The sequence below is a fragment of the Xiphophorus couchianus genome, chromosome 9 (assembly GCF_001444195.1).
Source record: "Xiphophorus couchianus chromosome 9, X_couchianus-1.0, whole genome shotgun sequence".
In the NCBI taxonomy this organism is placed as follows: Eukaryota; Metazoa; Chordata; class Actinopteri; order Cyprinodontiformes; family Poeciliidae; genus Xiphophorus; species Xiphophorus couchianus.
This window is the reverse complement of record NC_040236.1, coordinates 4,919,932-4,974,267: the sequence shown is the minus strand read 5'-3', so window position 1 is coordinate 4,974,267 and position 54,336 is coordinate 4,919,932. Positions and strand designations below refer to the sequence as shown.

The 54,336-nt window shown below is 34.9% G+C and overlaps 2 protein-coding genes and 3 long non-coding RNA genes across 8 annotated transcripts; 3 read left to right on the top strand and 2 right to left on the bottom strand.

The window, feature by feature from the left end:
• Positions 1-17,027: 17,027 nt before the first annotated feature.
• On the bottom strand, positions 17,028-18,067 carry LOC114151335 (uncharacterized). The gene is made up of 2 exons (XR_003596923.1): positions 17,734-18,067; positions 17,028-17,605 (listed from the first exon to the last, which is right to left on the bottom strand). It is a non-coding gene; the product is annotated as an uncharacterized LOC114151335 (long non-coding RNA).
• A 2,690-nt stretch (positions 18,068-20,757) lies between these two features.
• Positions 20,758-49,585, top strand: cfh (complement factor H). 3 transcript variants are annotated; one of them, XM_028027699.1, is made up of 18 exons: positions 20,758-20,917; positions 21,027-21,209; positions 21,312-21,417; positions 21,505-21,581; positions 22,692-22,874; positions 23,717-23,899; positions 24,028-24,222; positions 24,360-24,539; positions 25,248-25,412; positions 26,825-26,992; positions 27,292-27,468; positions 27,558-27,743; positions 28,894-29,064; positions 29,282-29,470; positions 29,883-30,068; positions 30,583-30,768; positions 31,439-31,522; positions 49,461-49,585. In XM_028027699.1, exons 1-18 carry the CDS (start codon positions 20,848-20,850, stop codon positions 49,568-49,570), a joined length of 2,799 nt encoding a protein of 932 aa, XP_027883500.1. In that variant the 5' UTR covers positions 20,758-20,847; the 3' UTR covers positions 49,571-49,585. The 3 variants fall into 3 exon arrangements, with proteins under 3 accessions (XP_027883500.1, XP_027883499.1, XP_027883501.1); XM_028027698.1 differs by lacking the exon at positions 49,461-49,585 and having other exon boundaries at positions 31,439-31,901; XM_028027700.1 differs by lacking the exons at positions 30,583-30,768; positions 49,461-49,585 and having other exon boundaries at positions 31,439-31,901.
• Positions 35,379-41,127, top strand: LOC114150909 (P-selectin-like). Of its 2 annotated transcripts, XM_028027702.1 has the most exons (6): positions 35,379-35,539; positions 38,107-38,295; positions 39,127-39,312; positions 39,639-39,730; positions 39,963-40,148; positions 40,662-40,831. In XM_028027702.1, exons 1-5 carry the CDS (start codon positions 35,467-35,469, stop codon positions 40,137-40,139), a joined length of 717 nt encoding a protein of 238 aa, XP_027883503.1. In that variant the 5' UTR covers positions 35,379-35,466; the 3' UTR covers positions 40,140-40,148; positions 40,662-40,831. The 2 variants fall into 2 exon arrangements, with proteins under 2 accessions (XP_027883503.1, XP_027883502.1); XM_028027701.1 differs by lacking the exon at positions 39,639-39,730 and having other exon boundaries at positions 35,380-35,539; positions 40,662-41,127.
• On the bottom strand, positions 36,649-37,539 carry LOC114150912 (uncharacterized). The gene is made up of 2 exons (XR_003596859.1): positions 37,404-37,539; positions 36,649-37,034 (listed from the first exon to the last, which is right to left on the bottom strand). It is a non-coding gene; the product is annotated as an uncharacterized LOC114150912 (long non-coding RNA).
• Positions 45,451-47,045, top strand: LOC114150910 (uncharacterized). The gene is made up of 4 exons (XR_003596857.1): positions 45,451-45,663; positions 46,076-46,261; positions 46,588-46,679; positions 46,916-47,045. It is a non-coding gene; the product is annotated as an uncharacterized LOC114150910 (long non-coding RNA).
• Positions 49,586-54,336: the final 4,751 nt, after the last annotated feature.

Here is a 54,336-nt window from a genome sequence, read left to right as displayed (position 1 = left end):
ATTGGAAAACCTTTTCACCATGATGAATAATATTATCCCATGAAAAATTGTAGTTTTTCCATCCATCCATCCATCCATTTTCTGTTCACCCTTTGTCCCTAATGGGGTCGGGAGGGTTGCCGGTGCCTATCTCCAGCTACGTTCCGGGCGAGAGGCGGGGTCACCCTGGACAGGTCACCAGTCTGTCGCAAGGCAAAATTGCAGTTTTTATTTAATCAAATTATCTTATCCGATATTAAAATTGGCTGTATGATCTGAAACATTTTAAAAGAGAAGAAATCTGCAAGCAGGCCGTTACTTTTTAATTCCACTGCTTCCCCCAGTCTGCCTCTTTCTAAATAGTTAGAGGCTGTTGTTTACAGACATAGTCACGTCCTGAAGTGGTTTCATTTCAAATCTGACCTTAATATAAATATAATCTTTTATTAAAAAAAAAAAAAAAAGAAGAAGCTAAAATGAGTACAGGAGACATAGAGAATCTATACAAAACCGGTTTGTAGTATAAATGAAAAATAAGAGACAGCCATAACAAAGCATGACTCTGGAGCTCTCTCAAAAACCCTCAAAGCACACGTCAGTGGCTACCACAGCGCTTCAGAGCCGTTTCAGCTCAAGCCTCAAGCTGCAGCCATGGCAAAGCCTGCAGCTGCTGCTGGAGGCAAAACAGAGGGAAAATCTGAGTGATAAAAAAATAATTGGAAGGAAATAATGCAGCATGGAAGATTTAAAAATTCACAACCCTCACCTCAATGAACTATCGTCCCTGAAAATATATATATATATATATATATATATATATATATATATATATATATATATATATATACATATATATATACATATATATATATATATATATATATATATATATATATATATATATATATGAGAAACAGTAACAGGTTTTACAGATATCCACTCAAAAGCAAGAGCAGAGAAATTGAAAATGTGTGTAAAGTGCAGAGAGGCTTAACACCTGACTCTTGTCTGTTTTCTTGAAGAGGATCAAGTTGATTTAAATATGTTATTGATTCTCTGGGCATATCAACACAGTCTAGATTTTTGGAGAAATATGTCAGTTGATTTGTCAGTTGTTATAAACGCTAATGCATAGAACAATCACACCATTAATATTATCTCCTTAGATAATATTTTATTTTAATATAATAATGAAATATATTATTTTAAGATATTTTAAGTATATTAAACTTAAATAGATTTTGAATAATGTCAACTTTGTATTAAAAGTGTCATGATTTACCGAATGACACTTTATGACAACAGTCATAAATATTTATGAAGACTTACTCATGCTCATGATAGGTGTTATGTCATGTTTATGACAGGTGTTATGTCATGTTTATGACAGTGTCATGACTGTCTTATTTACAAACCGCCAAATAAAATGTTGCCCAAATGTGTAAAATGAACCATTTTCAATTTATACGTAGAGTGCACCTATTAAGCCAAATTAAAAAGGTTTCATGCAGAAAAAATACTTCCAACCATTTAAAAAAATAATAATTTAACGGGTCAATTTGACTCGCAACATAACAGGAGGGTTAATGTGTATTTTGATGCATTTATTTACTTAACAAGATGCAAATTCAGTTACCTGATCTTTCATATTGCTAAATTAGGAGTTTGAATGTGGAGTCTCATTATTATGTTTTATTTGTTTCCAATCCACCTGTTGTCAAGCTTCATGTCCGCTCACCTTTCCTCACGTTTGACGATCTTTCACCGCCATTTTTTCCCCCTTGCTTACATTTTTTATTTATTTGCACCTCTTTTTCTTCTTCTGGGCTGATTTTTCCACTTTGCAGCAGCCATTAGTCTAAAGTACCGCCTCTCATGCATTAACCATTGGCCTATATTGGCTCCCATTAGCTTCTCCATCTCTTGTAGAGAGAGCTGAGGTGTTGGGAGACAGACAGAGCAGGGGTCTGATGCTTATTCAAATTCTCCCAAGCAGGCAAACCATCTTGCACTTATTAGCATCCTGCCAAGTTCTAACTTCAGCTAGGGTTAGCATTTTACAAAGGGGGGTTTAATATTCACAGTGACAGGAGAACAAGATGAAGCGCACACGTTTTCATAAGCCTAACGACTCATGCGCTAATTGTGATTGGCTGATTTGCTGCACGAATGCCAGATGGGCTGCTGATTGAGAGACTGGCACTTTTGAAGCTAGGAATATAAATGTTAAAACATAATCACATGAAATATGACCTTCAAAGCGCTTCTGAACATGTGGGCTCTCTCATTAGCAAAGTGTTTTGATGTTTCACTCTCGGTAAATAATTCAAGTCTTTGCTGCAGTGATATTCACTGCCAGCACAGTGTGTGTGGAAAGCGGCAGCTGATGCCTTTTTGCTATCTTATCTACAGTTTGGGTGATTTATCACATAGAGTTGCTCTCCCTCCAACCTCTAAAATATCTTTCAAAAAACTAATCTTTCACCAACTCTTCAAAGGTATAGCCTCACAACTGAACTTTTAACACTTAGATATAAACTTTCAGTTTGAACAGCAGTAAGTGACGGTTGTGAAAGCTTAAAGCTAAGGCAGAGGAAATTGTGAAACGAGTATTTTTGGCAATGCTCTGCTTATTTTGTTTTGGAATATGACATCTACCAGTTAGAGCTCCACTGTGTTCCTGCTGTTTGCATTTGCAGCAGGTATCAATTAGCTTTGTTAAGGGATACATTTAGCACAGTTATTTAATTAGGAGCACGAGAGTGTCTCTGTTTTACAACCACTGTGAAATGTAATTACTCATTTTATTAATTTGCCAAACATCTACTCTGTTAAACATTGTATCTGTGCAGTTCAGACACAACATCTGCTTGCTGCATTTAACAATACTGGCACACCAAAAGAAAAAATTTAATGGAGAAGAAACAAATGAAATAATAATTGTTTTTAACACATTATTTGATGGCAGTTATTATACCAGCAAAGATGGATTTACAGAATCTAGAGTTGTAAATATTTATCAACTCACCCCTTAACTTTTGTAAAGTATTCAGACTTGTAGATTTAAATAACCATACTATAGAAGAAGACTGATTTTGCGTCTATGTTGTTTTTGAATCATAATCCTGTGAAAAGGCCCAGTGATGATTCATAATCATTGGAGCAATAGGTGAAGCGTGGAGTCAACAGTCAGACCACAAAGGTGTTGTTTGTCAGCATAAAGTGCATCAGGTAAGAAAATACCTCCTTGAACTTTGGTTTTTATTTTTGTTCATCCATTTTTAATGTAAAACATCCCATGACATCCGTATGGAATTAATAACTGCTTTATAAATGTTCATATTTTCTCTCAATATTTGTTTTCAGTTATATAATATTTCATGAGTCAAAATAAAGGAAAATAAATCTTTGAATGGAGGAGAATTATGATTGTGAGTTGACTATTTCTGTTCCAGCTACTATATGTAGAGAGCAGAAGTGGCAACATCTGACTGAATGCTGCCAGAATTTACATATTCAAATTACAGTTTTTATCCAAATATTTCAGTCTTCAGTGTAACAAATTACAGAGAGAGTGGGATTGTCACGCCGCGCCTTGTAGACCCTGGGAGGGTGATGGTTTATTAAATCGCAGTTCAAAGACAGCATTTTCCCCAATTTACCGTCGTCATTGGATAGGTCAGCCTTTGAATCTCCACTTCAAGTTACATTCAAGCAGCAGACTTTGCAACCATTACTTTTGTCTTGGGTGGCAGTTGTGCTGCGTTTCAATGTTTGTCGTCGGTGTTGCAGATGTGTTACCATCACTTTTAGCTTTAGGTTCCTGTCGGCCTTTTCTTATTTGTTTTCTTTCATGCTTTTTTGAACGGTATCCAGAGTTGATGCATGGAAAACAATATAACTAGCAGCAGCAGCAAGCACAAACAGATGAAAAATAAGTTGCAAAAGTTGAATATGGTCAGGTCGTTTGCGGGTTTGTCCTGATCGCTTGACCACTAGTGATCGATGGAAAGAAACTGAAATTAAGCAGAATGAAAGACATGGGGATCTTATTCTACAATACCTCATGCTTAACTTGCTCCCTCTTATTTTTTTATATTTTTACTTTCATTACTTGATTAAAATAGACTTTCTTTTAATGTTGCACATTTGACAAAAAGAAAAAGTCCATTTTATTTTATTTTTATCTCAACTTTTATTGGTTATTTATATTCTGTGAGCTGAGCTGAGCAATTATGAGTTGTATTATATAAACGGAAGATATATTTAAGGAGATATATGCTGTAACGCACATAAAAGTGATTTATAAAATTGATTTACAGTAAGACGGTTGTTTTAATGGGATCAAAATGCAACATTTTATCATGAAAGATAATGTTTTGAGTAGAAGCTCTCAGACATTTTAAAGATCACAAAATGACTTTAAAATGTCTGAAACGGTATATAATATCTATAAAACCACAACCGGGAATGTGTGACCCTGGGGGAAAATGTATAAAATAGTTAAACAGAGGAGAAAACTGGAGCGGTGGAGAGATTTCGCAACTCGGCACCTATAGCTGTGAGAAGCTTCTGGTACATATCACAAGCAAGAAAGATTGCTTTGAATTTATGAATTTTTTTTTTTTAATTAACTGAAATATTATTGCAGAAAAACTTAAACCCTGACTGCATTTCTTTGAAGTTATCTTCGTGTGTGTTGAACAGAAGGAGGACGTCTGTTTTGACGCTTTTGGTGCGCGGGCTTTACTCGCATGGTGAATGTTTGTTTGCTCTTTACAACTAAAACAGTCTCTTTGAATCCCCGCAGGACTTGGAGGTCTGTACTCTCCCTTTCTTGATATTGATGCAATCTGATGTTCACATCTGTGTATCTGTAAGGCATGTTTTTCTCCACTGCTTGGTTCCTTTAAGCAGAGTATATGCTGCCGTTTTTCTGCTGAAATAACGGTGGAATTGGCTCAAATACCATTCAGGGTTGTTGTTTTTTTTCCCATTGCTGATTAGGCGTCATCAGAACAAACTCTACCTGCGCTGTGTGAAACAGCTTTACATCTTTTTATGAGGATTTAGCATGAAACATGTATCTGCTGTCTATATAACAGAAAACATATATAACTATATGTGACAGAAACTTTTTAACCTAGAGTACACTGATTAATTGAACATTTAGTACTGTTTGGTAACTAGGATAAACTGGACTCCATGTATTATGAATGAAAATGATTTTTTTGTAAAGTGACTTGAGATGACATTTGTTGTGAATTGGTGCGATATAGATAAACTGAATTGAATTGAACTGAATACAATGATTTTTAAAAACATTTGCATCTACAAGTGTGAATTTTCTTTATTTCACAAAGGGTCTTACAGTGCATATGCAGAAATATAACTCTGGAAAAAAAATTAAGAGACCACTTACAATGATCGGTTTCTCTGATTTTACTCTTTATAGGCATATATTTGAGTAAAATGAACATTGTTCTATGATCTAATGACAATATGTCTGAAATTTCAAGTTGTATTTATGTGCAGAAAATGAGAAATGGTCAAAATAATGAAAAAGACGCAGTGTTTTCAGACCTCAAATAATGCAAAGGAAACAAGTTTTCATATTCATTTAGAAACAACAATACTAATATTTTAACTCTGGAAGAGTTCAGATATCAATATTTGGTGGAATAACCAGGAGGTTTTCAATGGGGTTCAGTGCAGGGGACTCTTAGTTTAAACAGAGCTGTATATACATGCATTTCTACTTTTTGTGAAATATCTCGTGCCAATTTGCAGCCAAGCAGCATGTTTTTGTAGCCATCAGCAGGTTCATATGACGTATGCATCTGGTTTTGTAGAGGTTGGATATCTAACCAGTCTTCTTGGCAGAGCTAATTTAGACTAATTTTTATTTTACGGCACAGACTAGGTTTCTGAGCATGCTCCATCCATACAGTTGAGGTTGGAACATTAGCATATTATTACTCGTGTTATCCATTTGAAAAACATTTTTTAGGTGTGATTGAAATTATTTCCCTGTGAGAACATCCAACTGTGTCCAAGTTTCATCTGTTTAATTTGAGTGAAGTTTGGAGTACCAGAAAGGTGACACTATGAGCCAGTGAGTCCATTTGAATCTCCATAAACATATTGGATTTGATGTTGACCATCAGGGACATAATAAAATAATTTATTCTTACTCTGACAATTCGCTCGTGTTTCTTCTCTCTGTTTTAAAAAAAAAAAAAAACAAGGAGAAATCGAAAAGAAATTTCAGACTTAATGACAATATGGCTCATCTAATCTAAAACTAATCCCTAATTTTCTTCCTCTCAGGCTCAATCTTCCCTTGCTGACCTCACAAATCCTAACCTTCATGCTCTCCACCCGTTATTCCCTTTTTAAATATTCAGTTCTTAATACTAATTCCCCTGGTTGTTCCTGTAACTTTAAACAATTCATTGAGTCTCAAACAAGCAGCAACTTTTCTGTTTTAAAGGGTCTAACTATCTTCTTTTTTTCTGAAATGTCTTTGTGGTCCAGGTTTGTTCCCGGGGGGAGAGAACTCATCCAGAACCTATGAGACTTGTCTGAGAGATGCTCATAGATGACCGGATCAAGAGCTGATGGATTGAGCTCAGTGACCAGAAAGGTTTGTTTTTGGTGAGACTAGAAAGTAAGGAAGGAAACTTTGCCAACCTTTTATGTGTATTTTCTATTTTTCTCTTTCTTTCACACTCTTACCAGGTGTTATATAAATAGCCATAAGAGAAGATGCAGCATTCAAAGATATTCCAGATGTCTGCGGCTGTTTCTCCTGTTGATTTCTGCTTTTGGAGGTGTGATAGAATGACAAGATGTTATTAAAATGAAGCCAGTGAAGCAGATGGAAGACAGATCACTGGACGTGTTTTCCCACAAAACAACACAAAGATTCACATGCACAACTTTGTTAAGATCCCAACATTTTCAGCGAGAGGAATCGCCCCAGTTCGAGAAAAACACTGGAAATCTATTTGTAAGTAACTGCTTTTCTAAGCAGTTAATTGCAATTAATAAGCTAAGCAGTCAGCTTATTAAATATAAAAATTAAGAGCCCACTGCACTGAACCCCATTGAAAACCTCCTGGTTATTTCACCAAATATTGATTTCTGAACTCTTCCTGAGTAAAACATTAGTATTGCTGTTTTTAAATGAATATAAACTTGTTTTCTTTGCATTATTTGAGGTCTGAAAGCACGGCATCTTTTCCGTTATTTTGACCATTTCTCATTTTTTGCAAATAAATACAACATTTTTTCTTGTAATTTCAAAGACATGTTATCAGTAGTTCGCAGAATAAAAAAATAATGTTCATTTTACTCAAACACATACCTATAAAAAAGTACATTCAGAGAAACTGATCATTTTGGTCTATTAAGTTTTTCCAGAACTGTATAATGGTTATAACTTATTTTCGTTGACCTGATTTTACTGCAAAGTTTACCAAGTATTTTTATCTAGTTTCTGGTGCAAATATCTTATTAAATGATTCCTTAGCATTGATTTAAAGAAAAACATTAGTTCCACTGTTAGAGGTTTTCTATGTTATAGTGAAATAATCTGCGAGTGGAACTAGTATTTTTTTTTTCATCATTATAAAGAAATTATTGGCCGTAGAACCAGCTCTTATATCTTGTTGAAAAGTTACTTGTAAGTTAATTTTGTCTTATTTCAAGTGCACTAAGAAACTAGACTAAAAATATTTTTGTTAGAGTTTTTTTTGCTGTGCTCTCATTCCACCATCTCCATAAATATAAACGGGTTTTGGAAGCTGTGCAGTGTAACATTATTAAATAGTATTAAAAGTTGGGTAGGGTTTTCATATGGAGGTATTCTGCAGATAAGCTTGTGTTTTTTTGTTGTTTTTGTTGTGTTTGTTTTTTTTAGATAAAAATGTCATTTAAGGTTGTGCTAGTTTCTCCCATCTCTGAAAAAGTAACACATTTAAACTGGGATGCATAAAAGATCACTTCTTCTCCCTCTCTCTCATCATTTCCATTTTTTAAGGGTTTTATCACTTGCTATGATGTAGCTGTGAGAAAGTTATTTAAAACTTTAATTAGAAATCCAAAATGAGACCTAGAAACTTTAAACTATATGTGCTTTTATTACGCAGAGTTCTGAATGATTGTCTCATGATAATCTGGAGTAGAAACACTCCAGTTTCACATTATGTTTTGATAAAGAGTTATATTCTATTATATTCTATTTGCTTTTATTTTAAAAAGCAACAGGAGCTATTGTTTCTAATATTTTTTAAATAATACATCACTTTGATAAAATCTCACTAACCCTCTGATGCATGTGATAGGTATTTTCCTTTCGAACCTAAATAAAAGAAAGAACCACAGACAACGTATATGAATTTTACGTGGAGCTTTTGCAAAAGGGAAGGCTCTATCAAACTTCTCCTCCGATCAGTTCCACAGAGCGTTCTGGGCTGCCCTTACAACGGCTCCTGTTTTTATTGTCTAAGAAGAACAGGCAAAGGGGGCAGTCAGGAAAAACAACAGAGGTCGTAAAGCTTCTAACCCAAACATCTAACAACCCAGGTCCAGATGTGATATCTGATCAAAGGTCTGAGCCCGGTTCAAATCTCGGTCAATACTGTCAAGAAAACAAAATACGACTGCTCACAGGTGGTTACTAAATTAGGAGGTGTTCTTGCAAAAGGGTTTAAAGTCTGAGAAACTCAGTGTTATCTATTTCCCGTAAAGTTGAACAGACAGTAGTGACCTCCAGGTCATTTAAAGAAGAGAACACTTTAAACAGAAAATCACAAAGATCTATAGACTTAATGTGAACTAGAGTAAGAAAATAAAATGATAATATCAAAAAATCTCTAACAGCATGAATTATGATCCTTTGTGTCAGAATTTTTTTTCCATTTTTTAAAATTCTTTTCTTAAGGCATAAGAAAGGTAGGAAATTGTTTTTGTAAAAATAATTTTTATTTTATTTTTTATTTTTATGTGATCAATTGTAATTTTGTCCAAATACAAAGTTGTTACTTGAAAAATACATCAGTAGTATTGTTCCTTAAGGGTTATCTGATGTCACAATATTTTTTTTACTTGCAAGAGTCGTCTACAGTAGCAGGAGGGACCAGGTCAGTTCTCATGCTTTTTTGTCTGTCGGCCATATTGTATTTAACAAAAATAATTTCTTGCATTTGCAGCTGATGGCCTTAAGTTGATGGTATATTTTATGATGCATTAGTGTCCACTTCAGTGGTCTGTGTGCATTTATAACATAAAAATCCACAGGAAGCACAAGAAAATGGCTTTTAGATAGCTGTCCACTGTAGTGACCACTATGCATGAAAGGGCTAATGTAGGACATGACACTTGGACTTCTTCTCCACGACTTAGAGTAACATCTACAAGAGGAAATGTCTTCTATTTCTGCACTTATATCTGTAATAATATTATCTACAACGGTTATGTACTGATATTTGATTTGTGTAGTAAAGCAAAACCTAGAATGAACCCACTTCACATTTATTTTGAAGGAGCTGTTCTACAAAATGTGTCTCTTTGGTAACTTTTTATCGAGACAAATACTTTTGCGTTACCTCGCAATAAGCTTACTGCAAAATTTGCTGGTCTTTTTTGTATATATATCTTCATATCCATAACAGTCAATGTCTACTCCTTGTTAGGATGTGATATTATTTAACTCTATGTTTGTCAATTTTGAATGTCCATTCGTACACTAAAGCATAAATTGTTAATTGAATTACTGCATCGTTTAAATCTACACCTGCTGAATGTGATTGATGGTAAATGAGAGGAGAGAAATAACTGATTCCTAAAGAAAACATACATATACCCCACATCTCAGTCCTCACTGAAAAGTGGAGAAACAAATCCTTAAAGGAACACGGGAACAAATGGATCACTTTAACTGTGCGGCATGGATAGAAGCTGCACCTTTGCCCAGAGACTCCTCTTTGGATCTGATGATTCATTAGAGCAGATCTGGTGCATCACGCTCTCCTGACAAGGTCTTTTATGCCTCTTCACACCATGATGCCGCATTCAGGAGATCTGAGCTGGCAGAGACTTCCTCGACCCAACTCCACTCATCACCAGCAGCGAAAAAGCAGATAAGGAGTGACAACACAGTGTCCAAGATAACACGGGTCGGCTTTAGCTGACAGTCGCAAAGCCTCGGAGCCATTCATTTTTCTGAGTTTCAAGAAGAAAAACATAATAATTAAAAAACATCAAAGGTTAAGAGATAAAATGTCAGTGTAATACAAGCCACACTGTCAATTATTAACACACAAGAAAAAGTTTTTCTTAACACATCTGTTTAAGATTTTAACAACTGGATGGTTAAATTCATGTTTTACAACATGGGTGTCCAAAATGTGGCCCGGGGGCCATTTGTGGCCCTCTGACTAATTTTCTGTGGCACTCAACTCCAGTTCAGGAAATATATCAATTTCTTCATAAAACCTTTTTCTTTTCAAATCAGCGTAAAATTATTCGATTGAATTTTCTTGCAATAGAAAAACTTTAATAATAAATAGAACTGTGTTTATCCAGAGATTTTCTGAGTAAAAATCTCTGGATAAACAGATATTAATCCAGAGATTGCTGCACCCAAATTAGCTTTTAGACAATTTATTAAAACTTGGCTAAATATATGTTTTTGAAAGAAATTCTGTTATGACTGAATAAATTTGTTCCATCAATACTAGATCTCTTTCTTTTTATGCAGAAAATGTGCAAAATCTTTTTTAAATTTTAGATTTACAAAGAAGAACATCCCTTTACCACAAAAAAATACAATAAAAATTGGCCAACTTTTTTTTTTTCTTGGCACTCAAATACTTTTGACTATGATTTTGGCCGACATGACAAAAAGTTTGGACAAAATTAAAATTTCTATGCACAGCTGATTTTTAACATAAGCAGAAGTAAAATCCTTTTATTTCACAAATGGCAACTTTTAGTGCTATTGAGCACTTCTCTATAAGTTATTCACTGATTTTTTAAAGAACTACAGAAAACCAAAATAATTCAAATAAATTTCTCAATCCTCTTTTTGTTACCACAGGGGTAAAAAAAAAAAAAGATAAGTGTGATAATGAGCCATAAATAAAGCAGCAATAAGTTGGCCTGGCATAAAATTGGTGTGAAGAATGTGGAAAAAATGTCATGTGAAAACTTTCTTTTTACCATGAATCCCCAAACACAATTTTATTAGAATTTACATATGGAAAAAATATAAATAAAATAATAGAGAATTTTAATTCAAAATATACAGTATTTCATTTTGTACAATTTTGCCAAATGCTAACAAGCTATTTTTTTTATAAATACACTGACACACAGATTCTTTCTGAGTAGAGAAAATGGAAGATTTATAGAGGGAGCATGCCAGGGGGCCAAGACTGGGTCAGCAAAGTATAGTTTAAAAATTACTAAATATATACACATCTATGAGTCATCAGCAGAGATGATACATTAAATGTGTAGATGCTGCACCCCAAGGCATCCAGTCACATCTTCGGAGCACATTTACTGCCTGAGCTCATTAAAAGCATGAGTGAGGATTCCCAAACACACAGTGACCTGGTTTTGTCACTGTTGGGTAAGACGTAGCCATCAATAAAAAATAGCTCTGCAGAGGTTTGGTCCTATTTTGTTGCACGTCTGCAGAGTGATGGACTTTTTTAAAGGGGTCTCAGGAGGAGCAGCCGACATCTGTGAAAGACTGAGGCATTTGCTGTATAAGAGGTCTGCAGTAAACTCCCAGCTGCTGTGAGAATTGTAGGTTTGAAGGCGTTGCTGTGTAATATTCCCTCTGTAACCGGCTGCATGAGCAGTCCAAAACAGGAATGCCACATCAATAGGTTTCTGCAGACATCAATTACCTCGACGCCCTGTTTCAGAACTGATGTATAAAGAGAAATGTATAAACAATTTGGCACATTAAAGTCCATATTTGCACCTTTTCCAATAAAAATTTAACTTTTAAACAGAATCTCTTATTTTGGAACCCATTTGAGTTAAATGGCTTACATTTAAGACGCTCGACATCTTTTCTCAGGAAATATAGAGCAATGCTTCTCACTACTTTTGCAAAGAAAAAAAACATATCATACTCAGGGACAACATTGATTTTATATTCTAATTATTTTTTATTTATAGACATCTTAACTTTTGCAGAAGATATATCTTAATCAACCAGGTTAGGTAGAATAAACAGCCTAGCACTGAAACTTTGCAACTGTTTTCGTCGGCATAAAACTCAGCAAACAAATTGACTAATACTTTTACAGGACACAAAAACAAGATATGGGAATGAATTGCATAATAAATAAAAAAATTAATAATTATTATTGACAAGATTTTTTTTTTAAGATTTTAAAAGCTTCAACAGCTTTAGACACCAGAAAATAAATTGCACTTTTCAGCAGGTTTCATTTATTGCCAGCATAAAGTATCATTTTACCATCACAATTGCCAGTTAGCTAACCTATTAAGCCTCAGAAAAGTGTAACCTGATAAATGGGCTTTTAAATACTTTAATTGAGATGTTTAGCTAGCACATATTCCATGAAAATTACATTATTTTGCTTTTATTAGGTGCTTCTGCACTTAATTTCCTCAAATAATGAAAGCAATAGCTAGAGGAAAAAACTCATTTGTATATTTTTCAAGTCGTTTCTCAGTCAAATTAGGTGGTGCAATAATTGGAGTAAATTCATTAAGCCCAATTCCCAAACCTTGAGATGAAGCCTCAATTTTCAAGGAACTGACAAGTGTTTTTGAACAGACTATGTACATTCATCACACAAATCAGGCAATGTCATTTGGCTCACTGGGAGCATCTCACAAAGCAACTCTTTCATTTCTTTTCAGCCCTCTCTGAACTAATGAAGAATTATTACTGAGGTTAGTCGAGCACAGGAAGACCTTGTCGCTGTCTGCCTCGCAGAGGAATTAAAGTTAATTGACTGTACTGGGGATTAGGTGTGATCCAGAACCACAGCAGCCGGTCGTTCCACTGCTGAAGTCCACTCTGCCAAATTGGCGCAGTGCTTCTTAGAAGACCCTCCTACGTTTTGTTGCGTTTTACTTTATGGTGGCAACGAGGGTCATATTTAGAAATATTGTTTAATTAGTGAAAAAGGAAGCATAAAAAGGAAAAATTACTGTGGCTTAATTCACGACTTTTGGTATAGATAAATCTATAGTTTTATTAATCAATAATCTTGTCCAGTTCTGTGGATGTCTGAGTTAAAAACATGGCGTTTTGGAGTTTTCTAACCTTATTCAGGCATTAAAGCACTCAACTGGGAACAATGCAATAGACTGATAACTATTTTTAATTCTATTTTTTATGAAAATAAAATATTCAGATTTAACCCTTCATTTAATTCAAGTGTGCTGAAGCAGTGATGCTTCCTAAAGTTGCAGGACTCGAGGACAGGAGGTGTAGACCACCGCCCTAAAGAATTGTAAGTTTAATTGTGATTAATGAATTGGTGGTTATAGGTGACTAGGGGTTTGAGGCAGAGGATTTTCAAAATTTCACAATTTTCCATTTAACAATTAGGCAGTAATTTGTGTTAGTTTAAGTATATAGAATAAATAAATACTCTGAATAATGTGCTCGTGCTGTAACAAAATGTTTCAGGATACTTCACCAGCCCTGACAACCATGTCATTCACTCCGTCCGTCCAGGAAATATCCGTTTGTCATTCATGTCTTGGAAGATATCCGGTCAAGGTTGTGCTGTCAGTCCGGCTCCTTTGTGACATCATCTCAGCTTGATATTTCCAAGCTCTACATCTGCAGGCTTGAATAGGATTAGTTCAGCAAATTAGTTGGTGAGTCTGAGCATTTTAAGCTCATGTAAATCAGTGCTAATCAAAATTTACAGCTATCTGTGCATTCTTTATCTTTAAATAACTGATACATGATGTCCAGCTCTCTGTGATGTATTGTTTTGTTTTATTTGTTGAAGCCTTTAAGTTCTTCACTTTTTGATTTTTTTTTTTGACAATTTGCAGAACAGAGAGACAAAGAGATGCATGCCTGAAAGTAACTGACAAGGGATTTTAGGTGTTCCCTTTAGTTTTAAGCTGCATGCCACTTCATAATGTCTGGACCTGACAAAACAGTGATTGTAAAGGAACTAAAAAAACATGAGAGCATGAGAGAAATTCTTATCACGTCAGTGACTCTTATGCAAGCGACTTTCAGCTACGATGGAAACTAATTTACAATGTGCAACAAAAAGTGAAACTCAAAGCTTTAGAAAACACAAAGTGATATATTTCTGCTCAATTTAGGAGCTGAAAGCTCCTAAAAACCCAAACACCTATTACTCAGAACATTCCAATATTATTCAACAAATATGTTTGATGCATAAATATTATATTATGACCTGCACAAGCAAGTGGACAAGCATGCATTGTCCACAAAAACACCAATTTCACTGGATGTTGGCGGAGTTGTGGAATTAAAGCATGCTAATGGAAGGTTGAGTGGAAGGAAAAAGTTCAACAGAAACGGTTGCACTAGAACAAAGGACAACCACAGCTTTGAAATGATTCTGAAGCTAATCCAAGACTTTTTGGGGAGACAAGGCTTAGACAGGTGTTGCATTTTCTGGTGTTAGGCTGTTCCTGGACAAATGCCTCTTACCTGGACTCTTACTTTATATACATAAAAGTACTTTATATATACTCAAGGTCTAGAAAAAGGGTGTAGTTATTTCAGGTCCTGAGTGAAGTTTCCACAGTGGATCAGATCTACTGTGTTTTATCAAGTCCAAAGTCAGTGTAGCCACCCTCAATTCAGTCACATCTTAGGCTTTTGTTGTAAAACACAATAATAACACCAAATTAACAGTAACACTACATTTTGTTGAAATGCATCTCTCTGTGTGTAATAAAGATACATATTACATTTTTAAAAATCTAATTATCGAACTAATTTAACCTTTTTGATAATATTTTTAATTTCGGATGCATTTGCATTGAGTAAAGACTGTCAGTGCAGTGATGGGCTCATGCATGTGCTTGTTGAAAGAAGCAGCTGAACTTTGCAGCAACCCCATGTTTCATCATTTTGATTCATTTATTATTCTTTTTGTGAAAAAAAAGCCTGATGGACTTAACTTTTTTTTTAAAAATTAAGAAAAAGCTGCAGGGAGAAAAAAAATGACATAGGCTAGTTAAACTATGTATTTTAACTCTGCTTCTTTTCTGCCTCTGCTGTAAGAAATAACAGGTTTGAAGAAAAGGAAGCGCTGGAACTAAATGAGTATAGATTCTCCAGAACGGCAGCCACAGCAAAGACTTATCTTATCTCGACTCGCTGTTATTTTCAAACTGTGCTTGAAAAGGAAAGGCGAATGAGTTTCTCACTTACCAAGACACACAGTTCAATAACCTGTGAAATTATTGTTACTGCTTACTGTATATCATTAGCATTAAGCTCGACTCCTTGGAGAGGACTGAGCTGCTTATTTACGAGGGGCTCAAATAATCATGTTCATCCTGTTAAATAAACAGACGAGGATTATCTTATCCCGACGTGCTAAATGCTTCAGCATCTTCAAACAGACTCAGGAAGAAATTGTGCTGATTAATACCACAGCGGTGTGTGCTGCAGACATATCTGCTCGTTCATTAATAAATAAAAAATGACTTATCATGTCTAAAAACCTAAAATGATTCCGTAAATAATTCATTTATTGTTTTAAGTAAGTTCTGTAAGATGAATGTTATACGTCTGCAAATCAGGAGCGTAATGCATATTTTAAATATACTGAATTAAAAACACGGACGTTTTCTCATCTTTGCTCGTAATAGTTCTATGCAGCTTTAATCTGATTTTTACATTTGCCAGTCTCAAGAAAAAAAAAGCTAAGATATACAAATAACGTAAGAAGGTGTATTGATTTTGCTGACAGAAAACAGCTGAATAGTTCTGCGTTTTCCTGCAGAATTGAAGGCCCAGGGAACAGAAGATGCTCTTCTAATACTTTTGTCACACATCATCCAAAACCAACAGGCAGAGGATAAAACTGTTACTTGGAATAATAAAATCTTCTTCTTTCCATCTGTAGTTTCTTTCTTGCATGCTTTTATATGATAATATGTGTAATATAAATGTAATAATTCATTCTTGCAATTATATGTTATCTCTTTTTTTCCAGCTTGTGCTTGGGGCTTCAGAAACCGAATGGATCTCTTCTGTCCTCTAGTGGAGAAATTAGAAACTGAACAGAGAAAAAGCGTTAGGTAACAATAATATGGTGACCCTTATGAATAAACAGTGGATCTTACTTTTACTGGAAAATTAAAACAAATCTGGAATACAGAGAGCGCAGTATTCCCAGAAATGTTATAATTTTCATTAATAATTCATCCTGTGCTGCAGGTGAATATTTTTAGCCAGGCTTTCAGTAAATGCATACATGTTGCACTGTCAGTTCCTGTGGGATTGAGTGTAAAGGGTACAGGAAGAAATCCATCCTCTGTTTCAACCTTTTTAAATAGACTGGCTCGTAAACATTGTTTTCAAATGATTTCTTTGACAAAACTTGTAAAAAAAAAACAACAAAAAAAATGCACTTTTGTGTTCCTCCATATTGCAATAATTTCATCTGTCTCACATTTTTAACAAATCTCCAGTAATAGTTGAAACAGTGAAAGTATAATATTGGACTGACATATTACAGAAACACTTTAGTGACGAAGTCGTTTACAGAGTACATTGATTCACACAATAAGTTTGCTTGACCTCAGCTGTAAATATTAGTTTTTGTTTCTTATTTACTGGGACAGACATAAAACTCTCTGAGTGAAAATTAATCTCACTCTTGAACCATCTTCTACTATTAGTTATGGAGATAACTATTATAGATTATTAAAGTATTTCACAATTATATTCACAAAACCAATCGGCACATGTAATGATATTTTGGATGTCTGTGTCCCAGAAATTATCTTTGTGATTAAGAAAAAGGAAAAATAAAGAAAGTCAATACATTTATTGATCTAAATGCACAGCAGATATAGGTACAAAACAGAATAATATATATACATATATATATTTGTCTTTAATTCTGTGATGTGGTGTAACATCTGTTAACCTCCTCAGGGTGTCGCTGTTCATCCAGTAAAACCAGTGAGTCTTGATGGAGTTAGTTTTTGAAATGTGTGCATAGCTTGTGGTGATGATGTAAAAAACAGTGAAAAACTATTTTTCTTTAACAGATTAAACAAGACATGAACTTCCAGCACTTTACAGACATACTCTATTAATTGCTTGTAGACATTTAAAGATAAAATGTCCACATAACTACAAATACATATGTGAGAAAAGAAGATTTGTAGTGTTCTACCTCGGATCCATCGTCTCTGGCCACCAATAAAACTGATGGAAAAGTGTTTTTACTCTGGTCTCAAATCAGTTTATGGTGTCATTTCTCTTTGGGAACTGAATTTGGACTTCAGCAGGTGTAGTTTTCACTCTTCCATCTCTGACGCTGCTGTTAGGGAATATCTCGACACGCAGTCCCTCTCAGACTGGCTGGTGGCATCTCTACTGGGACTGAATTTAAAACGTTTAAAATGTAATTAATTTTAAAAGTTTACATGATGAGCAAGAACAAAACTTACAGTAAACAAATCAATCCAGCTAAATCCACAGGTTAATTAGTCCTAAAAATGAGACATCACCTCTGTCACAATGTCTTTTCTGGTCTGTCAGTCCATCTTCTGCTGCCTTTTTGCTCAAACTCTCATCATACTCTTTTTATCTGAGTCCTCAGAGTTTGGTTCAGGAAACTTGCACAGAGTTGGTCACAACTCAACATAAACTAGCCAAAAAATTTGACTTCAATAAACAAAGCCTGGATTGCGTAAGACTGGCTGGAGGCAGAAATGTAACGAAAATATTCTGACCAAGAAAAGAACAGGAGCACAATTATTTGTAAAGCTTAAACAAGTCAAGTTATTTTAGATTAATGCAATTATGAAAGCCTTTTGTTCTAATCTTGTTCAGATTGTAGTAGGTGTGGATTTGTGTGCATCTGGCAACAAATTAAAACAAATATAACTTGTTTGTTTCAGCCTGTTTCAAACTCATGACTAATCTGTTCACAATGAGACGCATTTAACATTTTGTAAATATTTTCATGCTGAAATGTAAAACATTTGCTTGATACGAGTTTTGCAGTCTTTGCAGACCATTGTTAGGCAAGCATGACCCCACATTCCACTTTTTTTTTCTGCATTGTCAGCAGTAACTGAGGCAAGGCCGTTTGCAAAACACACGCCTATTTCCAGTCCACTGTCAAGGAAAACCACTAATTCAACTCAACTAATTAACAAAATATGTTGTGAATAAAAGACGAGACCAAACTATGTTACAGGCAAACGGATGTCAGAGGAAAATACATACTGTTTGCAAGTTAGTATTTTTTTCTCAGAAATGATTTCCTGGCTTGCAGAGCTCCTTGGGATTTCATATACGATGAGATGATCTGCAATTCTGAGCCATATCTGTTTTAGAAATTTGTTTTCGTGTGAGTAGTTTTTTAAGTAACAAGGTGTTGTTCCGTTTAGTTAAAAGAAGTTGTACAAATGACATCAAGTATTGAGAAAGATAGGTAAATTCTGCATTGCTCAACATGAACATTCGGTTTTATTTGTTTTTAAACTCAGGTCACACAGTCAATCTTCTGTTTGTTTGCAAACCTTTTTCTATGGCAGTTCTTACTTTCTCTAAAGCACAACTCAGGTGCATTTGAAACTATATTTTCAAGTCTGATGATATTGCTTTTAAATATATAAGAAAAACTTATTTTCGCCTAAATTAAATCTGATTTACTTTGAATGAAATCTATTGAACTAGTTTGGGAAATGCAGTGAGTTTTGTTTGCTTAATTGATTCCTGCAAATGATTACCAGAAAAGTAGAAAACAATACAAACAAAACTTTACAGGAATACATGTTTGTTTTTTTTACCCCAGATTTATTGATGAAAAAATGACCAAACCGGGACGTGCAGTTATGTACAGTAGGACTACTATTTAAATACTGTTGATTTGATATCACATTTGCTTAACCATTCCCAGGTTTTTAATCCAAACCTATTTTTGAAAATATATAGATTTGAAAAAAGATGAAACACCCTAAATATACTTATAATGTGAGGGAGTGACCAGTAGCTGCTTCTCCATTGAACATATAATTGCGCAATTTGACATTTTGAGAATAAATTAGCTTAAATTTTGTTTAATGGAAACATTTTTTGAAAAAAAAAATCTTTTTCATTAAAAAGTTTTGGCATTAGGATGAGGAGGTTGTTTTTTTTGGCCATATCAAATTTGGTTTATTTCACAAAACTGTAATGGATAAACCCTTTTGTCGCATCACACAAGTCACATTTTCAGCAACAGGATGTTATCACTGGTACAAACCATGAAGACGAATACTGCAGGAAGTAGTTGAGGATCAAGTCTGATGATATTGCTTTTAAATATATAAGAAAAACTTATTTTCGCCTAAATTAAATCTGATTTACTTTGAATGAAATCTATTGAACTAGTTTGGGAAATGCAGTGAGTTTTGTTTGCTTAATTGATTCCTGCAAATGATTACCAGAAAAGTAGAAAACAATACAAACAAAACTTTACAGGAATACATGTTTGTTTTTTTTACCCCAGATTTATTGATGAAAAAATGACCAAACCGGGACGTGCAGTTATGTACAGTAGGACTACTATTTAAATACTGTTGATTTGATATCACATTTGCTTAACCATTCCCAGGTTTTTAATCCAAACCTATTTTTGAAAATATATAGATTCTTTTTGAAGTTTGAGAGTCTATTCAATTGCCTATGTTTTCAAACTGCTTGTCAAAGATGAAACACCCTAAATATACTTATAATGTGAGGGAGTGACCAGTAGCTGCTTCTCCATTGAACATATAATTGCGCAATTTGACATTTTGAGAATAAATTAGCTTAAATTTTGTTTAATGGAAACATTTTTTGAAAAAAAAAATCTTTTTCATTAAAAAGTTTTGGCATTAGGATGAGGAGGTTGTTTTTTTGGCCATATCAAATTTGGTTTATTTCACAAAACTGTAATGGATAAACCCTTTTGTCGCATCACACAAGTCACATTTTCAGCAACAGGATGTTATCACTGGTACAAACCATAAAGACGAATACTGCAGGAAGTAGTTGAGGATCAAGTCTGATGATATTGCTTTTAAATATATAAGAAAAACTTATTTTCGCCTAAATTAAATCTGATTTACTTTGAATGAAATCTATTGAACTAGTTTGGGAAATGCAGTGAGTTTTGTTTGCTTAATTGATTCCTGCAAATGATTACCAGAAAAGTAGAAAACAATACAAACAAAACTTTACAGGAATACATGTTTGTTTTTTTTACCCCAGATTTATTGATGAAAAAATGACCAAACCGGGACGTGCAGTTATGTACAGTAGGACTACTATTTAAATACTGTTGATTTGATATCACATTTGCTTAACCATTCCCAGGTTTTTAATCCAAACCTATTTTTGAAAATATATAGATTCTTTTTTTCCCCTTTGTATATTCAGGAGCTGGTGCATGATTTAAGGGGCTGTTTTTGGTCACTTCCTTTTTTCCGCTATCTGTGATTTAGGGATTGGAGGCTGAACCCACTTGTGCAATCATTGAGCAATCTTCTTTTCTCTCTCCTTCTTGTGAAATCCACAGCCCCTTCTCTGTATAACAGTGTAGCTGTCTGTGGTGCCTTGCTCTGTTTGGTGCTTCAGAGTAGAAGGTTAAAATGCACATGATAACGAGAAGCTGCGTCCTACTGCTGTGGTCGCAATTAATGACTTCTGTAAAATGCCAAGGTAAGTCCTAGTAGTTCCGCTCATCCTTTTTAATTTTAAAGTATTTTGCATTTATCGTTTGATGATTTGTTATTGCTATAAACCCACTGAAATTGTTGCCGTCACACAGACTGTACACGTGAACAGTTTATTAACAGCCGTCACTTTGATCAAAATTTTGACATAAGTGGTTTGGATGCCACTTACGGCGGAGGAAAACAAGTCAGAGTTCCCTGCAATGTTGGGTATAGTGGCTTTTTCAAGATGATCTGTGTTGAGGGGACCTGGAAGTCTTCTAGCCCTAAATGTGAACGTAAGTTTAAAAAGTTTTCCATTCATTCTGCCATTTTTATCTTACTTTATTTTCCACCACAGAATATTTACACATGTTTTGTTCTTATCCCAATATTTTAAGCGAAATCCTGCGGACATCCCGGAGATGCACAATTTGCAGATTTCCGACTTGAGGTCGGAGATGATTATGTGTTTGGATCTCAAATTGTTTACGAGTGCAACCCAGGGTATGATAAGATAAAAAAAAAAGTTCCTTTCTCTTTGTGAGTTTTATTATGAGCATTCTTACTACTTTCATTAAAAACGCTTTACAGTTATCAGATGGTGAGTCGGTCAAGCCGCAGGCGCTGCTTGGCAGAAGGCTGGGATGGCAAGATTCCAGTGTGTGAAGGTATGAGTTGAATATGAAGTACATTTTTTCTGGATATGAATAAGGACGCCACTTTCATTTAGAAAAAAAAAGATTTCTCTGTCTGTAGTAAAGCAGTTTGAGAGTCTATTCAATTGCCTATGTTTTCAAACTGCTTGTCAAAGATGAAACACCCTAAATATACTTATAATGTGAGGGAGTGACCAGTAGCTGCTTCTCCATTGAACATATAATTGCGCAATTTGACATTTTGAGAATAAATTAGCTTAAATTTTGTTTAATGGAAACATTTTTTGAAAAAAAAAATCTTTTTCATTAAAAAGTTTTGGCATTAGGATGAGGAGGTTGTTTTTTTTGGCCATATCAAATTTGGTTTATTTCACAAAACTGTAATGGATAAACCCTTTTGTCGCATCACACAAGTCACATTTTCAGCAACAGGATGTTATCACTGGTACAAACCATGAAGACGAATACTGCAGGAAGTAGTTGAGGATCTTAGCGCAGCGTGTTTTTCGATGGCTTATCGTGTGAACAAACTTATTCACGTGATTTTAATTGCGTTCCTTTGCACACATTTCGAATAGAAACATAGCTACTGATCAGAACTAAACAAAATTAGGCAGCATTTAAAACCTTTAAATCAGAATGGAATACATTATTATTTACTGTACTTTTTGTTACACTGCAAAAGCCTTACCAACCATTTTTGATATGTTTTTAGTGCACTGTCAGATTATTTTACTTATAACAAGACATTTTTCCTGTAAGCAAAATAACCTGCCTGTGGCAGTACTTTTTCATCAATGTTATGGAATTATTGACTTAAAACAAGCTCCTATGTATCTTCCTAAAAAGTTACTTGCAAGTTAGTTTTGTCTTATTTTGATTATTTAGTAAGATTTTGTGTTTTTGCAGTGTAGAGTCTCACAAAGGAATGGTTTGCCTGATCTCTGATGCAATTGATGCATGAATTATAAGATTGCATTGTAATATTTTGTTTTTTTATGTAATGCTATTCAAATGAATTTTGGCATTTCTATAGCTTTTCTTTTTATTTTATGTATTTATTTTGGATTGCTATATGTATTAAGCTTTCCTTGTCTTGTGTTTCAATTTTTGTCATTCCAGCCACGAAATGTCCAGTCGTTCATGCAGACAATAACGTACAGGTTTTAGGGGGTGCAGAAGAAGCCACCTCTGGCAATGTTGTTCGGTTTAGCTGCAAGTCAAGTGCTGAAATCTTGTATGGGTCACAAGAGATTTATTGCAAGGATGATGGAGAGTGGAGTGGCCAGCCTCCAAAATGCAAAGGTATAACAAGATGTCAAAACTAAATATTACCAAATATGTTAAAAACTTTCTTTTGAATATAGCGTTATTCAAGATTTGTTTTAACCTAGCAGCGTAAGTTTATAACAGATAAAAGCAAAATTCAAGACTTAAATAATATATTTTATTACTTTGAAATATATTTGATACCGTTTATTAAATGAAGGGATTATTTTTCCAGGCAAAACATGTAATTTTGTAGTACAATCAACAAACTGTTGCCTTCAATTGTTATAAAAAAGTTGTATGTACCAATCAAAACTTAAAAGAAATGTAATTTCACAATTTGATGCCTTGAAATTGGCCCCCTTGTCTTTAAGAACCTTCTAATCTTTCCGACATTCGCTTTCAGCACTTCATCACAACAATCTTAGCCTTAATTGCTTTTACAGCCGTTCTTAGGAGCGTTCGATTGAGAGGTAGTTCATATTTTGTGCTCAGCAGACTCACAATTCTACTGGGTGTTTGTCAATTGCTGCTGCCGCTAGTCTGGAGGAGCTGAGTGGGGAAGAAGCGAGGGACAGGTGGTCTGTTAAGTGAAAGCTGGAGTGTAAGCGCCCTGGAATGGCTGCCATGGCAGATTCAAGGATTTCTTATTCTTTTTATTAAAAGAATAAAAGCAACACCTTGTGTATGTTTTGTTGACTGAATTACAACATAATACAATACTCAAAAAAGTTGATTTTATATAGCACCTCCCTACATACCTTCTTAATATGTTTTAAAAATAAGCCAATCAAATCTCAAACTGATTGAAAGGCATAATTATCAGTCTACCTTTCCATTAGAATTGCACTAATAACACTTGTGCTTGATATCAACAGCAATAAGATGTTCCGTCCCTCAGATTGAACATGGCCGTGTGCTTGGTGCCGCTCAGGAGTACAAAGAACAAGAAATCTTAGATTTTAGATGTGATCATTCTTATAAACGGGCTGATGAGAGAACTCCAAGATGCACAAAATTTGCAGGAAAAGCAGACTGGAGTCCCACACCTGCATGTAAAGGTGAGTATGATTACAGTAACAACAACAAATGACTTGATTGAACAGAGGAGTAAAGTCTGAGGTACACATATGAAGTGCATCCCTTTCTAACAAACTGACAAATAATAATATATGTTCAATGATTCCAGTAATTAAATGTGAACTGAATCTGGCATCAATCCCTGGGACAACCCACGACCCTCCATACAAAAACATGTTTTTACCTGGAGAAATAGTGAGAGTCACATGTGGGGAGAATCACTGGATTCTGGACACGCAAACAACGGTGGCTGATGTTACATGTGGAATCAATGGAGACTGGAATACGGATCCGATATGCCAAGGTATTAAAAGCCCAAATGTCATCAATTGATTATTCAGTTAAAAAAGTATTTGTGCTAATGTTTCATTAGTCCTATGTATGATTTGTACTGCTGATTTCGACTTTTTGAACAGAAAATGTATTTTTTTCCCACTCCAGAGGTTACATGCCCTCGATACATACAAGAAGCACATTTGTATCGTTTAGTTAACGCTTGGGGCAAAAACAAATTAGGTGACAGAGTACGGTATGAATGTGACTACAACTACGATCCTGCAAGTTCAGACAGAACAGCGACGTGTACCAGAGACGGATGGACACCGAAACCACTTTGTCGTGGTACTGTTCACTTTAAATGGTCTTTTGTTGTTTTACTGTAAAACTATATTTTCATTTTATTTATCTGGCCACTTTACATGAAATACTTCATAATCTTGAAAAAAAATTGTAAATTATCCTCTTTACTTTTAAAAAGAAGGTGGTTTATCCACTTCCATTAAAGAGAGAAGTCCTTCTGTGGATCATTTTGTGACAGGGTTATCTGGAAGGTCGAGTCAAATCTCAAAAAACAAACAACCTGAACAAAAAGCAACTTGGCATCTTTTCTTCTTGCTTAGAGTAAAGAAATTAAGCATAAAACACCAACATTAGAGGTTACCCTTTTTAAACTCAACGTCTTTGCCAAGTAGAAGCAATAAATTTATATTTATTATGATATGGAATAAAAAAATAGATATTGAAAAAAACTTTAGGACTCGGACTCATACACTATTGAATAAACACTTGTTGATGTTCTATATACCCCAAATTATTTAGAAAAATATTTTGATCAAATCAATAGTTAAAAGTAGCAATGCAAAAATCTCAAACAAGGAGGAAAAAAAGCTGAAAAATAAACCTTATCAATGAATAACTGCAACAATTTCAAATGCTCCTCAAGCAAAATTTCTATTCACATTTTTTGCATTTAGATTCTTCCTTATTATCTTTTTGTTAGCAAATATCATGCTGTTTAAACTCCATGTTTAATGTTATTTTCTTTGTCAGGGAGACAGTGTAAAAACCCTAACATTGAAAACTCCATAATTACCAGCAGTAGAGAAACTTACTCCAACAATCACCGACTCACATACCAATGTTTGAGAGGGAATCAGGAATCTGTTACCATCACCTGTAATCGAGGAGTCTGGGAAGGGATAAAGCAATGTCCAGGTAAGAACATCTGTGAGTAATCTAATTGTGATTTGCGAACTATTGTGAGAATCTTGTCATGGTTTGAAAGGCACTTAAAGGAAATATTGACCCTCTGCAACAACTCCACTTACTCAATTTGAAGTGTCATGATGTACATCGGAAGTGACGATCAGGAGTATTGAACGGAGCACTTGAGTTGTCTTCCCAACATGAATAAACTGGCAAGTTGCTTTTGCCAGTTTATTCATTTTTTCGAGCTAAGTTGTCTGTGAACGTAACACACCTGTTTGGGGCTCATAGACGGCGGTATTTACAGAAGCTTGAAACAGCTAGCTTACAAACCAACCGACCCTCTCCTGACGTGTTGATCAAATTTACCTACTTTGCCTGAATTTTGCATGATTTATGTCACTATGTTTAACACCCTTAAACCGGAGCAGCCATAAAAACGTAAAAAAGACGAGATGCTAACCAGTTTTTTCCGTACATGCTAGGCTACATGATGGGGGGATTGTTTCCATGGTTACTAACGGTTAAACGCATACCTTCGCCATAATGAAATATCTGATACTGCATTATCAAATCATACTTACTTATAAAGTATATGAACGTTAATCTTTTTACCTTGTAGAAAAGTGCAAATCCGCGCTTACACCGAGGGCTGACAGTCATTATGATTGACAGCTGCTATCCATCACCCCGCATCTTTCCTCGTTATAAAATTAAATGACAAGTTTGGTTTTCACCATTGTCTGTTTGTGCACCCTGTGACAATTTTTACTACAAAATCAATCGAATAAAAGCAATATAAGGCCACCTCATGTACGATTTTAACAGGCTTTACAGGAGCATAGTAGCTGTTTTGACATCCATGGCGGAGCTGGGCCGAGCTCGAAGAGTGACGTCACGTGCAAAGGGTCAAAATCATTTGAATTTGAAGAAAGTTTTTTAAAAAAACCTAATTTTTATTTATTTATTTCAAACATGATGGTTGTGTAAAATAACACACTTAAACAAGGAATGCAAATGACATATTTTTTTGTACCACAATAATCTTAACATGCTCAAAAAGGAGTAGGAAGAAGTAAGAAATGTTTAAAATACTTTTTCATTAGTCCAGCATTTATTAAACATCATTTTAATTTATGTCATCAAAACAGTTCATTTAAATATCTGGTTACAGCAGCACAGACTTAATTCAAGTATCCTTCCATGATGATTTGGGGATATTTAAGTCGTTAATAGACAAATTAGCTTGACTTGAACACGAAGAAGCTATGAATAAACTGGTAAAACCAACTTGGGAAAAGAGGAACTGAGAGATATTGACATTTTTAAAATCAGGCCTCGAAGATGGATACATATTAGTTGCATTTATCTTTTGACCCCTGCAACTGGAACATGACTTTTTTTTTCTGAATCATTAACAGATGTGGCACTTTGCCAGAAACCTGAAATTCCAAATGGATTTGCAGTTGAACCCAGTACAGGCACAATTTACTACGCCTGTAATGAACATTTCAAACTTCCTACCAAAAGCTGGTGGGGTCATGCCAAATGTGAAGGCGGTGTGTTTGGCCAACTTCATCCATGTATAGGTAATTAAACTCTATTTTCTCTAAGACAAAATTTTACTCTTATGAATTTAACTAAATGCAATGCTTCCAATTAGCTAAACTTCAGACTCTACCTAGTTTGTGTAATTTTTGGTCATTATAAATTAGTCACAATTTTTGGACATGTAATGTTTTATTTTCAATTATTCTATAAAGTAAATTAGCTGAAAACATGTTTTCCTATTATTTTACAATAAATAAGTAACAATATTACTTATTGTTACTTATTTACAGTAACAATGCATTATTGACATGTATGCTTTGTCAATGCTGTTTTAAAGCAAAGACATTGTGTGGAGAGGCTCCTGCAATTTCCAATGGAAAAGTGACAGTGACAGTTTCAAGGACACGTGCTACGATTGAATGCAATAAAGGATACACTGGAGAGATTGCTGAACTAACTTGTGTAAATGGAAGATGGAATTATCATGAGTTTACACCAAGAACGATCTGCCGTGGTGAGACATCCAGATCATTTTTAAATACTCAGATGATTAAATTTTACAAAGATTTTAATAATAATTTTACATATTTTTATGTCTTGCAGCAACTGCTGAACACTGTGGCCCACCACCCAAAGTTGAGAATGCAATTGTCACCATTTTATACCAGAAGGAATACTTGGATGGCTCCTCTGTGACTTATCAGTGCCGTGACAAGTATATGATGGAGGAACAAGCCACCATTACATGCAGAGCTGGGAAATGGGAAACAAGAAACATCACATGTGTCCGTATGTGCATTTCATTCAAAGTGTTCTCAAAATATTATTAATGGCATTGTTTTAGGACTGAGTTACGATTTCCTTCCTTTCTACGTCTCTTTGATACTTGTAAGCAAACCATTTCATTCCCGCCATCTTTAATTATTGCGTACATACCAAGTATTTGCATTATTTCTGCAGATAAAATCTAAGAACCATGAAACTTGTAGAAAATTTTACTAAGCCATAGTTTAGTAAAATGACACCAAAATATATGACAGATTATGATCTGATTGGACCAAAAGAAGTCTGACTGGATTCCTGCCATTAATTATTAATCATGAAACCTCTATTTTCATTAAACCTCTATTTTTGGCAATTGTAAAATGTGCAAATTACTTTAAGTTTGTGGTTTATCAACCATATAAAAAAAAACATTTCAATGGTTGGCATGAACTGAAGCACACTCCATATAAAACAGGCTTCATCTGTTTGGATGGCACCATCCAGATGTGGCAAACTACCAAAAGGTATGAAACGGCAAAGAGGCTGAATGAAAATAAAAAATATATTATTTTTTTTAAAAGCCCATTTTAAAAATGTACCTTAGAATGGTTCAGTTTATTTTGAAACCTAAAATGCAAACTCAGCTGTTATCTGGCTGAGTGTTTTTCTTCTTAGCAGAAAAGGCTAAATTATGCCCTCCTTTACCCAATTCAAACCCAATTCACTCACTGAAACAAATTATGTTGTATTTAATTGAGATGATTTTAAACTTACATTGAATGGAAAAATTACATCAGACAAATAAACATCTTAATACAGAAATGAGGGTATTTCTAATACCTTCTTAAAGATTATTTTGAAAAAGTTTATTTAATCTGTAAAACGAGCTTCATCAGAATGCATATTCTAGTTCACTGAATATCACTTTATACATTTCTTTCCCTCAAATAACATAAAAAAATATGAAGTTTTCATAAAAAGGTCCAGCAAGAACTGCAGTGTGAAGAATGAGTAAAAACAAATGAGAAATTGGAGTAATAACATGATTTACAAGTAAGAACAGGGGTCGGTAAGCAAACCAAAATAAGACTTCCAAGTGATTTAGAGGAGTGGCCGTCCTTTGAAATAACCTCTGTGATGCAAATTCTCACAAAACTGTCTTAATGTGTTCCAGCTTTTTGTGAGCAGTTCAGTGACCCCCGACTGACAGTGAGAGCAGACATGATTAATGAAAGATACTTGGCAGGAGATGTGGTCCAATATGCGTGCACTGCGCCTGGTGCCAATGCAGAAGGCAACGCAACATGTGAGAATGGCAAGTGGACAACATCTGAAAAATGTCCAGGTAAGAGGAAATGATGCTAAAAATAGAATTTAGTTTTTTATTTTTACATCGCTTCAAGAAAATGACAGATGCACTTGAAGCACAGATGCTTCAAGAAAATGACAGGTAGTTTGACAGATGCACTTTTTATTGCTTATGAACTAAAAGGTTTAATAAAATTTAAACAGAATTTTTAGTTAAAACTTGTGTTTCATCTGATCTGCTCTGGTTTTCTCAGGCATTCCTTGTGAAGTTTACCCATTGGGTGACGGACTGAGACGTTTTAGAAGTGCATCCCGAAATAATCTAGTGAATCCTGGAGATAAATTAAGTTTTTTTTGTGAAGATGAGTATGATATGGAGGGTCCTGATGAAGTTCAGTGCTTAGACACGGGGAAGTGGGATGCCCCGTTTCCAACCTGCTCTGGTGTGTTCACTTCCTATTGGGTGCAGCTTGCAAACACAGAACCAATCCACTTATAGAATGCTTTTAACATCAATTAATTTTAAAAATAGTTTTTAAACTTTTATTGACTTCATATTATGTTTCAAATTAATCCACAATGCCACAACAAAATAATTCCATTTGCATGCATTGTTGTAAAGCAACATTTACATTTGTGATAGTTAAAATCTTTGATCAACAACACTTTTGACCCATATTTGACAATCTCACTCATTCTTGTCATTTTCATAAAAGTGATATGTAATGTAAATGATGAATTTAAATTAACAACTTTATAATTACTGGTTTAAAAAAAATACTGTTAAAATTAGTGTTTAGTTTCACTGAGTTATAACATACTTCATTGATGTTGTAAACTTCTGTTCTTTGGCAGAGAAATGCAGAATACCAGACATACCCAGTACTGTTCGCATCACTTCATCTGTACAAGGCAATGCTATAAGTAAAGGAGATACATTGTCATTTGACTGTCGTCAACAAGACCACATCATGCAAGGGAGTTCAACAAGTAGCTGTTTGGGAAACGGAAAGTGGAGCACTCCACCGCCTGAGTGCACAAGTAAATCACTTCTTGTCTTACTCTTTTCTTGAACATTTATTTCACCTAACTATATCTATTCAAGGTGTCACTGTGATGCCTGTAGTTAAAATATCATATTTAACTAAGTGACACTCTGGTCATTTGTGCTTAACTGTTGGACATTAGTATGTTTGGCAAAGGGAAGCTACAATTTGAGGTTTTTCACAGCATATTGGTAGTGACAGTACAGATTTTTGCTTTCTGACCGATAATTCCCTACGCGCAGCAACTTTAAAACTCTGGGTAAAGAAATAATTATGTATAAACAATAATATAATGTAATAAAAAGGAAACAAATTGTCACTCTTTGTACTCCTTGTAGATGGAGATAAGAGAAATCTAATCACGGTAGTGTTCTAGCTTAAATCCCAGGGGCAGCAATTCATTTTTTTATGTTAGGATACAAACAACAAGTAATATATTTCATAAATGATATAAGTTTAATAAAGCACAATCTCAAACTACTTTTTTCTCATTGTTCACATTCTTTCAGATGCTGCACATTGTTCAGCACCACCAACTCTTGAAAATGGAGATACCAAATTATTCATCAGATCAGATGCAGTTCATCAAATTGGTGACAGAGTTGAATATATCTGTCAGAATAAGTACATTATGGATGGTGACCCATTCAAAACCTGCGACAAAGGTGTATGGAAAGGAAACATGAGATGCCTGAGTAAGTTAAATTTGAACATTTCATTTTGCATTCTGTGATATTTCTGCTATTTCTTCTTTACTTAAAAACCTCTGCTGCTTATGATTCTTCCAGCTGCGATCAAGAATAATAAAATGTGCAATTGCATAATATCAAAGCAAATAACTATCTTTTTACAAGATCCTTTTGACATTGTTTAAAACAATAAAAATAAAGGTTAACATTCTTGAGTAATCTGTACATTTAAAGTATCTAGAAAATGTACAATTAAATATCTTATTTTCTGTCGCAGAATTTTCAAAAAAATTCTGCGACAGACTGGCGACCTGTCCAGGGTGAACCCCGCCTCTCGCCCGGAACGTAGCTGGAGATGGGCACCAGCAACCCTCCCAACCCCATTAGGGACAAGGGTGAACAGAAAATGGATGGATGGATGGATTTTCAAAATTATGATAAAAAGTGTTTCATAGGAATGAGAACAAACTCTACTTGAGAACAGTAAAAGATAAAAAATAATTACTAAACTAAAAACACAATCATTTTTGATTGACTAGTATCCAATGAGAATATCATTCTACAACCTCAAAATGTCTGTAAATATTAAAAAGTAAATATATTAATATTTGCAAGTATTTATTGTTTTAGTTTATAGAACAAAATTAATTCTATTTTACAATTTTTTGTTTTTCAGAACCCTGCACTGTGAACGAGGAATCATTGAGTGAACATGGTATTTACTTTAAAGTTGGTGATGCAACTAAGATGTATGCACCACATCTGGATCATCTCACATTTCTTTGTGTGAGTGGTAAAAGACGTGTTGGCTCTGTGCCGATGCGTGTTCAGTGTAATGACGGTCAGATGACCCTGCCTACCTGCGAATAAAAGTTTTCAGTGAGCTAAATATAGACATGTAATCACAAAAATATGTAAACCACTATGGAACGTCAGAATCCTGAAAAATAAACAAATAAATACTACATTGTAAAACAAGAAACTGCATTAATAAATAATGGATAAAAATATGACAATGAAATTGTGAAATAACTTAAAGAATATTAAATTCTATGCTCATTATTGTGAAATATTATTCATTCTTCTTTTAATATGTGCTTATTCAAATAAAACATTTCACTGTGATTTTTACCCCAATAGATGCTATTGCTGTTGTGTCATTTTTTTTTTATTTCCTGTGGTTTTGTTGTGGCCAGTCACATTTATAAAACATTTTTTACATCAGTGATGATTTATTATTACTATGTCCTTGACTTTTTATTAGAAGGGAATTATTGTGGGTTTCAGCTGCTTAGAGTCGAAGGCTACATTCACACTGCAGCCCGAAGTGACCCAATTTTTTGTCAAATGGGATTTTTTTTGGTGTGGTCACGACTTGTATGTGTTCTGTAGCAGTGTTGTATAAAGTACTGAAATCTCAGAGTCAAGTAAAAGTATAGGTACCTCTCCAAAATATGACTTTGGTAAAAGTCGAAGTCACTGACTGAAATGTTACTTGAGTTAAAGTCTTAAAGTATCTGAAACTTCTTGTACTTAAGTATGGAAATTACTGTAAAAATGGATGTACTCAAGTAATGTAATGAAAAGTACAAGTAAAAAGTAAAACAAAGCAAATGCAGTTTGAATGACATTTTTTATATTTTGGTAAACTTGTCAAATACACTTAAAATAATGTACACAACCAAGTGCAGGCAAAATTAAACCTGCTAATAGATATACCTGCAGGCATCATTTAGTTAAGAAAATTAGGTGCTTTACCTATAGCACAAGGTTAACTTAACCTGCTTTACAACTGAACCAGCTTCTTAGTAAACCCTCCAGGACAGAAAATACAAAGTTTTTGTAAGCCTTAAGTTTTCCCTTCAAGTAAGGTCAGTGCTGAAAATGAGAAAAATAAATAGTACAGAAAATGCGGCCAACATGAAGAAAAAGAGCTGTTACGATTACTCTACTTCGCAAATCAGTGAATCAGTCAATGCTACAGTCAGTAGGTGGTGCACACAACTGGTCATTATGCAAAAGAAAAAAAGAATTGGGAGGGAAATGCAGCTTATTGGCATCTGTAAACCTGGTTTTGAACTTGCATGCCTTTCCTATATTCGTTAAATTTAGTCTAAATTGCTATCGCTATGGCTTCTGTCCCCCCTTGAACAGAGGAGTCTAGGTAGCCTGCTACAGTCAACATTAAGCCTAAGCTAAATACACCACGTGTGGAACTGAAACAATGCCAAACAAAGTTAATTTATGGTCAACGTTTCACAATACAGTAGTGTCTAGTGACCAAGCTATAGTTACTGAAACAGGAGGATTATAACCATTTCATAAGAAGTTACCTCGATGTGTTTCTTCAAGTTGGACGGGGAGTTTTTGTAAGATAGAATTTCCATGTGACTGCTACTGATTGCGAGACTTGCTTTGTGTTTAATGGGAGAAGCGAAACAGGTGTATCCTAATTAAAAGTAAAGAAATCAAGAAATGGCAAAAAATGTGGAATGAAGATAAGAAAGGAAGAAGATTATATGAAGTACAAAAGTCAGTTCAAATTCGAAGCATTAATGAAAGAAACAGAAGAGAAGAAATAATAATTAGTAGATTAAGAGTAGGTCATACCTACTTAAATGACATGCTTTATACAATAGGGAGGAAAAATAATGATAACTGTGAGAGATGTGGAGTGAAAGAAAATGTAGAACACATATTGATGAACTGTAAGTCAAATGAACTCGAAAGGGAAGAATTAAAGAGAATAGTTCGAAACATAGGGCATGAATGGAATCTTAAAGGTATATTAGGAAATGAAGGAAACATAACAGATATTCACAAATTGAGGAAAGCATTGTTTATTTATCTTAAGAATATAAAATTAAAAAATAGAATTTAATAGATATGAAGTAATGCTTCTATACACTCATGTACAGTAGGTGGCGGTATGCACCTTAAAGTTGCTTGTGATCCGCCATAATAGAAAAGAAGAAGAAGAAGGTGTATCCTATTGGTGGTGATGAACAAGCCCAGGCAAGCAGGCTACGGACTTTGTTCGGTAGCCTGCTTGCTACTTGCTAATCAGTAGGTGGATCAAAACACTTGCGTTTCTCTCTCTCGCTTTTTTGTAACGAGTAACTAAACCACACATTGAAAATGTATCGGAGTAAAAGTACGCAATTAAGTTCGGAAATATAGTGAAGTAAAAGTGAAAGTCATCAAAACTTTTCATACTCCAGGAAAGTATGAAGTACTCCAAAATATACTTAAGTAAAGTAGTGAAGTATTTTTACTTCGTTACTATACAACACTGTTCTGTAGTGTGAACTCCAAATGACCTGAAAGTGCCGCACATACGCAGTAGAGGGCGCAATAACAATATAATAATAGAGAGCATGTTCAGTGTTTTGCCAATTACCATAAAGAAGAAGAAGTGCTCAGTGTTTGCGGAAGTAAACATGGATGCTAACAATGGAGAACAGCTTGCGATTTTGAAGTTGTTGTCCGACCGGAACCAGCACAGTAACAACTTAATCCTCACTATTGTTCGCCATAGTTGTTGTTTTTCTTCTCGCTTGTGCGTATCAGGGCACAGAATAGTGACATTTGTCGAGTATAAATAACGTTTTAGGATTCATGCCACATTTGAAAAGATCAGATACGCATCAGATATCCAAGTGGTCTGGGTCACATTCGAAAAAAATTGGACCTGTGTCACAACAAGATCAGATACAAGTTGCATTAAGGCAAGAAGAAAAGAAAAGATCGAAAGAAAAATCGGAATAGGGTCACTTGGTGCTGCAGTGTGAACGCAGCCTGAGACTTGGGTTATCATTTTTGTTTGTTAGCACTTTTTGAGGAGAATTTGTCAGTCTGGGCTGGAAGATCCCTCTTAGTTAATGAAGAGAGAGGGTTCTGGATTCAACTCCAATGTTGCCTATACTGTGTGGAATGAGAGGTGCATAAAAAGGCCTATAACTGGATGCCTCTAGCCTTTTTTGTAGAAGACGCCTGCTGAAGGAGTGGAACCAAAAAAAGGGAGCTCAGGGTTAATGTTTCCTGTCAGCACTGGACTTTAAGTTTGGACTATTCAAGTTTTTACATGACTTTTATCAGCAAAACTTTTATTTTGCATATATTGTAAAACATTTCTCAGCATTTGCTAGAGAGCTATATACAATTATGTTTGATAAAACTGCACAAGACAGTGTTCTTTATACATTGATCATCATCTTACCACTAAATTGCTTTAGTTTCACAATACTGAGTCCAGTGTTCCACTGTCCTTCATGAAAACAAGGTGAAGGTGCCAGGGGACTTTAAATAAACGTGAACAAGATAACCAAGCAAACAAAGATGTACATGATTAACTAACAGTTCAGACAGAAACGTTGGTTTTATAGTAAACAAATCCAGTCTGACCTTCAAAAGTTGTTAAGCAAAACAAAATCTCAAGATTCTTAGAAATAATCAGTAGCTTAAAGGCAAAGGTTATATTTAAACAGAGAAGACTAACCTAACTGTTTTAAAAATATATATAAGTTTAAGTCTTGATAAATGTGTGAGGATGTGAGACTGTAAATGAGTGGTGGGTTCATCTTGGTAGAAGAAAAACAGTGACGTATATGTGGGCTGTCCATGTCACCCTTTTGAGCTGCAGCTGAAATAAAAATGGGGCAACCTAATTAAACTTCCTCAGAAAACATCAAGTCAACACAGGCAATGAAGCCTCTGTGGTTTATGTTCCTGGTTCTCCAGGCGTTTCTAAGCGTGGAATTTTCCTGGTCACAGAACGGTAAGAAACTGCTTTTTATTCATGTTTTAAAGCCATTGTTATAGAAAACACAAAGAAAGTTTTATTTCAGGCAAGGCAACTTTGTTTATATATCACCTTTCAGACTCAATCTACTTATATTTAGAAGTTAGAAACATGCATGAAACTAAGATTAAAAAGGTAAAAATAAAGAAAACAATAGAGTAAGAGTAACAACCTTATTTTAAAAGTGCTCACTGTGAGAGAACTCCTACAGTGAACAGGAAGCTTATTCCAGATTTGTGGTGCATAAAAATCCAAGAAGAAATAATCATTTTATGTAATCTTGGATGTTTTTTTTATTATTTGTATATTTCTTCAATTTAAATAACAACCGATAATAAAGTAAATGATATTAATCTTCTTATTCTGTTCACTTGCACCAAAGTATTTTAAAACATATTATTTTGCCCTTATTAAAAGAGTTTTTATTTAACTTGTTTGGTCCAAACCCACTGTTTCATTAACTACAATGAAAGATTAATGCATGTTGTGTGTCAGTCATTACACACACATTATTATTATTAACTACGTCTTTTGTACTTGATTTTATGAAAAAGGCAGGACATTGGAAAGTTGGGCTCTGAACATAGTTTTGTATCTAGTATGCATCAAACACTATAAATACTTATAATTATTACATGAGGGGAAGAAATAGCTTAGTTATTTTATACTTATCTTGCACTCATTTATAGGTTATTTATTGATTAATATATTGCATGTGACTGCTTGTTATTTATTTATATCTAGTCATTTTGAACTTATCACTCTTAGGTACAATATATATATATTTATATATATATATATATTACAAACTTTGTATTTATTACCCAAGATGGAGAAGCTCTCAACAAATAATCAATTTCCCCTTGGGGATCAATAAAGTATATTATATTCTAGTTCATTGTTTTACGTCAAGTTTCATAATGTCAGATCTTTTTATATCAGCCAGCCTAATGTAGCATATTTGTAAAGATAATTTACTATATTTTCAATAAATGTAAATGAATTGTGACCAATAAGATCAATGGGCTAGTTTTCACAGAAGGTAAGTGCGACTCGTGAAGGAGCAGACAGACTAGAAGTTGCACTTGCGAGTGCCTTGTATTTATAGTGTGAAAAAATTATATACATATTTACAACAGTGGAAACATCCAAATGGCCATATAAAAATGTGCAAAAAAAGACAAACAAAACAATAAACAAATTGTATCAAACCCACAGTTCCAACATAAATGGACCCACACCCTTCAGTTCATCTACCCCCAAGCTGGGGTTGATTAGAGGTCCCAAGCAGATTACAATTAAAATGCTTGGTGCAGTGCAGGTCATCAGCTGACTAAAGTCAGATCAGAGTGGGGACAAAATTATTCATTAGCTGCAAGGAGCCTCCTACCAGCCTGGCAGGAGAAGCAGAAGTCTTCCAGCACCAAAAGTGCAATCTTTTCTTGGGCTCTAGCTCGCCATCGAACCTGGCCTGAATAATAAACAGGACCATTTTCTCAGTATATATATAAATAAATAATCAAAACATTATGGTGTGCACACAAATTCATTAAATGGCACTCTTTGCATTATAAATAATTCTAAAACAGTCCATTTCAGTTAATATGCATTTTCAATAATTATAAAATTCAATATAAATTACATCCATGAAAAATCCAATAAATATGCACCATATAAATTAGTTAACATGAAATGTAAAAAAACCAAATCAAAATAAGTGCTCAATAAATATTTAAGGCACCTTATTGTCCATCAAATGGGTTAACAGTCAGTCATTTAGCAGCTACACCAACAAACAGTGACAATGAGCTAATGCTAAATCACACACGGAAACACTCACCAACTCCGCAGTTTTATCTCACACAAACAGATTTTTTTCACCTCCTTTATGGCTCTCAGTAGTTGGCTCCTACAGTTCAGCACATTATGTAAGCATCATACAGATTTAAGGTGAATGATGAATGACACAACGCTCAACTAACCTGCCGCTCTGCTCCTCCAAACGCGTCCTAATGTTTCGGCTCCTGCTAATATACCTAGCAGATAGGCTGCGATGGTACATGTGACACTGATTCCCAACAGCGATTGGCTGTGTAGAAATCTCGCAAGAATCGCTGACATTACATTAAAGATATCGCGAGATTTGAGATAAATGGGACAGGGAGTGGAGAAACCGGATAATGGGGGAATGGAAGTTAAAATTTATACCCGGGTTACACTAATCTAAGATCAGAACCAGAGCCAATTGAAACACTGCAATATAAATTATCCTTGAGTATTTATGTAAATTCCCCTAAATTGTGAGATATTTATTTTAAAAAATATATATAAATAACACTAGTACAGTTAAGTATTTGGTACAAAAAGATTTGTTAGCGTTTACGTAATGGAAATATTCGTGGACAAAAAGGCAATGCACGGCTGTTAAATGGCCGTTCTAAGGGGGAAACTAATCCAGATCCTGATATTTTCTGGTTTCTTTTTTAATCATTTACATTTCTGACATATTCTCTTATTTTATTAACTCCTTGTTTTTCTTTCAGTGAACACTTGTGAAATTGGTGTACTGGATCCTAATCTGTATGTATCTGGACTAACACCGACTTGTGGAACGATGAAACCTGGACACAAGCTGTGTTTTGTCTGTGGTCCTGATTATCAGCTGGACGGCTCAAAGGAAATTGAATGCTTACCAACCGGCCAATGGAGCGCTTCCTTCCCATCATGCTCTGGTACGTTCATCTGAAGTGATGTAAAAAAAAGTATTTGCCCCCTTGGAGATTTTCCTTTTTGTGCTCAAAAATAAATTTTAATACAGGACAAAGATTATCTATGTGAATAAAAAAATTGAGCTTTTAAATAATGATTTTATTTATTAGATTAGTGATTAGATTTCCACCAAGCATTTGTTCAATCAGCAACAAGTTGTTATGTTTTACCTCATTTGTGTCTATATTGTTCTTTTTTGTTGTTTTCTTTGTGAAGTTGAGCTGTTGGGTGATGGACTGAGACGTTTTGGAAGCGCATCCCAAAATAATCTAGTGAATCCTGGAGATAAATTAAGCTTTTTTTTGTGGAGATGAGTATGATATGGAGGGTTCTGATGAAGTTCAGTGTTTAGACACGGGGAAGTGGGATGCCCCGTTTCCAGACTGCTCTGGTGTGTTCACTTCCTATTTGGTGCAGCTTGCAAACACAGAATCAAATCACTTATACAATGCCTTTAACATCAATTAAAAATAGTTTTTAAGGTTCTATTGACTTTATCATGTTTAAAATTAATCAATGCCTCTATGAAAATAATTCCATTTGCATGCATTGTTGTAAAGCAGCATTTACATTTGTGATAGTTAAAATCCTTGATTGACAACCTTTCTGACCCGAAGTTGACAATCTCACTCATTGTTGGCATTTTAATAAAAGTTTATGGGGTAAATGAGAAGTTTAAATGAACACATTTATAATCATTGGTTTTAAAAAAGATTTTACTGTTAAAATTGGTGTTTAGTTTCACCGAGTTATAACATATTTCACTGATGTTGTAAACTTCTGTTCTTTGGCAGAGAAATGCAGAATACCAGACATACCCAGTACTGTTCGCATCACTTCATCTGTACAAGGCAATGCTATAAGTAAAGGAGATACATTGTCATTTGACTGTCGTCAACAAGACCACATCATGCAAGGGAGTTCAACAAGTAGCTGTTTGGGAAACGGAAAGTGGAGCACTCCACCGCCTGAGTGCACAAGTAAATCACTTCTTGAACAATTTTTTTTACCTAAAAACTTCACTTCTTTAAAAATATTTAACACCCAAGCTGATTTAAAGTGTCAGCATTTACACTCTAATACAATTAAAATAACTTATTTGACTAAGTGACACTCTGGTCATCATGCTTAAAAACACTAGACAACGCCAGACAGTAGGCTAGGTCACATGGTATTTATTTCTGGTCATAAGTCCAATTATGTGCTCAACGGTTGGACATTAGCATGTTTGGCAAAGGGAAGCTACAATTTCAGGTTTTTCACAGCATACTGGTAGTGACAGTACAGATTTTTGCTTTTTGACCAGTAATTCCCTACATGGAGCAAAAAAAAAGAAACGAGCCCAAAACAAATTTCCAAACAAAATTCTGGGTCAGGACCAAGTCTATCTATCCGCAGGTAAAGAAGCATTTATGTATGAACAATATAATTTGTTTGAAAGAAAACTTAGTAGTATTTGTAGATGGAGATAAGAGAAATGTATAAAAGAGTTTTATACTAAATGCCATTGGCAGCAATCAATCTCTTTCCGTTAGGATACAAACAACAAGTAATATATTTCCTAAATGATATAAGTTTAATAAAGCACAATCTCAAACTACTTTTTTTCTCATTGTTCACATTCTTTCAGCTGCTGCACATTGTTCAGCACCACCAACTCTTGAAAATGGAGATACCAAATTATTCATCAGATCAGATGCAGTTTATCAAATTGGTGACAGAGTTGAATATATCTGTCAGAATAAGTACATTATGGATGGTGACCCATTCAAAACCTGCGACAAAGGTGTATGGAAAGGAAACATGAGATGCCTGAGTAAGTTAAATTTGAACATTTCATTTTGCATTCTGTGATATTTCTGCTGTTCCAGTTCTTTACTTAAAAACCTCTGCTGCTTATGATTCTTCCAGCTGCGATCAACAATAATAAAATGTGCAATTGCATAATATCAAAGCAAATAACTATCTTTTTACAAGATCCTTTTGACATTGTTTAAAACAATAAAAATAAAGGTTAACATTCTTGAGTAATCTGTACATTTAAAGTATCTAGAAAATGTACAATTAAATATCTTATTTTCAAAATTATGATAAAAAGTGTTTCATAGGAATGAGAACAAACTCTACTTGAGAACAGTAAAAGATAAAAAATAATTACTAAACTAAAAACACAATCATTTTTGATTGACTAGTATCCAATGAGAATATCATTCTACAACCTCAAAATGTCTGTAAATATTAAAAAGTAAATATATTAATATTTGCAAGTATTTATTGTTTTAGTTTATAGAACAAAATTAATTCTATTTTACTATTTTTTGTTTTTCAGAACCCTGCACTGTATACGGGGAATCATTGAGTGAACATGGTATTACCTTTCGTTTTGGTGATGAAACTAAGATATATGCACCACATCTGGATCATCTCACATTTCTTTGTGTGAGTGGTAAAAGACGTGTTGGCTCTGTGCCGATGCGTGTTCAGTGTAATGACGGTCAGATGACCCTGCCTACCTGCGAGTAAAAGTTTTCAGTGAGCTAAATATAGACATGTAATCACAAAAATATGTAAACTACTATGGAACATCAGAATGCTGAAAATTAAACAAATAAATACTACATTGTAAAACAAGAAACTGCATTAATAAATAATGGATAAAAATATGACAATGAAATTGTGAAATAACTGAAAGAATATTAAATTCTATGCTCATTATTGTGAAATATTATTCATTCTTCTTTTAATATGTGCTTATTCAAATAAAACATTTCACTGTGATTTTTACCCCAATAGAAGCTATTGCTGTTGTGTCATTTTTCTTTATTTCCTGTGGTTTTGTTGTGGCCAGTCACATTTATAAAACAGCAGGACCCTTATAGATTAGCATTGTGTTTCTGTGTTTGATATGATGTAAAGCACTTTGAAATGCCTTGCTGCTGAAATGTGCTATACAAATAAAATTTGATTGATTGATTGATTTTGAATTAGTCTCAGTTGGTAAGAACTGTTCTTTGTCTTTTATGATTTTATTTGCTTATAATGCTCTACCCCACGTCAACAGTTATTTTTATTTAATGAACAATAATTTACTCTGCAGATAAATACAATAGATTAATACAGTTGATAGAAATGGGCGAATAATTTAATGGTGCAGAACTCAAGTCTGTTTTTCATTTATTATGCTTCTAAATTACAAATAGCCCTAAATTATTTAATTCACTCAACACTTGTAGTAAAGCAACTTATTGTTTTTATTTCAATGTGTTTGACAAAATTTGTAAAACATAAGAGTCCACACTTTAAGAATCTTAAAATAACTCAAAATGCCCCAAAGAGACTTGTACGTGGTTTTGTTGTAGCCACTCACATTTATAAAACAGCAACACCCTTATAGATTAGTCAAGAGAATAATATTTCCATTTCAGGTTGGTTGTGTAATTGTGGGTCAGTTTCAAGTCAGATGGTCTGTGAGTGTTTGTTAAATGATTGTGATGTGATCCTCAGCCTGAAAAAGTTTGAAAACACAGCTCTACTAGATTGAACTGAAATAATAATTTATCAGAAGATATTCTGTTGTGATGGTAAGAAGAATGTCCATGATATATTTGGCTTTTCATCCATTTAATCGACTAACGAGCCGACGCTCTGTGGTGCTTCAGTTACTCTATTGCGATGTCAAGTGGACAATCCGTGTAAAACACGCAAAGTGGCATTGATCTTATGTGTGAAACTTTAAAACAAATAAACACAAACAAATTTGTGATGCCAATACATACATTTCGAGTATGGTCTGGTTTTTATGAAACCATGGCCGGATCAAAATAAGAAGGAAACACCTAGGGGAGAGCGCTGTGATGTAATTGGACTTGTGTCAGTTTGCAACCAAGTTTATCTCACCAGGGACATTTTCTAATTTGTTGCTTACAAATAAAATTTTTTGATGTGCTCAATTTCAGGCGGTTTTTGTGCACCTAAATGATTCAGCTGACTTATCTGAGCTTGGTTATGTAATTTCTCAGCAAAGATAAGATCTTTTTGTTACATTAAGGTTCACCTCTTAAATTATCAGAAATTACACTGTTGGGTTTTTTACATCAGTGATGATTTATTATTACTATGTCCAAAACTTTTCATTAGAAGGGGATTACTGTGGGTTTGAGCTGCTTAGAGTCTAAGGCTACATTCACACTGCAGCCCGAAGTGACCCAATCTTTTTTGTCAAATGGGATTTTTTTGGTGTGGTCACAACTTGTATGTGTTCTCTAGTGTGAACTCCAAATGACCTGAAAGTGCCCCACATACGCAGTCCGATGCATCGGACATCCAAGTGGACTGGATGTCCGATGCGTTACATTCGAAAAGAATCGGACCTGTGTCATAACAAGATCAGATACAAGTTGCATTAAGGCAAGAAAAAAAAAGACAGAAAAATCGGAATTGGGTCACTTGGTGCTGCAGTGTGAACGCAGCCTGAGACTTGGGGTGTCATTTTTGTTTGTTAGCACTTTTTGAGGAGAATTTGTCAGTCTGGGCTGGAAGATCCCTCTTACTTAATGAAGAGAAAGGGTTCTGGATTCAACTCCAATGTTGGCTATGCTGTGTGGAATGAGAGGTGCATAAAAAAGGCCTATAACTGGATGCCTCTAGCCTTTTTTGTAGAAGACGCCTGCTGAAGGAGTGGAACTGTGAACTAAAAATTGTTTTATCATTTTTCTTACGTTTTCATTTAATTCTTTTACTCATTTAATCACATTAAATGTCTTGTGAAGGAAAAAAAAAATTAACAATGTTTAATCATTTTAAATGTACATTTTATGATGTTTTTATTAAAGGTTTGCATTCAGTTGCAGCTCAACAGGAAATATGCTCTTCTGACCCTCCTCAAATAAGTTAGAACAGGCTGTTCAGTGGTCAGAGATGCTAAGGCAATGTTCCTATTTTACAGAAGTTCAGTTGAAGTTTAGGTACGCAATATCTGTTCATCCACCTACAGAGAGACCTTTTTGGGAAAACCCGTCATGGTACAGTAAGAAAGCAGAAGTTATCGAAAGGTCAATCCACTATGTTTTGCTAAGATAAACCTAAGGGCGTCTTGCCCACAGGAAACACAGAGCATATTTCTGTAGTTGGGGTGCGAATGTGCATGCAAACCTGCTCAACTGAAACTCAAAGATAAGCAATTTATAGATTCTTTTTGTCTGACACTGAGCCAGGTTGTGTAATCACGTAAAGTGCGATGAATCCTAAATAACGAGAGGGCATTCAGCCCCAAGTCGAAACAGAACTCACTGCAGCTTGAAGTGTGCTGTTTCCCGTCTGCAGGTGCAATAAAGATTTTGCTCTTTGCCATTTGCCAGAGTCTCAGCCTCATCTGTTACTTACTACACAGATTTTTTCCACAAAACCAAAAAAGGGGAGCTCACGGTTTATGTTTCCTGTCAGCACTGGACTTTAAGTTTGGACTATTCAAGTTTTTGCATGACTTTTATCAGCAAAACTTTTATTTTGCATATATTGTAATACATTTCTCAGCATTTGCTAGAGAGCTATATAAAATTATGTTTGATAAAACTGCACAAGACAGTGTTCTTTATACATTGATCATCATCTTACCACTAAATTACTTTAGTTTCACAATACTGAGTCCAGTGTTCCACTGTCCCTCATGAAAACAAGGTGAAGATGCCAGGGGACTTTAAATAAACGTGAACAAGATAACCAAGCAAACAAAGATGTACATGATTAACTAACAGTTCAGACAGAAACGTTGGTTTTATAGTAAACAAATCCAGTCTGACCTTCAAAAGTTGTTAAGCAAAACAAAATCTCAAGATTCTTAGAAATAATCAGTAACTTAAAGGCAAAGGTTATATTTAAACAGAGAAGACTAACCTAACTGTTTTAAAAATATATATAAGTTTAAGTCTTGATAAATGTGTGAGGATGTGAGACTGTAAATGAGTGGTGGGTTCATCTTGGTAGAAGAAAAACAGTGACGTATATGTGGGCTGTCCATGTCACCCTTTTGAGCTGCAGCTGAAATAAAAATGGGGCAACCTAATTAAACTTCCTCAGAAAACATCAAGTCAACACAGGCAATGAAGCCTCTGTGGTTTATGTTCCTGGTTCTCCAGGCGTTTCTAAGCGTGGAATTTTCCTGGTCACAGAACGGTAAGAAACTGCTTTTTATTCATGTTTTAAAGCCATTGTTATAGAAAACACAAAGAAAGTTTTATTTCAGGCAAGGCAACTTTGTTTATATATCACCTTTCAGACTCAATCTACTTATATTTAGAAGTTAGAAACATGCATGAAACTAAGATTAAAAAGGTAAAAATAAAGAAAACAATAGAGTAAGAGTAACAACCTTATTTTAAAAGTGCTCACTGTGAGAGAACTCCTACAGTGAACAGGAAGCTTATTCCAGATTTGTGGTGCATAAAAATCCAAGAATAAAAAAATCATTTTATGTAATCTTGGATGTTTTTTTATTACTTATATATTTCTGCAATTTAAATAACAACCGATAATAAAGTAAATGATATTATTCTTCTTATTCTTTTCTCTTGCACCAAAGTATTTTAAAACATATATTTTGCCCTTATTAAAAGAGTTTTTATTTAACTTTTTTGGTCCCATCCCCTTGGGGATCAATAAAGTTATTCTATTCTGTTCTAGTTCATTGTTTTACGTCAAGTTTCATAAAGTCAGATCTTTTTAAATCAGCCAGCCTAATCTAAGATCAGAGCCAGAGCCAATGGAAACACTGTAATATAAATTCTCCCTGAGTATTTATGTAAATTCCCCTAAATTGTGAGATACTTATTTTCCAAAAAATATATAAATAACACCAGTACAGTTAAGTACTTTGGTACAAAAGGATTTGTTAGTGTTCACGTAATGGAAATATGTCCAGGTAAGAGGAAATGGTGCTAAAAATAGGAAAAATAGAATTTAGTTTTTTATTTTTACATCGCTTCAAGAAAATGACAGATGCACTTGAAGCACAGATGCTTCAAGAAAATGACAGGTAGTTTGACAGATGCACTTTTTATTGCTTATGAACTAAAAGGTTTAATAAAATTTAAACAGAGTTTTTAGTTAAAACTTGTGTTTCATCTGATCTGCTCTGGTTTTCTCAGGCATTCCTTGTGAAGTTTACCCATTGGGTGACGGACTGAGACGTTTTAGAAGTGCATCCCGAAATAATCTAGTGAATCCTGGAGATAAATTAAGTTTTTTTTGTGAAGATGAGTATGATATGGAGGGTCCTGATGAAGTTCAGTGCTTAGACACGGGGAAGTGGGATGCCCCGTTTCCAACCTGCTCTGGTGTGTTCACTTCCTATTGGGTGCAGCTTGCAAACACAGAACCAATCCACTTATAGAATGCTTTTAACATCAATTCATTTTAAAAATAGTTTTTAAACTTTTATTGACTTCATATTATGTTTCAAATTAATCCACAATGCCACAACAAAATAATTCCATTTGCATGCATTGTTGTAAAGCAACATTTACATTTGTGATAGTTAAAATCTTTGATCAACAACACTTTTGACCCATATTTGACAATCTCACTCATTCTTGTCATTTTCATAAAAGTGATATGTAATGTAAATGATGAATTTAAATTAACAACTTTATAATTACTGGTTTAAAAAAAATACTGTTAAAATTAGTGTTTAGTTTCACTGAGTTATAACATACTTCATTGATGTTGTAAACTTCTGTTCTTTGGCAGAGAAATGCAGAATACCAGACATACCCAGTACTGTTCGCATCACTTCATCTGTACAAGGCAATGCTATAAGTAAAGGAGATACATTGTCATTTGACTGTCGTCAACAAGACCACATCATGCAAGGGAGTTCAACAAGTAGCTGTTTGGGAAACGGAAAGTGGAGCACTCCACCGCCTGAGTGCACAAGTAAATCACTTCTTGAACAATTTTTTTTACCTAAAAACTTCACTTCTTTAAAAATATTTAACACCCAAGCTGATTTAAAGTGTCAGCATTTACACTCTAATACAATTAAAATAACTTATTTGACTAAGTGACACTCTGGTCATCATGCTTAAAAACACTAGACAACACCAGACAGGAGGCTAGGTCACATGGTATTTATTTCTGGTCATAAGTCCAATTATGTGCTCAACGGTTGGACATTAGCATGTTTGGCAAAGGGAAGCTACAATTTCAGGTTTTTCACAGCATACTGGTAGTGACAGTACAGATTTTTGCTTTTTGACCAGTAATTCCCTACATGGAGCAAAAAAAAAGAAACGAGCCCAAAACAAATTTCCAAACAAAATTCTGGGTCAGGACCAAGTCTATCTATCCGCAGGTAAAGAAGCATTTATGTATGAACAATATAATTTGTTTGAAAGAAAACTTAGTAGTATTTGTAGATGGAGATAAGAGAAATGTATAAAAGAGTTTTATACTAAATGCCATTGGCAGCAATCAATGTCTTTCCGTTAGGATGCAAACAACAAATAATATACTGTATTTCCTAAATGATATAAGTTTAATAAAGCACAATCTCAAACTACCTTTTTCTCATTGTTCACATTCTTTCAGCTGCTGCACATTGTTCAGCACCACCAACTCTTGAAAATGGAGATACCAAATTATTCATCAGATCAGATGCAGTTTATCAAATTGGTGACAGAGTTGAATATATCTGTCAGAATAAGTACATTATGGATGGTGACTGTTAAGGAAAATGATTATTTTAGTGCTAAAAATACACTTAATCTTACAACATGTGTAAAGGTATATTAAGCACTCTTATTTGAAAAACAGGCTTTGTGTGACCCTTCAGAGAGGCCCAAGGAGACAAGCAGACGCCTTCCACTGTCTGCTTAAGAGCACACAAGGGTCATAAAATTAGCATCTCCATGGAAACGGCAGCTGGAATGTGGGAGGAAGAAACTTCAGGGGAGTCGGCGAGATTTATATCAGGACTTCGGTAATGGGGACTTTCCCCTGTTTGGTGTGACAGAGAACAGATCACCTTTGAGTTGAGCTGTAAGGAGGGGAGTTTCGCGGGTTTCTCTGGGGGCCGAAACAGGTCTCTGATTGGTTGAATTACGGAACGCCTTCTTTGCATATATTAAAGTGAGGAAACGCCTAGTCAGTATAAAGTACAATGTAACGCTAATATAGGAAGAGTTTTTTCCATCTTTTTCTCCACGTGGGCGCCTTTGTCTGTCTGTGTGTTTCGTGTTTGTTTTTGTCTCTCCTTGTGTGTTGTTATTTTGTGAGAAAATGCATATCTCTGTATCTCTGCAGCTTTGTTGTTCATTGCTTTGTATGAATTAAACTCTGTGATCTGTGACGTCAACACGCCTTGTTAGTTTCGTTTTACAGCTGGCCGCTGCTCGCCGAGAAGAACCCGGCTGTGTTAAGGAAGAGACGAGCCAAACGTTTTGTTCAAAGTTTTAACAATAATTCTTCCTTAATATGACCCATTCAAAACCTGCGACAAAGGTGTATGGAAAGGAAACATGAGATGCCTGAGTAAGTTAAATTTGAACATTTCATTTTGCATTCTGTGGTATTTCTGCTGTTCCAGTTCTTTACTTAAAAACCTCTGCTGCTTATGATTCTTCCAGCTGCGATCAACAATAATAAAATGTGCAATTGCATAATATCAAAGCAAATAACTATCTTTTTACAAGATCCTTTTGACATTGTTTAAAACAATAAAAATAAAAGGTTAACATTCTTGAGTAATCTGTACATTTAAACAGTGGCGGGCAGTGCATTTCACACCTAGGCCTTCAGTAGTGCTCCGTCTGAATAAATCCAACCCTCAATAACTATTTTATGGCTATAAAACTTCTATAGCTGCGACACACATAAAAAAGCATTAAAAATAACTTGATAAAATTGCAATATTATTTAGGAATATAGCAACATTTTACTCACCAAAAATCCTGATTATTTGTACACAAAATCCATCCTCCTTTCTTTCCTCAAGAAGATTTCAATTACTCTGTTGTGCAGATTATCCGTGTGTTTCAGTTCCATGAAGAAGTCCTTTTCTATCGTCGTCGAAGCTAATGCTGAAAGTCGAGCCTGAACTGTCCTATTTCTGGCATAAGTTTTAGTTAGTAGACTGAAAATGGCGGACAACTCCTTTTCCCGGTTGTGAAAGGCTTGCTAGCTTCGGAGTTGCCCGACCTTGCTTAACAATGTCCAGCTTTTCTTGAAAAGTCCGTCTTGAAAATGGCTTTGACAGTAAATCTCTAACCAAATCCATTTCTTCTCCTCCTTCACCCATTGCGGATTGACAAACCAGCTATTAAATCAACACAACAACATCTTTGCTTGTGCAGCTCGCTACAGATGCAGTTTGCTAGCTCTGGCTAGTACACTCTTTGACTATCCAATCAGAGAGTGTGAATACGCTGACGTTTCCGTACGTCTACTAGAGGGCCGCGGTGTCGCCAACTCAAAATCTGATTGGTTGAAGCAACAGTTTGATCGACATTTATTTTATGCTACAGGGCCTCCAGGCAGATTTCTTTGACCCTGGCAACAAATAGTGGCTGAAATGTGATTGGTTAAATGCTTAAATATGAAAATACACGTCTGGAAGCAACGCAACCAGAGGGCTAGCAATGAAAGGAAGCGGACAGACCATTTGGATTTATTTAATAGGTATTCATGGACAAAATATAATTAACATCAGTCTGTGATTCAGATATTTTTAGGCCAGCAGAGAAGGCCTTGACGGCCCACCACTGCATTTAAAGTATCTAGAAAATGTACAATATCTTATTTTCAAAATTATGATAAAAAGTGTTTCATAGGAATGAGAACAAACTCTACTTGAGTACAGTAAAAATTAAAGAATAATTACTAAACTAAAAACACAATCATTTTTGATTGACTAGTATCCAATGAGAATATCATTCTACAACCTCAAAATGTCTATACATATTCAAAAGTGAATATATTCATAGTTGCACGTATTTATTTTTTTAGTTTATAGAACAAAATTAATTATATTTTACTATTTTTTGTTTTTCAGAACCCTGCACTGTATACGGGGAATCATTGCATGTACATGGTATTACCTTTAAAATTGGTGATGTGACTAAGATGTATGCACCACATATGGATCATCTCACATTTCTTTGTGTGTGGGGTAAAAGACATGTTGGCCCTGTGCCGATGCATGTTCGGTGTCATGATGGTCAGATGACCCTGCCTACCTGCGAGTAAAAGAATGATTTATATGATTTGAGGTTATTGACATGTCACTACTAGCGATTGAACAGCTTTTGAAGGAGTCTCAGCTGGTAAGACTTGTTCTTACCAGCAAAGTTTTAAAACTTTGCTTAATGCTCTCCCACACGTCAACAGCTATTGCTATTTTTATTTAATGAACAATAATTGAATCTGCGGATAAATACAGTAGATCCTGTGAAGTGAAGGATCACTTCACATTTCTTTGTGTAAGGGGTAAAAGACGTGTTGGCACTGTGCCGTTGCGTCTTCAGTGTAATGATGGTCAGATGGTCAGTAATGATGTAATGAAGCCTAGGCACCAATTCAAACTGGAAGACTCTTTCTATCCCCACCGGCACCCTCTATTTGGAGTGTCCCGCCTACCGTCGATGTCCTATCAAGCTGGACCAAGCCACGTCCCGTCCTATCACTGACCAAGTCCCAGCTGATAAGGACCGAGCGCCAAAGATTTTAATTTCTGTATGTCAATAAACTCTTCTAATTGTCTTCTTTTCTCCGTCTGAGTCTCTCCAGATTGAAATGCCAGTAAAAGTTTTCAGTGACCTAGATATAAACATGTAATCACAAAAATACGTAAATTACTACGATGGAACGTCAAAATGCTCAAAATTAAATAACTTAATACTACACTGTAAAACAAGAAACTTCAGTATACAATATCTATTTGACAATGAAAGTGTGAAAACTGAATAAATATATAATTCTTTGCCCATTATTGTGAAATATTTTTAAATGTGCTTATTAAAGTAAAGCATTTTACTGGAAATTTTGTTTCTACAGTAACAGTAGTTATTATGTCATTTTTCTTTCATTCCTGTACTTTTTATTCCAAATCATCCTTCTTTTTTTTTTTTTTACAAAGTCAGCTTTAAATTCATAATTTAGTTTTTCTCAATACTCTATTTATTTTATAGAGGAGCTTTTCAGGAGAACGACTGTCAATCAGTGTCAGTGTTTTGGACCAGCATGCCCACTGAAAGATCCTTAAGCATTGATTATTTTTTCTGGATATTGGTTTATCTGAATGTCTGCTGCCAGGACTGGAGGTTTAGCCTGGATTATTGGGTTTTTTACAGGACTTTTACCAGCAATAGCTTGCTAGGTCAAGGGTCATGAAGAATGGCAGCATATATAAAGTTTGTTTAGCTCTACTTACTCTAGCAGATCAAACTGCCCCACAGTTACTGACGGCAACAGAAAAAGGGTCAACTCCGACTACCTCTGGTTACACCCTGTTCAATATGGCCGCTCCTCGCATCGACAATGGTAAGATGTGGTGAAACCACATGGGAAAAGTGTCTAAAATAAATGTTACGTGCAGCGCCTGCAGCTCTAAACTCAACAAATTAAAAATGGTGTTTGCTTATGGAAAGTAGAGCTTAAAATTATGTTTGCCAGATGCAATGTTTATGGATGTCGCCATTTTGAAATTCCAACTTCTTAACTAGAACGCTGGAACACAGCATAAGTTTTTACTTTGTTGACGTTGATTATCCATGAATGAGGCACCTGGTGGCGACTTGGCTGACCAATGAGGAGCTGGCATGTTGGGAAAAAAGAAAAACAATGTGCAGCAAGAAGAAGTGTCTAAGACAGATGAAGGGCAACAGGTCATGACTAACAGTAGAGAAGGGTAGAGTTTAGTACCCAAAGCTTGACAAATGCATTTTGTCCTTGCCAGTGCTTCAGGGTTGTTGCTCTCCTCCTCTTTCTAGGATATTCCTGCTGAAGGAGTAGAACCAGAAATGGAGTGCTCAAAGGACCTAAAGGCTTCTTCTCTGAATGTCTGCTGCCAGGACTTGAGGTTTAGCCTGGACTATTAGAGTTTTTACAGGACTTTTACCAGCAAAACCTTTATTTTATGTATATACTATAATAAATTTATGTCTTCTCCACTTGATTACAAACATGTGCCTCTGTGACATTAGTTTCTCAGCATTTGCTAGAGCTATAGAAAATGTTTGAGAAAGGTAGGCAACGCTGTTTGTTATACATTAATCATCTTCTTACCACTAAATTTCTTTAATTTCTTTCAATTTCTTTGATTTTGCAACATGGAGTTCTCTGTCTTTTCTGAAAGTAAAGGTAAAAGTGCAGTTTCTTTTTTAATGAAAATGGGCAAGTTAACCAAGCAAACAAATGTGTACATGATTATTGACAGGAAAGGGTCATAATTCTACATCCTTTATATTAGGAGTGCCCAAAGTCGGTCCTGAGGGCCGGCATCCTGCATGTTTTAGTTCTCCAGTAGCAGTTAGGAAACACCTGGTGGAACTGTACGTCTTCTGAGCTCATTACTTCTCAGTGCAACGCTGGTAAAAACCCTCAAGGGTTAATAGAGGAGCCATGTTTGCCTTCAGAAACAGCAGAAGTTTCTCAAAAAGACAAAGGCCCAATTTCAAGGCATTAAATCACAAAGTCAAATTTATTTTAAGTCATATTTCATCCATCCATCCATCCATTTTCTGTTCACCCTTGTCCCTAATGGGGTCGGGAGGGTTGCTGGTGCCCATCTCCAGCTACGTTCCAGGCGGGAGGCGGGGTACACCCTGGACAGGTCGCCAGTCTGTCGCAGGGCATCATATTTCATATATGAAGCATTTTATAACTGAATGTAATATAATATAGTTACTGGATTGTTCTTTAAAATGGCCCAACAACACTTCCCCTTTAAATAAAAAAATATAAAAATGTTTCTATCATTAAAGGAAAAACCTATTTTTTCATACATTTTTGCATTTTAAGTGTATTAATCTCTTTACTTTTACTCTTTTTTTTTAATTCTGTCAGTTTTGGTGAACAAAACAAACCGCTGGCACAAAATGGCGGCTCTGCTAACTGACCCAGATCCAATTAACTGATATTTGGGAGTTACATATTTTCATAAAATACAACATAAAAATTAACATATGGAAAACCATCTGGGTGGATAAGATCAGTGCCAAGCTATCTAGCTAAATTGCTACTTAGCTATTGATCAATCTATTGGATCTATCAACGGCTGAAAAATATTTAAATAAAAATCCCTACTTGGTACATCCTTTTGTTTTTTTTAACATTTTGTTTCAGAGTGAATATTCTTATTGTACAAGTTATTTACAGGGCAGAAGATCTCACAAACACACTTAATGTCATTTCTGTATATTTCTATCTTCACCTTGTCACTTCATCGCATCACAAAACATTCATAATAACTGCTAGATGCAATTAATTAATGGTCATTTCAATTAAATATATCTACTCAGTCAGGGGTTTTTTTTGTCTGCTTATTTTCTTTCTCAAATAAATACACTTTTAAACAATATTTGAATTTACTCAATATGACAAAAAGCGTGGCATATTTTAAGGAATACAGCAAAAATAAACAATTATAAAAATGTATTGTTCAGGAGTGATACTAGTTTTACTTTAGTTCTTGATCATTTGATGAAAAGTCAGAAAGATATCTAAATTTTTCATTTCCATATTTGGTCGTCCTGTTGACTTAAGCAGGTGGTTGCATCACCTGAACAGACAGAGATGAGTTTCAATTTATTTTTTTGTGTTTTTTTACCACTCATGGATGCATTTCAGTAATCTGGGCATCATAGTGTTGTGAAACAGTGCAAAAACAAATTGCACAAACTGCCATAAGTTTAATGAACTTGATGTTAAATGTACTAAACGGAGAAATATAGACCGACTGACAGCTGACCCGGGTCTCTTGGCAGAGAAAGCTTTGGGTAACTGGAAGTGACATAAGCTGCTGAGACAAACATGTAACTTATTAACGACAAACTACACGGATAGGGCACAGCATAAATTTACAGTTTAATTAGACTGGAGAATCTCTAAAAATATTTGCACATAACTAAGATACTGCCATATATACTGTATATGGAGCAAGGTAACCAGGGAAATTGCACACAATGTTTTCTGTTTTGAGTGTAATGTAGGTCCAGGTCAAATATATAGCACGTTTTAAACAACTCAAGCTTTATGAAGTGTTTTATATAAAAAATAAATAAAAAGTCAAAAGGCTTAACAGTGCTTAACAGTGAAGCAATTAAGGCAAGTAATCATAAATATTAGATAGAAAAAAACTAACAGAGCTAGAGAGAGAGACAATATGGCAACTTGTAAACAATATAAATTATACATATATTTGAAAAAAAATAGATATTACTGAAACTTAATAACCATATACCCAATAATTATCCAGTTACATGCAGTGGTGGCTGCATGTAGGATTTCCCCCCAATTCAGGTTGCTGCTGAGCTCCAGCGGGTTAAGCAGGCCCAGCTGGGAAACTGACTTTCAGGGCCTCTTGGCCAATTGGGCAGCATGTGTGCTGCAGCTTTGTGGTGCTGTAATGGAGGATTTGTCTACTAGAAACCCTGGTTTTTTGTTGTTGTTCTCCTCTTTCTTTTCTTTTAGGTTCTCATTTTCACCTTTGAGACTTCTTCCAATCCCACTTAAAGAATAAACCCTTTAAACTTTACCCTCCTGGTTTTGTCTCTTCTTTTTTCCCTGGTTTATCTATTGTTACAGCCCCCGTCCAAAACCCCTAGACTGCCTTGGGGATGTAACATCCACTATTGTATTTTATGCTACTAATCAGGGAAGATCAATGATAACTAAAGTAGTTTAATAATTACAACACTCCAGAGAAAAAAAAACTTACTTTAGGAGGTTTTGTGTCATTTTGTATGTGTTCCACTATTGTCTGGAAAACTAAATAAGATTTTAATTCTTAGGTT

What these genes read in the sequence shown, in the direction of transcription:
- cfh (XM_028027699.1), top strand. Translation starts at nt 20,848, where the DNA reads ATGCACATGATAACGAGAAGCTGCGTCCTACTGCTGTGGTCGCAATTA. An exon ending in TACGGATCCGATATGCCAAG is followed by an intron (nt 24,223 to 24,359) that starts GTATTAAAAGCC and finishes TTCCCACTCCAG; the next exon opens with AGGTTACATGCCCTCGATAC. An exon ending in TCCACCGCCTGAGTGCACAA is followed by an intron (nt 30,069 to 30,582) that starts GTAAATCACTTC and finishes ACATTCTTTCAG; the next exon opens with ATGCTGCACATTGTTCAGCA.
- LOC114150909 (XM_028027701.1), top strand. Translation starts at nt 35,467, where the DNA reads ATGAAGCCTCTGTGGTTTATGTTCCTGGTTCTCCAGGCGTTTCTAAGC. An exon ending in TTCCTTCCCATCATGCTCTG is followed by an intron (nt 38,296 to 39,126) that starts GTACGTTCATCT and finishes GTTCTTTGGCAG; the next exon opens with AGAAATGCAGAATACCAGAC. An exon ending in AGGAAACATGAGATGCCTGA is followed by an intron (nt 40,149 to 40,661) that starts GTAAGTTAAATT and finishes TTTGTTTTTCAG; the next exon opens with AACCCTGCACTGTATACGGG.